The sequence below is a fragment of the Mustela lutreola genome, chromosome X (genome assembly GCF_030435805.1).
Source record: "Mustela lutreola isolate mMusLut2 chromosome X, mMusLut2.pri, whole genome shotgun sequence".
Lineage (NCBI taxonomy): Eukaryota > Metazoa > Chordata > Mammalia > Carnivora > Mustelidae > Mustela > Mustela lutreola.
In genome coordinates this window covers 79124448-79196536 of record NC_081308.1, presented here as the reverse complement: position 1 = coordinate 79196536, position 72089 = coordinate 79124448, and the positions used below count along the sequence as shown (strand labels likewise).

Below are 72089 nucleotides of genomic sequence, written 5' to 3'. Positions count from 1 at the left end.
TTAATGACGGAGTACCCAGGTGCCCCAAATTTTCTATTTATTCCTGTTTCAGTTTTGGTAATTTGTCTGTAGGAATTTGTCAACTTTTTCCAGATTTCCCAGATTGTTGACATATAATTTTTCATATTGTTCTCTTAAAATTGTATTTCTCTGTTGTTAGCTATGATCTTTCCTTTTTCATTTGTGACTTTATTCACTTGGGTTCTTTCTTTCTTTCATTCATTCATTCTTTCTTTCTTTCTTTTTCTTTTGATAAGTCTGGCTAGGGGTTTACCAATTTATTTATTTATTTTAAAATACCTTATGTATTGATTATTGATTATAGGGATATAGAGAGGCCATGCAATTTGGGGGACAGAGGGAAAGGGAGAAATAATCTGAAGCAGACTCCACACTAAACACAGAAACCAACATAGGGTTCAACCCCCCAACTTTTCATGATCATCACCTGAGCCATAAACAAGAGTTGGACAGTTAATTAACTGAGCTATCCAGGTGCCCAGTGGCTTACCTATTAAGTTATCTCTTCCAAAAGACCAGTTCTTAGTTTCATTTGTCTGTTTTACTGGGTGTTTTTGTTTGTTTCCATATCATTTTAAGTTCTGCTCTAATCTTTATTATTCCCCTCCTTCTGACAGTTTTAGGCTTTATTTGCTATTCTTTTCTTAGATAGGTTGTGTGTTTAAGACTTTTTTGCTTTTAGTGGTAGGCCTGTATTTCTATATCTTTCCCTCTTAACACTTCCATGGTTTCCTCCCAAAGATTCTGAACTGCCATGTTTCATTTAAATTTGATTTTATGTAATCAAATTTAATTTTCTTTAATTTCCCAGATATCCCTTCATTCTTTAGTAGGTTGTTCTTTAATCTCCATGTATTTGTGGTCTTTCCAATTTTTTTTCCTATGGTTGACTTCACATTTCATACAGTTGTGGCCTGAAAATGTGCATGGTATGATCCCAACGTTTTTGTACTCATTGAGAGCTGATCTGTGACCCGATATGTGATCTATTCTGGAGAATGTTCCATGTGCACTCTAGAAGAATGTATTCTGCTGCTTTAGGATAAAAGTTCTGAATATACCTGTGAAGTCCATACAGTCCAGAGTGTCATTCAAAGCCATTGTTTTCTTGTGATTTTTTGCTTAGATGTCCATTGCTGTAAGTAGGTTATTAAAGTCCCCTACTACTAATGTATTTTTATCAAAGAGTTTCTTCGTTTTTACTATAATTGAGCTATATATTTGGGTGTTGGCAATGTGGGAGCATAATCATTTACAATGATTATTTTTTTGTTGGATAAACCCTTTTATTATTATATAGTTCCTTCATCATCTCTTGTTATAGTCTTTGTTTTAAAAACTGGTTTGTCTGATATAAATCTGGCTTTCTTTTGACATCTATTAATTGAATTAACTGCTCTTCTTTCCCTCTCTTTCAACCTGGAGCTATCTTTAGGTTTAAACTGGTCTCTTGTAAGCAGCTCATACATGGCTCTTGTGTTGTTGTTGGTTTCATTTTCCCCATTCTGATACCCTATGTCTTCTGATTGGAGCATTTAGTCCATTTATATTCAGAGTGATTATTGATAGATATAAATTTAATGCTATTGTATTTCCTGTAAAGTCATTATTTTTGGAGATTTTCTCTCTTCCCTTCTAGTCTTTGTTACTTTTGATCTTTCTTTCCAACTCTAATAGTACGCTTTCATATTTCTTACAGGGTTCCTTTAGTGATCAGGAACTCCTTTAGTTTTTATTTGTCTGGAAAACTTGTTATCTCTCTTTCTATTCTGAATGACAGCTTGATGCATAAAGTATTCTTGGCCGCATATTTTTCCTCTTCGGCACATTGAATATATCATACCACTCTCTTCTGGACTGTCAGATTTCTGTGGATAGATCACTACTAATGTGGTTTGTCTTCTCTTGTAGGTTATGGATTTCTTCTCCTTTGTTTCTTTCAAGATTCTTCCCTTATCTCTGTATTTTGCTAATTTTACTATGAAATGTTTTGATATTAGTAGCTTTTTTTTTCTTTTTAGTGGGAATTTTCTGTGCCACCTGGATTTGGATGTCTGTTTCTTTCCCCAGATTAGGAAAAATTCCTGCTATAATTTCCTCAAATAAACCTTCCCTCCCTTTCCATCTCTTCTCCTGGGACTCCTATGATATGATTGTTATTATGCTTTATGGAGTCACTGAGTTCCCTATGTCTACATTCTTGATCCAACATTTTTCTTACCCTCTCATTTTCATCTTCATTATTTTCTCTAATTTTGTTGTATATCACATATTCATTCTTCTGTTCTTTCATTCTTATACTCATTATACCCAGTTGGTTTTGCATCTTGGTTATAGCATTTTTTCTATATTTTTAAATTATTTATCTCTACAGTAAGTTTCTCTCTAGTTTCTTCTACTCTTTTCTGAAGCCCAGCTACTATAGTCATGTTTATTGTTTTAAAATTATTTTCAGACATATTACTTTTACCAGTTTTGATTAGCTCCCTAGCCTTGACCTCTTCTTGTACTTCTTTCTGAATGAATTTCTCCATCTTGGCATTGTGTCTAGGTCTTTGTGTGTGTGTGTGTGTGTGTGTGTGTGTGTGTGCTAGGAAAACTTGTGCCTGGTCCTATTTCTATTATAACTGAAGTTTTTCAGCATCCTATGATTAGTATACCTGGTGAGCATTGGGATTTATGCTGGTCTTCTAAGCAAGGGGCCTGCTGGTGCTCTGGTTCTCAATCATATTTGTCCTATTAAAAAAGGTTCTTGAAGAGCACAGCAGGGTGTGGCTTGGTGGAATTAGTTCTAGGCACCACTGTGTGTGCTGTGCCTCTCACTAAAGTCTGTCTTTGCTGATGGAAGGGGTGCAAAACTTCATTGGCCTGATCTCTTCCCCAGAGATTGAAGTTCGTGCATGGTGCTGTTCAGCAAGCCCTCACAATAAAGGAAACAATCTCCCCTCTTGTGTCCCAGGCTTCTGCCAATATCCCTTTCTTCATCTTGTCTGCATAAGTGCAGTGTGTGCCCTGTGGTACAGTCCTACTGTGTTTTATCTCAGACCTCTGGCTGGGTTTCAAAACTCCGAATTTTAGGTACCCAGTGTGGTGTGGACCCTCACTGATCCTCTGGGGGATGGTCTCACTATGCTGTTGTTGATACTGGTTTGACCATGCAGAGGCTTGGATTTTATGGTAAAGCATAGCAAAAAGCTGACATCCAAGTTAGCTGCCCTCAGCAGGCATTTCTGTTGCTATGCTAATGAATGGGACAGTTCAATGGCACCCATTAGCTCTTTTGTCCCCAGGGAGTCCGCAACCTCTCCCAAATGCATTCTAATACCCAGGGGATCCTCAAAACATGCTGTTCACTCCCAGGCCTCTGACCTCCTGCTCTACAGGAGCACTGCTATACCTACCAGGCTTCAAACTGGCAAATATACAGCTTTTTAAAATTTCAGAATTCCAGCAAAGTTGCTTGTAAAAACCTGCAACAATCAGTCCTTGTTTTCCCAGTCAGTGGTTTTGGGGAAGTGTTTTTCTTGTGCAGTCCCCTATGTGCTGCTTTTATCTCTGTCTCTCTGTCTCTGTCTCTCTCTCTTCTCTCTGTGATCAGGTCTCCTTCCACTCCACAGAATCCACCATCCTTTTCTCCCCCAAATCATATTACCGCACTTTTTACCTTCAATGATATGGTCTCTTTACTCCTACTATTGTGCAGTGTTCTCCCAGTCCTCAGATCAAATTCCTGGGTGTTCAGAATAATTTGATAATTATCTAGCTGTGTTTGAGGGATGAGGCAAACATTTCCTCCTATTCTTCCTTTTTGTAAGTGCAGAAGTAGTATTCTTTGAAGTTTTCTATATCCTAAGTTAGTTGATGGGTGAATTATAAAGACAAATTTTTATAAAACCCCCAAAGTAAAAAAAACCTTGTAGTTTCCAAGTTATTAAATATTTAGTTTAATGTTTTAATCAGATTTTAAGTATCTTAAATCAGATTTTTGAATTTATATCAACATAGCTTTCAGGTGATTGATATTACTATCAATCCCATGCGGCAGTAACAATGTCAATACATATGTTAATTTTTGCCTATCTTTTTCAGATTTCTCTTTTGAATAAATAGAATATTTGGTCTTCAACTTTAAGAAGTTTCTGATTTCCCAAACCTATCTCTCTTATATATAGTTTGTTGCTAGTATCAGAACTTTTACTCTAGAAATTCATTTTTTCTGAAGTTATTGTTTTATATGTGAGACATAAGCATCCATGTGTACAACTTTATCCACTATGCAAGTCTTATAAGTGGTAGATGTTGATGGGCTTATATTATGGAAAATTACAATACCGTCCAAGGAATAAATGAAGATTGAAGTGTTATAGTGGATAATATTATTCCAGGATGTAACTATTAGATATAAATCATAAGGAGGAATAAAATCATTAAAAGTTTTGTCTATTAACACTTATCTTCTTAGAAAAAAATTTCTAATGTGTGCTTCTCTTTCCTATAATTAATTAGTTATTCAAATCGTTGTTCTGTCCCTTTGATTTCTAATCTATATCTACAGTAGAGCATTGCATAATAGATAATAGGTACTGAAAAATGTTTTCTTGTGGTTTGTCATAAATGAAAGGGGATAAATCTAAATTAACAGGGGGTCAGTATGTAACCATGAATCCTGAGCTGTCAGTGGTGGACAACCTTAGATAAATGCTTCATATTTTTTTAATATATCATAACTTTTATCGGGAGTCATAAAAATCTTACTCAGGATTGAGGCATAAAACTGTGCACAATTGTATTTTATTAGTCATATTCTGATTTTAGGACTTAGTTATGAAGTCAACAGCAATTATGCATGCTATTAAATATTTTGAGAAACTCTAACCATATAGTTTGGGTAAATAGGTTATATGCCAGCATACAAAAATTCAATAAACTATATAAAGATTGTAGAAGGTGTTTATGAGTATGGTGGTCTGATTAATCTTTTTAATTAAAAAGGCTTAATTAAAATGTATTTTGCTTTAATTTTTCACTATTTCAAACTTCTGTGATATATTTATGATTATACTAAAATGAGAATAAATGCATGTTTTCTATAATACAAAGGTTATTTCTGTTTTTAAAAAATTCACTAACCAAAGCACATTGGTGAGTGCTGTGAAGTGTGTAAACCTGGTGATTCACAGACCTGTACCCCTGGGGATAAAAATATATGTTTATAAAAAATAAAAAATTATATTTAAAAAATTCACTAAAAGCAAACACATAAAGATTAAAAGAAATCAAGCTAAATGTGTTCTAAGCCATTCACAAACATATATTAAGTAACTTCTATATACCAAACTCAATGAGCATCATGATTTTTGCCTCCTGTGAACTAATAAACTAGGGGTAGAGCCACAGTAACAATGCCTTCCCTATTATTACATAGTGTGATTATGATCTTATAGATGCAAAGTTCCACTCTCAATAAGTCATCATGAACCCTGACAGGAAATACTTACAGGAACTAAATATATCCATGACATTTACAAAGTTACTTTCAGTTTTTACTAACTTCAGCTCTTTGACTTGACATGAGATTTTCCTAATTTGCATTTCCAATAACTAATCCTGTTTCCATTTCATATTTTTTCCATCTCATTTTTAACTGCCATTTTCCTATGTGTTTAACCTTTGATATTCTACTTGTTACCTAGTCTCTTTTGAACTGAGTATTGAAAACTTTGGATTGTCTCCAAAGCAACATGTCATTACATACATGGATTTGAAAAGGAAGAAAATGATTGGAGTGGAAAAGAAGGTGTATTAATTGATTAATTATTAATTGACTAAGTGCCTCTTCAGATCACTACATTTGTATATTTAGGGTAAATTCCCAGTAGTGCGATTTCTGGGTTGTAGGGTAGCTCTATTTTCAGCTTTTTGATGAACCTCCATACTGTTTTCCAGAGTGGCTGCACCAGTTTCCATTCCCACCCACAGTATAGGAGGATTCCCCATTCTCCACAGCCTCACCAAAATCTGTCATTTCCTGAAATGTTAATTTTTGCCTTTCTGACTGGTGTGTGAGGTGGTATCTCACTGTGGTTTTGATTTGTATTTTCCTGATGCTGAGTGATGTTGAGCAATTTTTTATGTGTCTGTTGGCCACTGGGAAGTCTTTTGCCCATTTCTTGACATGTCTCTTCATGTCTTCTGTTTACTTCTTGATTGGATTATTTGTTCATTTATACATTTGGATACTAGCTTTATCTGATATGTCACTTGCAAATACCTTCTCCCATTCCGTCAGTTGCCTTTTGGTTTTGTTGACTATTTCCTTTGCTGTGCAAAAGCTTTGATCTTAGTGAAGTCCCAATAGTTTATTTTTGCCCTTGCTTCCCTTGTCTTCAGTGATGTTCCTAGGAAGAATTTGCTGTGGCTGAAGTCCAAGAGGTTGCTTCCTGTGTTCTCCTAGAGGATTTTGATGGATTCCTCCCTCACATTGAGGTCCTTCATCCATTTTTTAGTCTATTTTTGTATGCAGTGTGAGGAAATGGTCCAGTTTCATTCTTCTGCATCTGGCTTTCCAATTTTCCCAATGCCACTTGTTGAAGAGACTTTTTTTCCCCCCATTGGACATCCTTTCCTGCTTTGTTGAAGATTAGTTGACCACAGAGTTGAGAGTCAGTTTCTGTGCTCTCTATTCTGTTCCATTGATCTATGGGTCTGTTATTGAGCCAGTACCATAGTTTCTTGATGAATACAGCTTGGCAATAGAGCTTGAAGTCTATAATTGTGATGTCACCAACTTTGGTTTTCTCTTTCAACATTCCTCTGGCTATTCTGGGACTTTTCTGGTTCCATTGGTTTCAATTTCTTTGAAAAAAAATTTGATGGCATTTGATAGGGATTGCATTAAATGTGTAGAATGCTTTTAGGTAGCATAGACATTTTAACAATATTTTTTCTTCCAACCCATGAGCCTTGAATGTTTTTACTTTTTTGTGTGTGTCTTCTTCAATTTCCTTCACAAGTACTTTATAGTTTTCTGAGTACAGAGTATTTGCCTCTTTGGTTGGGTTTATTCCTAGGTATCTTATGGTTTGGGGCTCAGTTTTAAAAGGGATTGAATCCTTAATTTTTATTTCTTCTCTCTTGTTGTTGGTGTATAGAAATGCAACTGATTTCTGTGCATTGACTTTATATCCTGACACATTACCGAATTCCTGTATGACTTTAAACAGTTTTGGAGTGGATTCTTTTGGGTTTTCCACATAAAGTCTCATATCATCTGCAAAGAGTGAGAGTATTACTACTTCTTTGCTGATTCAGCTGCTTTTTATTTCTTTTTTGCTGCTTTCTGACAGCACATGGGAGAAGAATGAGACACAAACAAGTCAGCTGCAAGAGAAAGGGAGCAGGTGACAACATTAGAAAAGACTGTTGCCCTGAACAACTCCTCAGTCCCATTTTTATTAGATACAGACAGTAATAAACAAAGGAGCCAAAGAAGGCTTAACATTACTCATATGCCTTGTAGATAAACAAGAAAAAAGGCAAAATATATCTGGCCAAGCAGTATAAAAGTTTATAGTTGAGCAAGCGCATTCAAATGGCTTATCTAATTAGCCACAAGTGATCTGGGGGGAAGGGGAGATAACAGAAAAATGAAGCAGGCAGTTTTCTGCCCTGACTGGGCCAGGCATTCCCAGCTGCTCTGCTTCCATGAAGCAGGGGGCATTTTTCCCTGAGTGAGCCAGGCATCCCCAGCTACTCAGCTTCAAGGACGAATATCATCCTCTCCCCCAGAGGACTGTTGCCAGTATGTTATTCTTAAGGCTCTATCTAAACATGCTTGGTAACTAGTATAATTTCTCATGGGTTATATTTTAAGTAATACATTGTTCTGAGGGACAGTTACATTTTTTTTTTTGTCTGATTTCTGAGGCTAGGACTTCTAGTATTATGTTGAATATCAGAGGTGATATTGGACATCCCTGCCGTGTCCTGATCTTAAGGTAAAAGGAAGCAATTTTTCCTCATTCAGAATGATATTCTCTGTGGGTTTTTCATTGATGGCTTTGATGATATTGAGGTATGTACCCTCTATCCTTACACCGGGAAGAGTTTTGATCAAGAAAGGATGATGCACTTGTCAAATGCTTTTTCTACATCTATTGAGAGTATCATGTGGTTCTTGTTCTTTCTTTTATTAATATATTATATCACATTGATTGATTTGTGGATGTTGAACCAACGTTGAAGCCCACGAATAAATCCCACTTGGTTGTGGAGAATATGTCTTTTAGATTTTATTTATTTATTTGAGAGAGAGAGAGAGAATGAGAGAGAGAGAGAGAACATGAAGGGAGAGAAGTCATCGGGAGATGCAGACTCTCTGCTGAACAGGAGCCCAATGTGGGATCAATCCCAGCACTCCAGGATCATGACCTGAGCGACAGGCAGTCACTTAAATGACTGAGCCACCCAGGCACCCATGAATAATCTTTTTAATGTACTGTTGGATGCTATTGGCTAGTGTTTTGGTGAGAATTTTTGCCTCTGTGTTCATCAAGGATATTGGTCTATAATTCTCCTTTTTGATGGGGTCTTTGTCTGGTTTGGGATCAAGATAATGCTGGCATCATAAAATGAGTTTGGAAGCTTTCCTTACATTTCTATTTTTTGGAATAGTTTCAGCAGAATAGGTATTAATTCTTCTTTAAATGTTTGGTAGAATTCCCCTGGGAATTGTCTGGTTTTGAGCTCTTGTTTTTTTTTTTTTCTTTGTTTTGTTTTGTTTTTTGGGAGGGGGGATATTTTTTATTACAGTTTCAATCTCCTTACTGTGTATCAGTTGTTCAGGTTTTCCATTTCTTCCTGGTGCAGTTTTGGTAATTTATATGTCTCTAGGAATGCATCCATTTCTTCTATATGGTCAAAATTACTGGTGTATAGTTTCTCATAATATGTTGTTTGTTTTTATTTATAATTGTTTGTATTTCTTTTGTCTTGGTTGTGATCTCTCTGCCTTGATTCACGATTTTATTGAATTGGGTCCTTTCTCTTTTCTTTTTGAAAAGTCTGGCTAGGGGTTTGCCAATCTCATTTATTCTTTCAAAGAATCATTTCCTAATTTCATGATTTATTGCATTCTTATTTTGTTGCTATTTCATTTATTTCTGCTCTGACCTTTATGATTTCTCTTCTCCTGCTGGGTTGAAGCTCTCTTTGCTGTTCTTTCTCCAGCTCCTTAAGGTGTAGAGTTAGGTTGTGTATTTGAGACCTTGGTTCTTGAGAAAGCTTGTATTGCTAAATACTTTCCTCTCAGTACTGCCTTTGCTGTGACCCAAAGATTTCGAACAGTTGTGTTTTCTTTTTCATTTGTTTCCATGAATTTTTTAAAAAATTCTTATTTTATTTCCTAGTTGACCCATTCATTCTTTAGTAGGATGAATTTTAGCCTCCATGTTTTTGAGTTCTTTCCAACTTTGCTCTTGTAGATGAGGTCTACTTTCAAAGCATTGTGGGTCTGAAAATATTCAAGGAATGATCCTAATCTTTTGATACCAGTTGAAGCCTGATTTGTGACCCAAGATGTGATTCATTCTGGAAAAGTTTCATGTGCACTAGAGAAGAATGTGTATTCTGTTGCTTTGGGATGGAATTTTCTGAATCTGTCTGTTATGTCCATCTGCGTCATTTAAAGCCTTTATTTCCTTACTGATCTTTTGCTTAGATGATCTCTCCATTTCAGTAAGGGGGGTGTTAAATTCCCATACAATTATTGTATTATTATCAATGTGTTTCTTTGATTTTGTTATTGCTTTATGTAATTGGTTTCTCCCATGTTAGGGGCATAGATATTCAAATTGTTAGATCTTCTTCTTGGGCAGACACTTTAAGTATGATATAATATCCTTCCTCATATCTTGTTATAGTATTTGGCTTAAAATGTAATTTGTCTGATATAAGGATTGCCAACCCAGCTTCCTTTTGTTGTCCATTAGCATGGTAAATGGTTTTCCACAATCTCAATTTAAATTTTGAGGTTTCATTGGGTCTAAAGTGAGTTTCTTGCAGGCAGCATATCGATGGGTCTTGGGTTTATTGTTTGTTTGTTTGTTTTTAATTAAATTAATTTATTTATTTTCAGAAAAACAGTATTCATTATTTTTTCACCACACCCAGTGCTCCATGCAATCTGTGCCCTCTATAATACCCACCACCTGTTACCCCAACTTCCCACCCCCCACCACTTCAAACCCCTCAGTTGGTTTTCAGAGTCCATAGTCTCTCATGATTCACCACCCCTTCCAATTTCCCCAACTCCCTTCTCCTAACACCCCTTATCCTCCATGATATTTGTTATGCTCCACAAATAAGGGAAACCATATGATAGTTGACTCTCTCTGCTTGACTTACTACACTCAGCATAATCTCTTCTAGTCCCATCCATGTTGCTACAAAAGTTGGGTATTTGTCCTTTCTGATGGAGGCATAATACTCCATAGTGAATATGTACCACATCTTCCTTATTCATTCATCTGTTGAAGGGCATCTTGGTTCTTTCCAAAGTTTGGTGACCGTGGCCATTGCTGCTATAAACATTGGGGTACAGATGGACCTTCTTTTCACGACATCTGTATCTTTGGGGTAAATACCCCGTAGTGCAGTGGCAGGGTCATAGGGAAGTTCTATTTTTAATTTCTTGAGGAATCTCCACACTATACTCCAAAGAGGCTTCACCAACTTGCATTCCCACCAACAGTGGAAGAGGGTTCCCCTTTCTCCACATCCCCTCCAACACATGTTGTTTCCTGTTTTGTTAATTTTGGCCATTCTAACTGGTGTAAGGTGATATCTCAATGTGGTTTTAATTTGAATCTCCCTGAGGGCTAGTGATGATGAACATTTTTTCATGTGTCTGATAGCCATTTGTATGTCTTCATTGGAGAAGTGTCTGTTCATACCTTCTGCCCATTTTTTGATATGTTTGCCTGTTTTGTGTGTGTTGAGTTTGAGGAGTTCATTATAGATTTTGGATATCAACCTTTTGTCTGTACTGTCATTTGCAAATATCTTCTCTCATTCTGTGGGTTGCCTCTTTGTTTTGTTGACTGTTTCCTTTGTTGTGCAGAAGCTTTTGATTTTGATGAAGTCCCAAAAGTTTATTTTGGCTTTTGTTTCCTTTGCCTTTGGAGACAAATCTTGAAAGAAGTTGCTGTGGCTGATATCGAAGAGATTACTGCCTATGTTCTCCTCTAGGATTCTGATGGATTCCTCTCTCACGTTGAGGTCTTTTATCCATTTCGAGTTTATCTTTGTGTACTGTGTAAGAGAATGGTCGAGTTTCATTCTTCTACTTATAGCTGTCCAGTTTTCCCAGCACCATTTATTGAAGAGACTGTCTTTTTTCCACTGTGTATTTTTTCCGGTTTTGTCGAAGATTAATTGACCAAAGAGTTGAGGGTCCATATCTGGGCTCTCCATTCTGTCCCACTGGTCTATGTGTCTGTTTTTATGCCAGTACCATGCTGTCTTGGTGATCACAGCTTTGTAATAAAGCTTGAAATCAGGTCATGTGATGCCTCCAGCTTTATTTTTGTTTTTCAACATTTCCTTAGCGATGCGGGGTCTCTTCTGATTCCATACAAATTTTAGGATTATTTGCTCTAGCTCTTTGAAGAATACCTTTGGAATTTTTATTGGAATAGCATTAAAAGTAGAGATTTCTCCAGGCAGTATAGACATTTTAACAATGTTTATTCTTCCGATCCAAGAGCATGGAATGGTCTTCTATCTTTTTTTGTCTTCTTCAATTTCTTTCATGAGTGTTCTGTAGTTCCTCAAGTACAGATCCTTTACCTCTTTTGTTAGGTTTATTCCCAGGTATCTTATGGTTCTTGGTGCTATAGTAAATGGAATTGATTCTCTACTTTCCCTTTCTGTATTTTCATTGTTAGTGTATAAGAAAGCCACTGATTTCTGCACATTGACTTTGTATCCTGCCACGTTGTGGAATTGCTGTATGAGTTCTAGTAGTTTGGGGTTGAGTCTTTTGGGTTTTCCATATAAAGAATCATGACATCTGCAAAGAGAGAGAGTTTGACTTCTTCATTGCCAATTTGGATAACTTTTATTTCTCTTTGTTGTCTGATTGCTGTTGCTAGGACTTCTAATACTATGTTGAACAAGAGTGGTGAAAGTGGCCATCCTTGTCTTGTTCCTGATCTCAACAGGAAGGCTACAAGCTTTTTCCCATTGAGGATGATATTTGCTGTGGGTCTTTCATAGATTTTATGAAGTTCAGGAATGTTCCCTCCATCCCTATACTTTGAAGCGTTTTAATCAGGAACAGATGCTGGATTTTGTCAAATGCTTTTTCTGCATCAATTGAGAGGACCATGCGGTTCTTCTCTCTTCTCTTATTAACTTGTTCTATCACATTGATTGATTTGCAAATGTTGAACCATCCTTGTAGCCCAGGGATGAATCCCACCTGGTCATGGTGGATAATCATTTTAATGTGCTGTTGGATCCTGTTGGCTAGGATCTTGTTAAGAATCTTAGCATCCATATTCATCAGTGATATTGGTCTGAAATTCTCCTTTTTGGTAGGGTCTTTGCCTGGTTTGGGGATCAGGGTAATGCTGGCTTCATAGAAAGAGTCTAGAAGTTTTCCTTCTGCTTCAATTCTTTGAAACAACTTCAGGAGAATAGGTGTTATTTTTTCTTTGAAAGTTTGGTGGAATTCCCCAGGGAATCCGTCAGGTCCTGGGCTCTTGTTTTTTGGGAGATTTTGATCGCTGCTTCAATCTCGTTATTAGATACCAGTCTACTCAGGTTGTCGATTTCTTACTGGTTCAATTTTGTGAGTTTATAGTTTTCCAGGATGCATCCATTTCATCTAGGTTGCTTAGCTTATTGGCATATAACTGTTGATAGTAATTTCTGATGATTGTTTCTACTTCCTTGGTGTTCGTTGTAATCTCTCTCTTTCCATTCATAATTTTATTAATTTGGGCTTTCTCCCTTTTCTTTTTGATTAGTGTGGCCAATAGTTTATCAATCTTATTGATTCTTTCAAAAAACCAGCTTCTAATTTCATATATACATTCTACTGTATCTCTGGTTTCTACCTCATTGATCTCAGCTCTAATCTTGATGATTTCCCTTCTTGTGTGTGGAGTTGGTTTGATTTGTTGTTGATTCTCCAGTTCTTTGAGGTGTAGAGACAGCTGGTGTATTCTGGATTTTTCTAGTTTTTTTAAGGGAGGTTTGGATGGCTATGTATTTCCCCCTTAGGACCGCCTTTGCTGTATCCCATAAGTTTTGCCTTGTCTTGCTGGGTCTAAGAGTGCCCAGCTTGTGCGCGCCTCTTTCAGGGGCGGCTATGGGTCGCGCGCGCGTGTCAGGCACCAGGCTGGGCTTTTGCGCACCTCTGTCAGGGGAGAGTTTGGGGCGCCCGGCTTAGGCTTTGGAAACAATGGTGCAGATCAAAGAGCGCCGGCTGGGCCATTGTAACTCTCTCAGGGGAGCATGAGGGACGTGCACGCATATCTCAGGCTTTGCAGTAGGGCTCGCATGTTCTGCCAACCTGCGTGGCTCCAGTCCCCTCACAGGAGCCAGAACCCACACATTCTCGGGGCACTGGCGGCTTAGGGACCAAGACCTAGTTTCTCCACTGCACTCTCTCTGCCTAAGTGCCGGGGAGGTTGTCCTGGGACCGGGGACTTAAGCCCCTGTCCCTAGCCGCCCTGATTCCCACAATTCCCGCCCCCCCCCCCCCCGCAATCCTTTGCTCTTTTGGAGTGCTTTCAACCAGTCTCCAAGTTAATGCTGGTCCCTAGAGGCAGGGTACTCTCACTCGTATTGTATTACTTTCCAACTGGTCGACTCTGGTGCCTCCCTCCCCCTTTTGTTTATCTTCTGATATCAGTCTGCTGTTCCCACTCCGCTTTACCGCCCACTGGCGTCTTTTGCCCCTGTAGAGATCCAGACGTGTGTAATTTTGATCTCAGGCTGATTTCATGGGTGAATGGAGTTCTTTGGTAGGTAATCAGCTCACTTTGGGGTACCAGCTGAAAAGGCGCCTCCTCCTACTCCCCCGCCATCTTGTCCCCTCCCTGGGTCTTGTTTTTTTTTTGTTTATTTGTTTTTTGTTTTTTGTTTGTTTGTCCATTCTGATACCCTGTGTCTTTTGATTGGGCATTTACCCCATTTACATTCAAGGTAACTATTGAAATATATTAATTTAAGGCCTTTGTATTGCCTATATGGTGACTGTTACTGTATATTGTCTCTGTTCTTTTCTGGTCTGTTACTTTTAGGCTCTCTCTTTGCTTAGAATACCCTTTCAAAATTTTCTGTAAGGTTAGTTTGGTGTTTGCCAACTCTTTTAGTTTTTGTTTGTTCTGGAAGCTTTTCATCTCTTCTTCTCTTTTCAATGACAGCCCCACTGTATATACTATTCTTGGCTGAATATTTTTCTCATTTAGTGCTCTGAATATATCATGCCAGTCCTTTCTGGCCTGCCAGGTCTCTGTAGATAGGTCTGCTGCCAATACAACATTTCTAACATTGTAGGTTACAGAGCTCTTGTCCCGAGCTGCTTTCAGGATTTTCTCTTTGTCACTGAGACTTGTAAGTTTTCCTATTAGATGACAGGGTGAGGACCTATTTTTATTTATTTTGAGGGGGGTTGTCTTTGTCTCCTGGATTTTGATGCCTGTTCCCTTCTCCAAATTAGGGAAATTCTATGCCATAATTTGCTCCAATATAACTTCTGTCTCTCTCTCTCTATTTCTTCTTATTCTGGGATCCCAATTTTGCTAAAATTGTTTCATCTTATGGCATTACTTTTCTCTTGAATTCTCCCCTTGTGGTCTAATAGTTGTTTGTCTCTCTTTTTCTCAGCTTCTTTATTCTCCATTATTTGGTCTTCCATATCACTATTTCTCTCTTCTGCCTCATTTATCCTAGCAGTAAGAGCCTCCATTTTTTATTGCACCTCATTAATAGCTTTTTAAATTTCTACTTGGTTCGATTTTAGTTATTTTATTTCTCCAGAAAGGGATTTTATTTCTCCAGAAAGACATTCTCTAGTATCTTTCATGCTTTTTGTGAACCCGACTAGCACTTTGATAGTCGTCATTCTGAACTCTGGTTTTGACATACTACTAATGCCCACATTGATTAGGTCCCTAGCCATCAGAACCATCTCTTGTTCCTTTTGTGGTGAGTTTTGTTTTTTTTTTTTTTTTTGGCCTTGTCATTTTATCCAGATAAGAATAGATGAATGGGAGAACAAAATACTAAAAGGATAGCAACAATCCCAGAAAAATATACACTAACCAAGTCAGAAGAGACCCAAAACTGTATGAACAAGAAAGGAGGAAAAAAACAAAGAGAAATTATATGTGTGTGTGTGTGTCTGTGTTTATATATATATATATATATATATATATATATATATATAAATTATATGTATATACATATAATTTACATATCATTTTATATAATATATTTATATCATATATAAACAAAGAAAAGAAAGGAAGAAAACAAAGAGAAATAATGTATATATTATATATATTTGTATATATAAATATAATTACAAATATACATATGTATATATATCCTCCTTTCTTGTTTACCCATGTGTGTGTGCGTGTGTGTGTGTGTATATATATATATATATATATATTAGGCTGGTGAATAGAACAGAGCCACACACTTGATTTTGGATGTATTTTGATCTGTTAGAAGAAACTACCTCCCAAAATTTTAAGGGAATAAAAATTTATATATATAGAAAAATAAGGGTAAACACGTTGTAAGGATGGAATGTGTCTTTAAAGATGAATATTTAAAATATTCTAAAAAAATTGATTAGATAAGAAGTTGTTTGAAAAAAGAATAAAAAAGAGGAACAATATGATCATGCAGGAAGCTAGAACAAAGACCTGTGCTAAATTTAGGGTATATTTTTATCTATTAGAAGAAACTGTACCACAAAATTTAACAGAAGAAAAGAAACCCATATGTACACAAAAAATAAGGTTAAATACAATGAAGAGGTAGAGTATGACTATAACAATAGAAAGTTAAAAATATTTTTTAAAAGGTATTGATAAGATAAATTAGTTCAAAAACGTTAAAACAAGAGAGAAGAATTTTTTTTAAAAGAATAAGAAAAAATAAAATTTAAAAAGTTATCTTTGAAAGACAGGAATCATGGGGAAAAAATCCGTGAATTCTATGTGTTGCTTTCCCCTAGCTCTGGAGTTTTGCAGTTCTCATTAATTGGTGAACATGGTCTTGGCTTGTTGTTCTTGTTAATCTTCTGGGGAAGGGGCCTATTGCCATGATCTCAAATATCTTTGCCTGAGGCAGAATTGCAGCACCCTTGCCAGTGGCCAGGCTAAATAATCTGCTCAGTTTTGCTCTCAATAGCTTTTGTTCCCTTAAATCTTTTCATACAGTTTTGAAGGACAGGAATAAAGATGGCAGCCTCCCAATCTCTGGCCCCAGAGGAGCCAAGAGCTGCCCCCACTCTTCAGTGCACCCTCAGAGAAAAGCAGTCAATCACTCTCATCTCCATGGTCTCCAGCCACACTCCAAGATCACCAAGCTTGTGACTGAGCATTTCTATCTCTGGTGCACAGCCCCACCTGGAGTCTCCAAACCCGAGTAACTCTTGCAGTGTGCTGCACAGCCCCTGACAGAGGAGGAAGGAGGGAATCTCCCTGGATCTGCCACTTGTGGGGGCCCTGCTCAAAGAGTAGTGGCCTGAATGTGTCTTTGATCATGATTTAAGGTAACCCTGAGCTGAGAGCCCATGCCTCTGCTCCATCTCTGTAGCCAGCTTTCCTGCTCCAATATCTCAGAGCTCTGCCACACTCAGATATCCCTGGTCTTTTTGTGACCCCCAAGGGTCCTGAGACTACACTGTCTCCATAAGGACTCCACCCCCTGCTTAGTCTCTAGAGTGACATCTCTCAGCGGAGCTGACTTCCAAAAGTTCTGATTTTGTGCTTTGCTGCTCTACTGCTTGCCAGGGGCCAGCCTCTTCCTCCACAATCTATCCTCCCAAATGTTGTCCTGGATTCACTTCACCCCACATCCTACCATCAGGAAAGCAGTCAATTTTCTTTTCCTAGAATTGCTACTCTTCTCTTCAATCTCCTGTTGAGTTTGTAGGTATTCAGAATCATTTGATAAATATCCAGCTGAACTCCTGGGACCTGATGATATTTAGGTCTCCTACTCCACTGCTATCTTGCTCCTCCCCTGAAATCTCAACTAAAGATATGGTTACAGCAATGCAGAGATCACACAGTACATACTGCAGTAAAATCCAATGTTGACAGCTGAACTAGATCAGGGTGCATGAAGCTTTTTTCCACATAGAAAAGGTAAGCTGTTTTCTCAGTCCCCAGAGAATCAAATACCCTTCAAATGTTTATCAGTTTGCTACATGAATACACCAGGACATAGGAATGACTAAGCAACATCCCCCTCTAACAGCAGGAATGGAATCAGGACTCACAGTCTCCAGTCCATGCTCCCATTCACTGAGGGGGTCCAGCGTTCTGTTTGGAGCAATTTTTAATAGTCAAGAACTTTCATGTAATTTATCATATAATTTGTTTCCTCAGTATAACCAGATATATTGATTTTTATTAACTGAAAATTTTTAAATTGTAAATGGGCATTTTTTCTCCAGTTAAAATGTGCCTTTCAACATTAGACTCCACAGAGTAATAAGAAAATTTTAAAAGATGAATTAATTGTGATATGTCCAACAGATATGTCAACATTCTATTCTATAGTTCATGGCTCTATTACAAGTTCTTACACACAGTATGCAATTCCCCAGAGAAAATTGTGTATAATTTTCACAATTGTGCTGTGATGCTAGATGTTTTTTGCTATGATCTCAGCATAGTAAATGTAGGAAAATCTTTTAAAATTCCTAGCTCTAGAGTTATATACAATAAGAAGGGCTGACACTTTTTTCTTTTTTTGTAATAGAGCAATGGTTTGTGTATTTATCCATATATTTATAGTTGAGACTTTACATTTGATTGGCATTTTAAGCAAGTTCACATAGTTGTTTTGTTTGCTTGTGAGTTAATTTTTTCTACAAAAATCGTGATTAATTGATGGTTTAGCATTAATCATGGAAATAGTAGGACAAATTCAGAAAAGAAAAAAATGATTAAAGTGTATTTGGATTGACACATGTAAAAGATTAAAAGGACAAAGAAATTTTATTTGGTCAAATAGTATTTTAGAAAGGTGTGATGTTTAATTTTATGTGTCAATATGGCTAAGCTATTTTCCTATAATATTTGTTTAAACACAGGTCTTGATATTACTTACTCTTAAGGTATTTGTAGACAAGATAAATATTTAAATCTGTAGCTTTTGAATAGACATTAACTTTTATTATGTGGGTGGATCTCATCCAATAAGCTGAAGGCCTTAAGAGAAAATACACTGAGGTCCTTTGAGGAAAATGGAAGTTTGCTTCCCCACAGTCCTGAACTTCAGCTGCAATACCAACTCTTCTCTGGATCTCCAGCCTGCTTGCCTACCTTGCATAATTTGGAATTCTGTGGTATAAAAACAAGTGAGTCAATTCTTGTATATATACATGCATTCACACACCAACACACATACACACAGTGTTGGTTCAATTCCACTAGAGAACACTATAGGTTATAGGATTATAACCTCATGTACTGGAGGTGCAGAAACAGTGTAATTGTAAAAATGGGAATATGTACCTAGTAGTAATACGATAAAATTCAGTAAACTCAAATGTTGATTGAAAATTTCATTGTTTTTACTTAAATTCCAATTAGTTAACACACAGTATAATATTAGTTTGAGGTGACCAATATAATGATTCAACACTTCCATACATCAATTGTTATTCATCAGAACAACTGCACTCCTTAAGCCCCATCATCACTTATTTAAAGGTTTATTTTTTATTTTTAGAGAAATAGAGAGCATGAAAGGGGGAGGGGTAAAAAGAAAGGCAGAGGGGGAGAGAAGGGGGTGAGTGAGAGAAGAAGACCCCCCACTGGGTGCAGAGCCCAATATGGAGACAAAATCAAGAGTCAGACCTTCAACCGATTGACCCAGCCAGGCACCTGCCCCCATCACCTATTTAATCCATCCCCTCCCCTTACCAGACTCCATTCTGGTAACCATCAAGTTGTTCTCCATGTTTTTTTTTTCTTTTGTTCCAAATCTTTATTTAAATTCTTGTTAGTTACCATACAGTGTAATTTGGTTTCAGGAGTATAGTTAGTGATGCATCACTTATTTAAAACACACAATGGTCATCATAACAAGTGCTCTCCTTAATATGCATCACCCTTTAAGCACATTCTCCACTCACCTCCCTCCGTCAACCCTTAATTTGTTCTCTGTAGTTAAGAGTCTTTTATGGTTTGCTTCCCCTCTATTTTCTTTCCCCTGCTTCCTACATGTCCATCTGTTTTGTTTCTTAAAATCCATATGTGATTAAAATCATATGGTATTTATCTTATACTGAATGACTTATTTCACTTAGCATAATACACTCTAGCTCCATCCACATTATAGCAAATATAAAGATTTCATACATTTTTGTGGCTAAATAATACTACTTTATATATATAACCCAGTTGTTATATATATTATGAATTATTAAGAATTATATTTATTAATATATAACAAAATTATTATACTTATTTCATACTTAATTATTAATATTATTATTAATAATTATGATTTATTAATTCATCAGTTGATGGACATTTGGGTTTTTTCCATAGCTTTGGTATTGTTGATGAAGCTGATATAAATGTTGAGGTGTATGTACCTCTTTGAATCAGCTTTTCTGTATCCTTTGGTAGTGCCTGTATACCTAGTAGTGCAATTGCTAGGTAGTATGGTAGTTCTATTTTTAACTTTTTAAGGAAACTTTATACTGTTGATCAAAGTGACTGGACCAGTTTGCATCCCACCAATGATACAGGAGGATTCCCCTTTCTCCACATGTTTGCCAACATCTACTCTGTCTTATGTTGTTGATTTTAAGCCATTCTGACAGGTGTGAGGTGGTATTTTATCATCATTTTGATATGTATTTCCCTGATGATGAGTGATGTTGAGCATCTTTTCATGTGTATGTTACCAATCTGGATGTCTTCTCTGGGAAATATCTATTCATATCATCTGTCCATTTCTTCACCACATTATTTGTTTTTTGAGGTATTGGGTTTGATAAGTTCTTTATAGATATTGGACACTATCTATCAGATATGTCATTTGAAAATATCTTCCCTCATTCTATATACTGCCTTTTAGGGTTTTTTGTTTGTTTTGTTTTGTTTTTTGTTTGTTGGTTGGTTGGTTGGTTTGCTTCACTATGCAGAAGTTTTTATCTTGATAAAGCCCCAATAGTTCATTTTTGCTTTTGTTTCCCTTGCTTCAGAGGATATATGTAGTAAGAAGTTGCTACAGCTGAGGTCAAAGAATTTTCTGCCTCTGTTCTCTTCTAAGATTTTGATGTTTTCCTGTCACACACTTAGGTCTTCTATCCATTTTTAATTTATTTTTGTGTAGGGTGTAAGAAAGTGGTCCAGGTTCATTCTTTCAGATTTTGCAGTCCAATTTTTCCAACATTTGTTGAAGACACTTTTTATTCCATTAGATATTCTTTTCTGCTTTTTCAAAAGTTAGTTGGCCTTGGGGAGCCTGGGTGATTCAGTCATTAGGCATCTGTCTTGGGCTCAGGTCATGATCCCAGGGTCCTGGGATCAAGCCCTGCATCAGGCTCCTTACTCAGCAAGAAGCCTGCTTCTCCCTCGCCCTCTCCCATGGCTTGTGTTCCCTCTCTTGCATTCTCTCTCTCTCTCTCTCTCTCTCTCTCTCTCTCTGTGTCAAATAAATAAATAAATAAAATATTTTCTAAAAAATTAGTTGACCACATAGTTGTGTGTCATTTCTGGGTATTCCATTCTGTTCCATTGATCTATGTGTTTGTGCCAGTATCATCCTGTCTTGATCACTACAGCTTTGTAACATAGCTTGAAGTACAGAATCATGATGCCTTCAGTTTTGCCTTTCTTTTTAAAAATTTCCTTGTCCATTCAGGGTCTTCTTTGGTTACATACAAATTTTAGGATTGTTTGTTTTAGCTCTGTGAAAAATACTGGTGGTGTTTTGATAGAGATTGTATTATATGTGTAGATTGCCCAAAGCAATCTACACATATAATATTAATAATAATTCTTCTTCCAATCCATGAACATGGAATATTTTTTCCATTTCTTTGTGTCATCTTTAATATCTTTTATAAATATTCTACAAATTGCAGAATACAGATCTTCTATCTCATTGATTAAATTTAATCCTATCTGATGGATTTTGTTGTAATTGTAAATGTAATTTATTCCTTGATTTTTTTCTGATTCTTTATTATTGATATACAGAAATGCAACAGATTTCAGTATATTGATTTTCCATCCAGCAACTTTGCTGAAATTGTGCATAAGTTCTAGCAATTTTTTGGTGGAGTCTTTCGAGTTTTCTACATAGAGTATCATGTTGTCTGCTAATAGTGGAAGTTTGCCTTCTGCCTTGACAATTTGGATGATTTTTATTTCTTTTTGTTGTCTAATTGCTGAGGCTAGCACTTCCAGTACTATGTTAAATGACAATGGTGACAGCGGATATCCTTGTCTTGTTTCTGACCATAGAGGAAAAGCTTTCAGTTTTTCCCCACTGAGGATGCTGTGGGTCTTTCATATGTGGATTTTATGATGTTTAGTTATGTTCCATCTATGCCTATTTTGTTGATTTTTTTTCTTTTTTATAAAGAATGGATTCTTTATTTTGTCAAAGTCTTTTTCTGCATCTATTGAGAAAATTATATGGTTCTTACACTTTCTATTATTAATGTGGTGTATGACGTTGATTGATTTGCAAGTATTGAACAACCCCTGCATCCCAGGAACAAATCCCTCTTGATTGTGGTAGGTAATTCTTTTTTATTTTTATTTATTTTTTAATAGTTTCAGGTGAACACTCTTTTTTTTTTCTTGGAAGATTTTATTTATTTATTTGACAGAGATCACAAGTAGGCAGAGAGGCAGGCAGAGAGAAAGAGGAGGAAGCAGGCTTCCTACTGAGCAGAGAGCCCGATGTGGGGCTTGATCCCAGGACCTGGGATTGTGACCTGAGCCAAAGGAAGAGGCTTTAACCCACTGAGCCACCCAGGCGCCCTGGTAATACTTAAAAAAAAAAAAAATTTTTTTTAATTTATTTGACAGAGAGAGAGACATCACAAGTAGGCAGAGAGGCAGGCAGAGGGGAGGGGAAGCAGGCTTCCCGCAGAGTGGAGAGCCTGATGCGGGGCTCAATTCCAGGATACTGAGATCACAACCTGAGCTGAAGGCAGAGGCTTAACCCACTGAGCCACCCAGGTGCCCCGGTAAGTCTTTTAATGTACTCTTGGATTTGATTGTCCAGTACTTTCCTGAGAATTTTTGTATTCATCTTTATCAGGGATATGGGATTGTTATTCTTCTTTGTCATGGGTTCTTTGTCTGGTTTTGAAATCAAGGTAATGTGGATTCATAGGAGCTTAGAAGTTTTATTTTCATTTCTGTTTTTTAGAACAGTTCCAGAAGAATAGTTATTTACTTTTTTTTAAATGTTTGGTAGAATTCCCCTGGGACACCATCTGCCCTTTTATTTGGCAGGAGATTTTTTAAACTGATTCAATTTCATTACTGGTTTTAGTCTGTTCAAATAACCTATTTTTCCTGTTCCAGTTTTTGCACTTCGTATGTTTTCAGGAACTCACCCATTTATTTCAGATTGCCCCATTTGTTTGCATATAATTTTTCATAATATTCTCTTATAATTCTTTTATTTCTCTCTCATTCATGATTTTATTTATTTAAGAATTGTCTTTGTTCTCTTGGAAAGTCTGGCTATGGGTTTATTAGTTTTATTATTTATTTCAATGAACCATCTTTTACTTTTTTGATCCATTCTTCTGTTCTTTTTGTTTCCATATTGTTTACTTCTGCTCTAATCTTTATTATTTCAGTTCTAGTGGTGTTAGGCTCTAAGTGCTGTTCTTATTCTTGTTCCTTTAGGTGTAAGGTTAGGTTGTGCAAATGACATTTTTCTCGCTTCTTGAGATAAACTTGTATTGCAGTATATTTCCCTCTAAGGACTGTCTTTGCTGCATCCCAAAGATTCTGAAGTGTCTTTGTTTTGTTTTATTCTCATTTTCATATATTTGCATGTAATTTTTCGTTCTTTAATTTCCTAGAAAACCCATTCACTTTTTTTAAGATTGTATTTTATTTTAAATAAACATATAATGTACTTTTATCCCCAGGGGTACAGGTCTGTGAATCGCCAGGCTAACACACTTCACAGCACTCACCATAGCACATACCTTCCCCAATTTCCATAAACCCACCCCCCTCTCCCAACCATCCTCCCCCCAGCAACCCTCAGTATGTTTTCTGAGATTAAGAGTCGTTTATTGTTTCTCTCCCTCCCAATCCTATCCTGTTTCATTTATTCTTCTCCTACCCCATTAAGCCACTTAACCCCTTTACCCCTCTAACCCCCCCATGTTGCATCTCTACTTCCTCATATAAGGGAGAACATATGAGAGTTGTCTTTCTCCGATTGACATATTTCACTAAGCATGATAACCTCTAGTTCCATCCACGTTGTCGCAAATGGCAAGATTTCATTTCTTTTGATGGCTGCATAGTATTCCACTGTGTGTGTGTGTGTGTGTGTGTGTATATCACTTATTTATCCATTCATCTGTTGATGGACACCTAGGCTCTTTCCATAGTTTGGCTATTGTAGACATTGTTACTATAAACATTCAGGTGTACATACCCCTTTGGATCACTATGTTTGTATCTTTAGGGTAAATACCCAGTAGTGAAATTTCTGGGTCATAGGGTAGTTCTATTTTCAACATTTTGAGACAGCTCCATGCTGTTTTCCAGAGTGGTTGCACCAGATTGCATTCCCACCAACAGTGTAGGAGTGTTCCCCTTTCTCCACATCCTCGCTTTGTCATTTCCTGACTTATTAATTTTAGCCATTCTGACTGGTGTGAGGCGATATATCATTGTGGTTTTGATTTGTATTTCCCTCATGCCAAGTGATGTGGAGCATTTTCTCATGTGTCTGTTGGCCATCTGGATGACTTTTTTGCAGAAATATTTGTTCATGTCTTCTGCCTATTTCTTGATTAGATTCTTTGTTCTTTGGGTGTTGAGTTTGCTAAGTTCTTTATAGATTTTGGACACTAGACCTTTATCTTATATGTCATTTGCAAATATCTTCTCCCATTCTGTCAGTTGTCTTTTAGTTTTGTTGACTGTTTCCTTTGCTGTGCAAAAGCTTTTGATCTTGATGAAATCCCAATAGTTCATTTTTGCCCTTGCTTCCCTTGCCTTTGGTGATGTTCCTAGGAAGATGTTGCTACGGCTAAGGTCGAAGAGGTTGCTGCCTGTGTTCTCCTCAAGGATTTTGATGGAATCCTTTCTCACATTTAGGTCCTTTATCCATTTTGATTTTATTTTCATTTGTGGTGTAAGGAAATGCTCCAATTTCATTTTTCTGCATGTTGCTGTCCAATTTTCCAAACACCATTTACTGAAGAGGCTGTCTTTTTTCCATCAGACATTCTTTCCTGCTTTGTCAAATACTAGTTGAACATAGAGTTGAGGGTCTATTTCTGGGCTTTCTATTCTGTTCCATTGATCTATGTGTCTGTTTTTGTGCCAGTACCATGCTGTCTTGATGATGACAGCTTTGTAATAGAGCTTGAAGTCCGGAATTGTGATGCCACCAACTCTGGCTTTCTTTTTCAATATTCGTTTGGCTATCCGAGGTCTTTTCTGGTTCCACATAAATTTTAGGGTTATTTGTTCCATTTCATTGGGAAAAAATGGATGGTATTTTGATAGGAATTGCATTAAATGTGTAGACTACTTTAGGTAGTATAGACATTTTCACAATATGTGCTCTTTCAATCCAGGAGCATGGAACGTTTTTCCATTTCATTGTGTCTTCCTCAATGTCTTTCATGAGTACTTTATAGTTTTCTGAGTATAGATTCTTAGCTTCTTTGGTTAAGTTTATTCCTAGGTATCTTATAGTTTTGGGTGCAACGGTAAATGGGATTGACTCCTTAATTTCTTTTTCTTCGGTCTTGTTGTTGATGCAGAGAAATGCAACTGATTTCTGTGCATTGATTTTATATCCTGACACTTTACTGAATTCACGTATAAGTTCTAGCAGTTTTGGAGTGGAGACTTTTGGGTTTTCCACATATAGTATCATATCATCTGTGAAGAGTGATAGTTTGACTACTTCTTTGCCAATTCGGATGCCTTTAATTTCCTTTTGTTGTCTGAACTGCTGAGCTAGGAATTCTAGTACTATGTTGAATAGCAGTGGTGATAATGGACATCCCTGCCATGTTCCTGAACTTAGCAGAAAAGCTTTCAGTTTTTCTCCATTGAGAATGATATTTGTGGTGGGTTTTTCATAGATGGCTATGATGATATTGAGGTATGTGCCCTCTATCCCTACACTTTGAAGAGTTTTGATCAGGAAGGGATGCTCTACTTTGTCAAATGCTTTTTCAGCATCTATTGAGAGTATCATATGGTTCTTGTTTTTTCTTTTATTAATGTATTGTATCACATTGATTCATTTGCGGATGTTGAACCAACCTTGCAGCCCTGGAATAAATCCCACTTGGTCGTGGTGAATAATCCTTTTAATGTACTATTGAATCCTTTTGGCTAGAATTTTGGTGAGGATTTTTGCATCTGTGTTCATCAAGGATATGGGTCTGTAGTTTTCTTTTTAGATGGGATCCTTGTCTCGTTTTGGGATCAAGGTGCTGCTGGCCTTAAAATGAGTTTGGAAGTTTTCCCTCCATTTCTATTTTTTGGGAAAGTTTCAGGAGAATAGGAATTCGTTCTTCTTTAAATGTTTGGTAGAGGGGTGCCTGGGTGGCTCAGTGGGTAAAGCCTCTGCCTTTGGATCCTGCCATAATCCCAGGGTCCTGGGATAGAGCCCCACATTGGGCTCTCTGCTCAGCAGGGAGCCTGCTTCCTCCTTTCTCTCTGCCTACCTCTCTGCCTACTTGCTGTGATCTCTGTCTGTCAAATAAATAAATAAAATCTTTAAGAAATAAATAAATAAACAAATAAATAAATGCTTGGTAGAATTCCCCCAGGAAGCCATCTGGCCCTGGGCTTTTGTTTGTTTGGAGATTTTTCATGACTGTTTCAATCTCCTTACTGGTTATGGGTCTGTTTAAGTTCTCTATTTCTTCCTAGTTCAGTTGAGGTAATTTATATATCTCTAGGAATGCATCCATTTCTTCCAGATTTTCAAATTTGTTGGCGTAGAGTTGCTCATGGTATGATTTTATTTCTTTGTGTCCTTTCTCTTTTCTTTTTGATAAGTCTGGCCAGGGGTTTATCAATCTTATTAATTCTTTCAAAGAACCAGGTCCTAGTTTAGTTGATTTGTTCTATTGGTTTTTTTTTGTTTGTTTGTTTCTATTTCATTGATTCCTGCTCTGATCTTTATGATTTCTCTTCCCCTGCTGGGTTTAGGCTTTCTTTCTTGTTCTTTCTCCAGCTCCTTTAGGTGTGGGATTACATTGTGTACTTGAGACCTTTCTTGTTTCTTGAGAAAGGCTTGTACCACTATATATTTTCCTCTCAGGACTGCCTTTGCTGTGTCCCACAGATTTTGAACCGTTGTGTTTTCATTATCATTTGTTTCCATGAGTTTTTTCAATTTTTCTTTAATTTCCCGGTTGACCCATTCATTCTTTAGAAGGATGCTGTTTAGTCTCCATGTATTTGGGTTCTTTTCAAATTTCCTCTTGTTATTGATTTCTAGCTTCAGAGCATTGTGGTCTGAAAAGATGCAGGGAATGATCCCAATCTTTTGATACCAGTTGAGACCTGATTTAGGACCGAGGATGTGATCTATTCTGGAGAATGTTCCATGTGCACCAGAGAAGAATGTGTATTCTGTTGCTTTGGGATGAAATGTTCTGAATATATCTGTGATGTCCATCTGGTCCAGTGTGTCATTTAAGGCCTTTATTTCCTTGTGGATCTTCTGCTTGGATGATCTGTCCATTTCAGTGAGAGGAGTGTTAAAGTTCCCTACTATTATTGTATTATTGTTGATGTGTTTCTTTGATTTTGCTATTAATTGGTTTATATAGTCGGCTGCTCCCACGTTGGGGGCATAGATATTTAAATTTGTTAGATCTTCTTCTTGGACAGACCCTTTGAGTATGATATAGTGTCCTTCCTCATCTCTTATTATAGTCTTTGGCTTAAAATCTAATTGACCTAATATAAGGATGGCCACCCCTGCTTTCTTCTGATGTCCATTAGCATGGTAAATTGTTTTCCACCCCCTCACTTTAAATCGAAGGCGTCGTCGGATCTGAAATGAGTTTGTAGGCACCATATAGATGGGTTTTGTTTCTTTATCCATTCTTATACCCTGTGTCTTTTGATTGGGGCATTTAGTCCGTTAACATTCAGGGTAACTATTGAGAGATATGAATTTAGTGCCATTGTATTGCCTGTAAGGTGACTGTTACTGTATATTGTCTCTGTTCCTTTCTGATCTACTACTTTTAGGCTCTCTCTTTGCTTAGAGGACCCCTTTCAATATTTCCTGTAGAGCTGGTTTGGTGTTTGCAAATTCTTTCAGTTTTTGTTTGTCCTGGAAGCTTTTTAACTCTCCTCCTATTTTCAGTGATAGCCTAGCTGTATAGAGTATTTTTGGCTGCATGTTTTTCTCGTTTAGTGCACTGAATATATCATGCCAGCTCTTTCTGGCCTGCCAGGTCTCTGTGGATAAGTTTGCTGCCAATCTAATATTTTTACCATTGTATGTTACAGACTTCTTTTCCTGTGCTGCTTTCAGTATTTACTCTTTGTCACTAAGACTTGTAAATTTTACTATTAGGTGACGGAGTGTGGGCTATTCTTATTGATTTTGAAGGGTATCCTCTGCACCTCCTGAATTTTGATGCTTGTTCCCTTTGTTATATAGGGGAAATTCTTCCCAATAATTCTCTCCAGTATACCTTCTGCTCCCCTCTCTCGTTCTTCTTCTTCTGGAATCCCAATTATTCTAATGTTGTTTCGTCTTATGGTGTCACTTATCTCTCGAATTCTCCCCTTGTGGTCCAGTAGCTGTTTGTCCCTCTTTTGCTCAGCTTCTTTCTTCTCTTTCATTTGGTCTTCTATATCACTAACTCTTTCTTTTGCCTCATTTATCCTAGCAGTGAGTGCCTCCATTTTTTATTGCACCTCAATAGCTTTTTTTATTTCAACTTGGTTAGATTTTAGTTCTTTTATTTCTCCAGAAAGGGCTTTTATATCTCCCAAGAGGGTTTCTCTAATATCTTCCATGCCTTTTTTGAGCCCATATAGAACCTTGAGAATTGTCATTCTGAACTCTAGATCTGACATATTACTAATGTCTGTATTGACTAGGTCCCTAGCCTTCGGTACTGCCTCTTGTTCTTTTTTTTGTGGTGAATTGTTCCGCCTTGTCATTTTGTCCAGATAAGAGTATATGAAGGAGCAAGTAAAATACTAAAAGGGTGGTAACGACCCCAGGAAAATATGCTTTGACCAAATCAGTAGAGATCCCAAATCATGAGGGGGGAGAAAGGGGATAAAAAGAGGTTCAGAAAGAAAGAAAGAAAAAAAAAGAAAAGAATTTTAAAAAGAAAACAAATAAAGAAAAGTATAAAAAAGAAATATATATATATATATATATATATATATATATATTAGATAAACTAGTTAAAAAACGTTAAAAAAGAAAAGGGTAAAAAAAAATTAGCAGAAGGAGAGAAAAAAATGAAAAAGAAAAATAATTAAATTAACTGCAAGACTAAAGAATCATAGGGAGAAAGCCATGAGTTCCGTGATTTGCTTTCTCCTCCTCTGGAATTCTGCTGCTCTCCTTGGTATTGAAATTGCACTCCTTGGTAGGTGAACTTGGTCTTGGCTGGATTTCTTGTTGATCTTCTGGGGGAGGGGCCTGTTGTAGTGATTCTCAAATGTCTTTGCCCCAGGTGGAATTGTACCACCCTTACCAGGGGCCAGGCTGAGTAATCCACTCGGGTTTGCTTTCAGGAGCTTTTGTTCCCTGAGCGTTTTCCGTAGAGTTCTGGAGGACAGGAATACAAATGGCGGCCTCCTGGTCTCTGGCCTGGAGGAGCCGAGAGCCCGGGGCCCCACTCCTCAGTGCACTGTCAGAGAACAGCGCCCAGTAACTCCCATCTGCCTGACCTCCGGCAGCGCTCTGAGCTCACGGGGCCTGCGACTGGTTCAAGGTAACCCCCAGCTGTGATCTCACTGTCGGCTCTGTCTCTGTAGCCGGCTTCCCCGTTCTAATACCTGTAAGCTCTGCGACCCTCAGACACCCCTGATCCTTCTGTGACCCTGCAGGACTTTAGGCCACGCTGATCCCATGTGGCCTTCACCCCGGTTTAGCCTCTGGATCGATGTCCCTCAGTGGAACAGACTTTTAAAAGTCCTGATTTTGTGCTCCATTGCTCCACCGCTTGCCGGGAGCTGGCCCCTCCCCCCAGGGTCTCTCTTCCCGTCTCCTTGGATTCACTTCTCCGCCAGTCCTACCTTTCAGAAAGTGGTTGTTTTACTGTTTCTAGAATTGCTGTTCTTCTTCTCTTCAATCTGCCGATGGATTTGTAGGTGTTTGCAATCTTTAGATAAGCTATCTAGCTGATCTCCTGCTAGCTGAAGTAGTCTCAGCCTGCTACTTCTCTGCCATCTTGACTCCCCTCAAATTTATTCTTAATGAAAACTATAAAACACCACTATTTTCCCTATCCCTATATGTAGATGAGAAAATTCAATTATTTTAACAGAGAAACACTGTTTTCAATTCTCTGTCCCAGGATCCTAAACATACTACCTAAGTGATGAGAGCCAGACAAATTTAACAAAGCAAATTCAGAGCCAAAACTTTTGTGGGAGACAGCAAGCTATAGTAGCATGAAAAGATTTTGTAATTATAAAACTGGAATTCGAATTTTAATTCTATACAACATATTAGTTGACCTTTAGGAACTCATTTGCATTGTACTATGTCTTAGTTTCCTTGTTTTCAAAACAGGTAGAAAACTGATGCCTACTACAACAATGTATAATACCATTACAATGGTGGTTATAAACACACTTCCTAAAATTGTGACTGAGCACTTCCAAGTTATGCTGCCAGAATTTGAGTGTTTAAAGCTCAAAGAACTAAAACAATTACCTCCAATCTTTTCACCACCAAGACCTATTAATTTGTTGAAAAATTATTTTGCTTGAAAAAAAAAAATCTACCAAAACATTTTGGTCAGGAACTGAAACCCTTAGAATATAAGAAAGCTAAGCAGAGTTTACTAATGAAATTATTAGTCAAGAATAACTTTTCCAAAAAGCATTTAAATGATCTTTTGTAGAAATACTTCTTTATGAAGCATTATTATATTTAAAAACATGCTTCAAAGATCAGAAGAAAGATGAAATAATAGTAAAAAAAAAAAAAAAGCTGCATTTCCCACCTTCCTCTTGAGTAGAACAAGATCATTATTTTCTACTATATAGCTTATGAACCAGCCATATTAGTCCAAATTATAAGAATGAAGTGCTGGCAATATAGCAGAGGTCCTTACATCCCCAGCAAGTATGTTTTCCACAAGTAAATTAGGAGCAAGGGAGTAATTATGGGGGAAAAATTATACTAAAAGGACAGCATTTGGAATAAATGGACAAATATAAAAGGATATATTAGTTAAAAGTAATTTGATAGAATAGATTATATCCACAATAACCAATTAAGTAACAAAAAATCAACACAAGAATAAAACACAAAAATCAAAACAAGAATAAAAGCCTTCAAACATCACATTTACCAATACATCCTAAATGAATGCAAAAGGAACAAATCTAATTACCACATATTGTTATCCCAAAGCTTACTCTATATTTTGTTCTCTCTCCTATTTTGAAAATTATGTGAAGAAAGTGCCTTAAAAATGAAATGATTCATTTATTTTTTTTTCATTTAAAATATTTTATTTTAAGATGCCTGGGTATCTCAGTTGGTTAAACATCTGCCTTTGGCTCAGGTCATGATTCCAGTGTCCTCAGACCAAGTCCCATATTGGGCTCCTTGTTCAGCAAGGAGGCTGCTTCTCCATCTGACTGCCATTCTCCCTGCTTGTGCCTCCCCTCTCTGAAAAAAAAAAAAAGTAAATCTAATCTTTAAATAAAATAAAATAAGATATTTTTTAAGAGAAAGCCACTTGGGTTGAGCTGCAGTGTGCCCAAGAGGTTCTCTGAGACTTTTCCCAAGCACATCTTCAATTGAAGTGTCACAACTCTCCCCCAGACTAAGCCTTCCAACCACAGTAATTGCTGAGTCTTCTTTGACATGGACATCAGTAGGGAGTGAGTCGGTTTAATTGCCTTAGAATTATTTTCAGATATTGTACCCAAAACTGAAGGAAATTTTCATATCTAGGTTACAAGAGAAAATTCCACTGGACCCACCACTGGGAAAACTCTCCATTTCAAAGGATGCCCTTTCCAATGAATTATTAAGAAATTTATGGTTCACAGCAAAGGAAACAGTTAACAAAATCAAAAGACAACTGACAGAATGGGAGAAGATATTTGCAAACGACATATCAGATAAAGGACTAGTGTCCAGAATCTATAAAGAACTTAGCAAACTCAACACCCAAAGAACAAATAATCCAATCAAGAAATGGGCAGAAGACATGAACAGACATTTCTGCAAAGAAGACATCCAGATGGCGAACAGACACATGAAAAAGTGCTCCATATCACTCGGCATCAGGGAAATACAAATCAAAACCACAATGAGATATCACCTCACACCAGTCAGAATGGCTAAAATCAACAAATCAGGAAATGACAGATGCTGGCGAGGATGCAGAGAAAGGGGAACCCTCCTACACTGTTGGTGGGAATGCAAGCTGGTGCAGCCACTCTGGAAAACAGCATGGAGGTTCCTCAAAATGTTGAAAATAGAACTGCCCTATGACCCAGCAATTGCACTATTGGGTATTTACCCTAAAGATACAAATGTAGTGATCCAAAGGGACACATGCACCCGAATGTTTATAGGAGCAATGTCCACAATAGCCAAACTATGGAAAGAACCTAGATGTCCATCAACAGATGAATGGATCAAGAAGATGTGGTATATATACACAATGGAATACTATGCAGCCATCAAAAGAAATGAAATCTTGCCATTTGCAACAACATGGATGGAACTAGAGCGTATCATGCTTAGCGAAATAAGTCAAGCAGAGAAAGACAACTATCATATGATCTCCCTGATATGAGGAAGTGGTGATGCAACATGGAGGCTTAAGTGGGTAGAAGAAGAATAAATGAAACAAGATGGGATTGGGAGGGAGACAAACCATAAGTGACTCTTAATCTCACGAAACAAACTGAGGGTTGCCGGGGGGAGGGGGTTTGGGAGAAGGGGGTGGGATTATGGACATTGGGGAGGGTATGTGATTTGGTAAGTGCTGTGAAGTGTGTAAACCTGGTGATTCACAGACCTGTACCCCTGGGGATAAAAATATATGTTTATAAAAAATAAAAAATTTTAAAAAATATATATATATATATAAATCAGAAAAAAAAAAAAAAAGAAATTTATGGTTCAGGTGGAGATTTCTCAAATCAAAATGGCAAAGGTGGAGAAAGTATTTATAGTGAAAATTTTGAAGATGAAAATTCCTATTATAAGCATGACCAAGGTTTATAGAGCATGGCAAATGCAAGCTGCAACACAAGTGATTCTTAGTACTTTATCAACAGTTCCAAATCCTCATTTGGAGGGGAGAAATACGGTATTTGGTCAAGTAATTTAAAAAATGGGTGTGGCAAGGATACTGGAAAATGCAGAAGTGAAAGGTGAAAAACCTGCCAAAATATGTGTTATTACAGAATGCAGAAAACTAAAGGAGGGAGATCATTGGGGTATATTCCCAAATGATGGTTCTGGTGACAGTCACCCAGATTTATTTGAAGAAGCAGATATATACTTAAAATATGTAGATAAAATTTTGCTAATAAGAGAAGACTTTAAAAAATTGGAAATATATTTTTTTCAAATCCCAGAACTGGGAGATAGCTAATAAAAAAATATACAAAACCTTTAAGATATGTAGAAGATTCAAAGGCTGTTATTAGGAAAGCAGATGGATTGAAGCTACAACCTATAGCTCTAAGCTGTGTGCCAAATATTGGAGCTAATTAACAGAAGATGTCATATTGGCAGGCAGCAATTGACAGTTGTTTGGAGGCACTTGAAATAGACCCATCAAATACCAAAACATTGTACCATAAACTCAAGGATGGCAAGTATTAAAAGAATAGGATCATGATCCCCCCCCCGGGGGGGGATCTGTGTATTTACTTATTTATTTATTTTCAGCATAAGAGTATTCATTGTTTTTGCACCACACCCAGTGCTCCATGCAATCCGTGCCCTCTCTAATACCCACCACCTGATTCCTCCAATCTCCCACCCCCTGCCTCTTCCAAAGCCTCAGATTGTTTTTCAGAGTCCATAGTCTCTCATGGTTCACCTCCTCTTCCAATTCCCCCCAACTCCCTTCTCCTCTCTAACTTCCCTTGTCCTCCATGATATTTGTTATGCTCCACAAATAAGTGAAACCATATGATAATTGACTCTCTCTGCTTGACTTATTTCACTCAGCATAATCTCTTCCAGTCCTGTCCCTATTGCTACAAAAGTTGGGCATTCAGACTTTATGATGGAGGCATAATACTCCATAGAGTATATGGACCACATCTTCCTTATCCATTCATCCATTGAAGGACATCTTGGTTCTTTCCACAGTTTGGCAACCATGGCCATTGCTGCTATAAACATTGGGGTACAGATGGCTCTTCTTTTCACTACATCTGTATCTTTGGGGTAAATACCCAGTAGTGCAATGGCAGGGTGATAGGGAAGCTCTATTTTTCATTTATTGAGGAATCTCCACACTGTTTTCCAAAGTGGCTGCACCAACTGGCATTCCCACCTACAGTGTAAGAGGGTTCCCCTTTCTCCACATCCCCTCCAACACATGTTGTTTCCTGTCTTACTAATTTTGGCCATTCTAACTGGTGTAAGGTGATATCTCAATGTGGTTTTAATTTGAATCTCCCTGATGGCTAGTAACGATGAACACTTTTTCATGTGTCTGATAGCCATTTGTATGTCTTCATTGGAGAAGTGTCTGTTCATATCTTCTGCCCATTTTTTGTTATAATTATCTGTTTTGTGTGTGTTGAGTTTCAGGAGTTCTTTATACATCCTGGATATCAACCTTTTGTCTGTATTGTCATGATTATTTTTCATTATTTTTTTTAAATTTCCTGGTTGACCCATTCATTCTTTAGTAGGATGCTTCTTTTGTTTTATTTTTATTTTTTTAAATTTCTTTTCAATGTTCCAGAATTCATTGTTTATGCACCACACCCAGTCTATTCTCTGAGACTGTTCCCAAGCACATCTTCAATCGAAGTGTCACAACTGTCCCCTGTAATTTTCCGCTTTCCTAATGTCCTCCATGCTATTACCTATGTTCCACAAATAAGCAAAAACATATGACAAATGACTTTCCCTGCTTGATTTACTTCATTTAGCATAATCTCCTCCAGTCCCAAATATGACAATGCAAAAGTTGGGTAGTCATCTTTTTGATAGATGAGTAATATTCCATTGTGTATAAGGACCACATCTTTGTTATCCATTTGTCTGTTGAAGGACATCCTGGCTCTTTCCACATTTTGGCTACTGTGAACAATGCTACTATGAACTTTGGGGTTCATAGGTCTCTTCTTTTCACCACATCTGTATCTTTGGGGATAAATTCCCAGTAGCACAATTGCTGGGTCATAGGGTAGCATTAGTTTTCATTTTTTGAGAATCCACCACACCGTTTCCAAAGTGGCTACACCAATTATCATTCCCACCAACAGTGTAAGAGGGTTCAACTTCCCCCACAAATTCTCCAACGTTTTTTGTTTCCTGCCTTGTCGATTTTTACCATTCGAACTGGTTTAAATTTGTATCTCAATGTGGTTTTGATTTGAATTTCCATGGTGGCTAGTGTTGATGAACAGTTTTTCTTGCGTTTGTTATCCTTTTGTATGTCTCCTTTGAAGAAGTGTCTGCTCATGTCTGCTGCTCATTTTTTTGACTTGATTATGTTTTTTGGGTGTTGAGTTTGAAGAGATCCTTATACATCAGCCTTTTCTCTGTAGTGTCATTTGCAAATATCTACTCCCATCCATCCCATGGGTTGCCTCTGTTTTGTTGACTGTTTCCTTTGCTGTGCAGAAGCTCTGGATCTTGATGAAGTCCCAAAATTTCATATTTGGTTTTGTTTCCCTTGCCTTTGGAGACGTGTCTTGAAAGAAGTGGTTGTGGCTGATGTGGAAGAGGTTACTTCCTATGTTCTCTTCTAAGATTTTTATGGATTCCTGTTTCATATTGAGGTCTTTCATGCACTTAGAATTTGTCTTTGTGTATGGTGTAAGAGAATGGTCCAGTTTCATTCTATATATAGCTGTCCAATTTTCCCAGCACCAATTATTGAAGAGACTTTCATTCTTCCATTGGATATTTTTTTCTGCTTTCTCAAAGATTAGTTGACCATACAGTTGAGAGTCCATACTCTGGCTCTCCATTCTGTTCCACTGGTCTGTGTGTGTTTTTGTGCCAGGACCTGTGTCTTGCTAAATGTAGCTTTGTCATATAGCTTGTAATCAGGCAACGTGATGCATCCAGCTTTGTTACTCTTTTTCAACATTTCCTTGGTGATTCAGGTTCTTTTCTGCTTCCATACAAATTTTAGGAATGTTTGTTCCAGCATTTAAAACAATTTTTAAAAAATGTCACTTTGGGGGCACCTGATTGGCTCACTGGGTTAAGCCCTTGCCTTTGGCTTAAGTCATCATCTCAGTCTCCTGAGATTGAGCCCGATATCAGACTCTCTGCTTGGCGGGGTGCCTGCTTCCTCCACACCTCTCTCTTCCTGCCTCTCTGCCTACTTGTGATATCTCTGTGTCAAAGAAATAAATAAAATATTTTTTAAATGCAATTTTTAAAATTGGGATGGTGCTGAAAGTATAGATTGCTCTGGGCAGCATGGACATTTTAACAATGTTTATTCTTCTGATCCATGAGCATGGAATGTTCTTCCATTTTTTGTCTTCAGTTTTTTCATGAGTGTTTTGTAGTTCATGCTGTATAGATCCTTTACCTTGTTGGTTAGGTTTATTCCAAGGTATCTTATCAGTTTTGATTTTATTATAAATGGAATCAATTCTCTAATTTCTCTTTCTACAGTTTCATTGTTAGTGTATAAGAAAGCAACTGATTTCTGTGCACTGATTTTGTATTCTGCCACATTACCGAATTGTTGTATGAATTCTAGTAATACAAAGGTGGAAACTTTTGGGTTTTCCACATGAAGTATTATGTCATCTGTGGAGAGAGTCTTCCACATAAAGTCTGTGGAGAGAGTCTGACTTATTCTTTGCCAGTGTGAATGCTTTTTATTCCTTTTTGTTGTTTGATTTCTGTTGCTAGGACTTCTAGTCCTATGTTGAAAAATAGTGGTGAGATTGGGCATCTTTGTCATGTTCCTGATCTCAATGGGAAGTCTCTCAGTTTTTGCCCATTGAGAATGATATTTGCTGTGGGTTTCTTATAGATGGATCTTATGAAGTTGAGGAGTGTTCCCTCTATTCTTATACTCTGAAAAGTTCTAATCACAAAAGGATGCTGCATTTTGTTAAATGCATTTTCAGCATTGATTGAGAGGACATGGTGGTTCTTGTTTCTTCTCTAATTTATATGTTTTGTCACATTTATTGATTCATGAATGTTAAACCACCATTGCATCCCAGGGATAACCCTCACCCGATCAAAAGGGAGAATGCTTTTAAAGTCCTGTTGGATCCTATTAGCTAGGATCTTTTCAAGAATGTTGACATCCATATTCATCAGGGATATTGTGCTGAAATTCTCCTTTTTGATGATGTCTTTGCCTGGTTTGGGGAGCCCTTAAAATGGTTTCTGTGTTTCTAAGATTTATGAGTTTTACTATTACATGCTTGGGGGTTTATCTTCCCTCATTGATCTTGGAGGGTATCCTCTGTGCCTCTAGGATAGGATTACTTGTTTCAGTCCTCAGATTAGGGAAGTTCTTGGCTACAATTTGGTCAAATATATATTCTAGTCCTTTCTCTCTTTCTCCCTCTACCCCCTCAGGTATCCCAATAATTCTGACATTGGAATGTTTCATGGCATCATTTATTTCTCTAATTCTATTTTCATGGATTTTAAACTGTTTGATACAGGCCCCCTCCTGCTTCTTTTCTATCAGTTTTTCTTCAAGATCACTAATTCATTCTTCTGCCTCATTTACCCTAACTGTTAGAATATCTAGATTAGTTTGTATCTCATTGATAGAATTTTTAAGTTCTGCCAGATCTGCTTTCACTTCTGCCCTTAATGAATCTAAGTTTCCATTAATAGTTTTCTCCAGCCTGATTGTTTTCTTCATAAGTGCTACCCTGAAGTCTATTTTTGACATCTTGCTTACATCCACATCCATTAGATCTGCTAGAGAGGTCATTGTCTCTGGGTATTTTCTTTTTTGGGAGTTCCTGCTCCTTTTAATTCTGTTGAGTTGTGGTTGTATAGCTGAAAATATTAATCACTAACCAGGCAAGTTTTACCCTCTCGGCTGATGATCCTCTGTCCCTGTAGAAATCCAGACAAGTATAATCTTACATCTCAGGCTGATTTCATAGGTGTTCATAGTGTTCTGGTAGATATGCAGCTCAATTCAGGGGACCAGTTGAAATAGGGTCCCCTATTCCTCTGCCATCTCGACCCCTCATATGTATTTGAGTTCTTTCCCACTTTCTTCCTGTGATTGAGTTACAATTTCAAAACACTGTGGTCCAAAAATATGCAGGGGATGACCCCATTTTTTTGGTACCATTTGAGACCTGATTTGTGACCCAGGATGTGATCTATTCTGGAGAATGTCCCATGTGCACTTAAGAAGAATGAGTATTCTATTGCTTTGGGATGGAATGTTCTAAATATATCTGTGAGGTCCATCTGGGTCAGAGTGTCATTCAAAGTCCATATTTCCTTCTTGATCTTCTGTTTAGATGATCTGTCCATTGCAGTGATGGGGAATATTAAAGTCCCTTACTATTATCGTACCATTATCAATGTGTTTCTTTGATTTTGTTATTAATTGGCTCATATAATTGGCTACTCCCATGTTAGTGGCATAAATATTTATAATTCTTATATATTCTTATTAGATAGACCCTTTAATTAATTATGATATATTGTCCTTTTTCATCTCTTATTACAGTCTTTGGTTTAAATTCTAATTTGTCTGATACAAGGATTGACACCCCAGCTTTCTTCTGATGTCCATCAGCGTGATAAATGGTTTTCCCCCCTCACTTTAAACCTGAAGGTGTCTTTGGGTGTAACATGAGCCTCTTGCAAGCAGCGTATTAATTGGTCTTGTTTTTTTTTTTATCTAGTCTGATACCTATGTCTTTTGATTGGAGCACTTAGCCCATTTACATTCACGGTACTATTTAGACTTATGACTGTAGTGCCATTGTATTACCTGTAAGGTGACAGTTACTGTATATTGTCACTTTTCCTTTCTGATCTATGTTACTTTTGGGCTCTCTCTTTGCTTAGATGACCCCTTTTAATATTTCTTGTAGGGCTGGTTTGGTAATCACAATTTCTTTTAGTTTCTGTTTGTCCTGAAAACTTTTTATCTCTCCTATTTTTTTTAATTTAATTTTATATTTTCAGTGTTCCAAGATTGTTTATGCACCACACCTAGTGCTCCATGCAATACGTGCCCTCTTTAATGCCCAGTGATAACCTAGCTGGATAAAGTATTCTTTTAAAAAATTATTTAGTTATTTGATGAAAGAGAGAGACAGAGCATAAACAGGCAGAGTATCAGGCAGAGTGAGAGGGAGAAGTAAACTCTCTGTTAAGTAAGGAGCCTGACATGGGGCTCAATTCCAGGATGCTGGGATCATGACCTGAGCCAAAGGCAGTTGCTTAACCAAATGACCCACCGAGGTGCCCCTAAATATTCTTGGCTGCATATTTTTCTCATTTAGTAAACTGAATATATCATAGAGTCCTTTCTGGCCTGACAGGTCTCTATGGATGCTTCTGCTGCCAATCTAATGTTTCTACCATTGTAGGTTACAGACCTCTTGTCTTGAGCTGCTTTTAGTATTTACTCTTTGTCTCTGAGACTTGTAAGTTTCACTATTAGATGTCGGATTGTTGACGTATTTTTATTGATTTTGAGGGGGGTTCTCTCTGTCTCCTGGATTTTGATACCTGTTTCCTTCCCAATATTAAGATAGTTCTCTGCTATAACTTGCTCCAATATACCTTCTGCCTCTCTCTTTCTTCTTATGGGATCCCAATTATTTTAATATTGTTTTACTGTATGATATCATATCATGCAAATTCTTCCTTCATGAGCTAGTAGTTGCTTAACTCTCTTTTTCTCAGCTTCTTTATTCTCTATCATTTGGTCAACTGTATCACTAATTCTCTCTTCTGCCTCACTTATCTGAGCAGTTAGAGCCTCCATTTTTTACTGCACCTCATTCATAGCCTTTTTTATTTCAACTTGGATAGATCTTAGTTCTTTTATTTCTCCAAAGGAGATTCTCTAGTGTTTTCTGTGCTTTTTTCAAGCCCAGCTAGTATCTTTATAATCATTATTCTGAACTCCAGTTCTGACATCTTCTTAATGTTTGTATTAATTAAGTCCCTGGAAGTCAGTACTGCCTCTTGTTCTCTTTTTTGAGGTAAGTTTTTCCATCTTGTCATTTTGTCCAGGGGAAGAAGAGATGTATGTGAGAACAGAACACTAAAAGGGCAACAATGACACAAGAGAAATACACATTAAACAAATCAGAAGAGATTCAAAACAGGGGGCAGGGGGAGAATAAAATCAGATAGGTGAGCCCAATAGAAAGAAACACTGGATTCTGTGTGTACTTTGGTCTGTTTTTTCAGAAAACTAGATCCCAAAACTGTAAAGAAAGAAAAACTTGTATATGTACAAAAATAAAATTAAATACAATGAAAGGATAGAATGTAACTGTAAAAATGGAAATTAATAAGAACAAGAAAAAAATCAAAAGAGAAAGAAATAGCAACAACTACAAAGAAGGAAAGGAAATAACCAGTGAACAGAACAGAGCAATACCCTATCTCCTGAGTGTACTTTGGTTGGTTTGTTAGAGGAAGACACATCTCAAAATTGTAAAGAAAGAAAAATGTGTATATACCAAAATAAAATTAAATACATTGAGAGGATACAATGTAACTATAAAGGTGAAAATTTAAAAAGACTTTAAAAAAACAACAAAAAAAATCAAAAACAAAAAAAGAAAAAGAGAAAACATAATATGATAGGGGGAAGAATAGAACAGAGCCATACACTAGATTTTGGGTGTATTCTGGTATGTTTTTGTGTGTGTTCCAAAATTCATTGTTTATGCACCACACCTAGTGCTCCATGCAATACATATCCTCCTTAATACCCACCACCAGGCTCACCAATCTCCCCATCCCCATCACATCCAAAACCTTCAGTTTGTTTCTCAGAGTCCACAGTTTCTCATGGGAAGTCAGAGACGGTGAAGAACTTTTTTTTTTTTTTAAATTAAGAGAAAAAACAAAAACAATTAAAGTAGAAAGACTTAAGACTCTTGGGAAGAAAGCCATGATTCTATGTGGTGTATTCCCCTACTGCTGTAGTTTTGTAGTTCTCATTGATTGGTAAACTTGTTCTTGTTTGGATGTTCTTGCTTATCTTCTGGGGAGGGGCCTGTTGCATTGATTCTTAAATGTCTTTGCTACTCACACCAGTCAGAATGGTTAAAGTTAAAAAGTCAGGAAATGACAGATGTTGGGGAGTATGCAGAGAAAGGGGTATGCTCCCACAGTGTTTTTGGGAATAAAAAGTTTTGCAGCCACTCTGGAAAGCAGTATAGAAGTTCCTCAAAAAGTTGAAAATAGACCTACCCTATGATCTAGCCATTTCACTACTAGGTATTTACCCCATAGATACAATGTAATGATCCAAAGGGGCACCTGAATCCCAATGTTTATAGCAGCAGTGTCCACAATAGCTAAACTATGGAAATATGGAAAAAGCCCAGATGTCCATTGACAGATGAATGGAAAGGGATGTGGTATATATACATAGGTACCAGAGGGTATTATGCTAAGCAAAATAAATTAGTCAGAGAAGACAATTATCATATGATCTCACTGATACTCGGATTTCAAGAAACAAGGCAGAGGATCATAGATGAAGAAAGAAAAAAGAAAAAGAAGAAGAAGAACCAGGACGAATTCAGAGAGGGAGACAAACCATAAGAGACTCTTAATCTTAGGAAATAAACTGAGGGTTGCTGGAGGGGAGAGGGTTTGAGGAGATGGGGTCACTGGTTGATGGACACTGGTGAGGCTATGTGTTGTGATGAACACTGGGTGTTGTTTAAGACTGATGAATCACAGACCTGTAGCCCTGAAATAAAAATTACATGTTAACTTAAAAATAATAATAATAAAATTTTTTAAAAAGAGAATAGGATCAAGAATTGACTGATCTTTAAAAAAGCCAGGAGATAGCACCAGAAGATAAAGCTCTCCAGGTAGAAATGATGAAAGGCACACAAAGATAAAGGGAAGGCAGCATATGCAAAAATATTTGCCTAATAAGGAATTTAGTTTTACTTAAATGCTATGCTTTGATTGTATATTGACAAGAAGAAAACCTAGAAACTTTTCACTGTGATATGTGATCAATAAAGTATTTCATTTTATATTTCAGTCACACATTGTTTACAGTTTAGGAATAGTGAAAAATCTTCACTCTTAAAGAAACAGTGTTACAAAAAATAAAATGTTTAATTTAATTATTTTAAGAAATTTACATTTGATTATCTTTTCCAGTTTTGAGATAAAATTAACATAAAATTGTGTTTCTTTTACATTTTTATTTAAATTCCAATTAACATACAATGTAATATTAGTTTCAGTTGTAGAATTTAGTGATTCATCACTTACATACAACACCTGGTGCTCATGACTGAAAGTGCCATCCACAACAAGTCACCCATTTAACCTGTCTCCCCACCCAACTCCCCTTTAACAACCCTCAGTTTGTTCTGTATAGTTAAATTTCTGTTTCTTGGCTTGCTTTTTTTTTCTTATATGTTCATCTGCTTTGTTTCTTACATTGCACATATGAGTGAAATTATATGATATTTATTAATCTCTGACTGATTTATTTTGCTCAGTATAATAATATCTATGTACATACATGTAGTTGCAAATGACACTATTTCATTCATTTTTATGGCTGAGAAATACTCTATTCTATCTATCTATCTAACTACCTATGAAGAAGATACATACCATATCTTCTTTATCAATTCATCAGTGGATGGACATTTGTGCTCTTTCCATAATCAGGCTGTTGTTGATTATGTTGTTATAAACATCAGAGTACCTGTATCCCTTTGAATGAGCATTTTTTTATCCTTTGGGTCAATATCTAGTAGTGCAATTGTTGGGTCATTGGGTAGCTTTATTTTTAACTTTTTGATGAACCTCCATACTGGTTTCCACAGTAGTTGCATCAGTTTGCATTCCCACCAACAGTTTAAGAGGGTTCCCCTTTCTCTGCATCCTGACCAGCACCTGTCATTTCCCATGTTGTTAATTTTAGCCATTCTGACTGATGTGAGGTGATAGCTCTTTGTAGTTTTGATTTGAATTTCCCTGATAAAAGCATGTTGAGTATGTTTTCTTATGTCTGTTGGCCATTTGGATGTAATTTTTTTTTTTTGAAAAATGCCATTTATGTCTTCTGTCCATTTTTAAACTGGATTATTTGTTTTTTGGGTGATGAGTTTGATAAGTTCTTTATATATTTTGGATACTAATACTTTAACAGATATGTCATTTCCAAATATCTTCTCCCATTCAATGGATTGTCTTTTACTTTTGTCAATTGTTTTCTTTACTGTGCAGAAGCTTTTTATTTTGAAGTCCCAATAGTTTATTTTTGCTTTTGTTTCTCTTGCCTCAGAAGACATATCTAGTAAGAACTTGCAAGGGCCAATGTCAAAGAGGTTACTGTTTGTGTCCTCCTCTAGGATTTTGTTGATTTTCTGTCTCACATTTAGGTCTTTCATTCATTTTGAATTTGTTTCTGCATATGGTGTAAATGCGATGATCAAGTTTTATTCTTTTTCATGTTGCTATCCAGTTTTTACAACACCATTGGTTGAAGAGACTGTCTCTTTTCCACTGGATATTCTTTCCTACTTTGTCAAATGTTAGTTGACCTATAGCTTTGGGTTCATTTCTGGGTGTTCTATTTTGTTCCATTTGTTCCATTGATCTATGTGTCTACTTTTGTGCCAGCAAAAGACTGTCTTGATCACTATAGCTTCATGATATTGTTCGGAGTCTGGAATTGTGATGTCTCCAGCTTTGCTTTTCTTTAGGTCCCTATAGTTTGGAGTTTTAAAAGTCATCAGGATTTGCTGGGATAGAACCCAAGGTGTTCTGTGCTGCTTTAGGCAGGTGTGCAATCTGGAGGCAGCTAGGTTGAAAACAGTGATCTGAAAAATGCTTGGGCTGCACGATGGGAATTTAACCCTCTTCTGGAAGTGCTTCCCTGAGGCTAGCAAGCACTGACTTCCTTCTCCAGGGGCAAAAGAGCTGGCTGGCGCCACTTCTCTCCTCTTTCCCCCCAGCATAAACAAACTTCAGTAAGCAGCACAGCACTAACATTGGCTGAGTAAACTGCTTACAGCAAGTCCCACCCTCCCTGTATTCTGCTGATACTGCTTTTCTCTTGCATTGTGTCTAAGGACCAGCAAAAGAGGCCCCTTTGCCAGAAGACCAGTAGAAACATCCACATGCACCACATCTACCAACTATAGTGTTCTGCAATGTTGTAACTTTAACAGAAGTAATATCAGGTCTCATTTATCAAGCAGAGCAGAGCATACCTAGTTAAAACTTGCCCCACTCTGGCCAGGGTCCAAACATTGGATTAGTTAGTGGTGTACAACATAATGATTTGGTAGATAGATAGGTAGATAGATAGTAAAATGATTGCAAAAATAATTTTAGTTAACATCCATCACCACACACAGTTAAAACATTGTGGGTTTTTTTCGTTTGTTTGTTTGTTTGAGATTTACTCTTTTAAGCATTTTTGAATATTCAATATAGTAGAGTTAATTATAGTCAGCATGCTGTACATTACTTTCCAAAAATTTATTTACCTTTTAACTGAAAGTTTGTACCTTTTGACCATTTTCATCCATTTCACCCACCTCACATCCTCTTTTCTCAATTTTGCTTAAACAAACTTCAACAATTTAAATGTAATACTTGGTAAAGGTACAACTTACTAGTTTGGAAGTATAGTCTCTTCAAGAAATGGTGTTGAACATAAGGAATAACATGGAGTACATTGGGAGATGAAGAGGAGAAGTGAGTTGGGGGAAATTGGAGGGGGAGACAAGCCATGAGAGGCTGTGGACTCTGAGAAACAAACGGAGGGTTTTGGAGGGGAGGGGCTTGGGGGGTTGGGACATAAACATATGTCCCAACATAAACATATCTAGATCTAGATCTAGATATATAGATAGGTGTAGATATAGAAATGGATACAGTTATAGATATAGATATGCCTTGATGGCACAGTAGGATTCCATCATATATATATATATATATATATATATATATATATATATATGATTCCATTATATATAATGGAATCTTACACAGCTTTGAAAGAAGGATGATATAGTTTGTGACAACATAGATGGACATAAAGGGTATTATGCTAAGTAAAATAAGTCAGACTGAGAGAGAAAAATACAGTATAGTTTTTCTCAAATGTGGAAGTTGAAAAAACCCAAATGAATGAACAAACACAGAGCAAAATCAGAACTATAAGTAGAGTCTAGACTGATGATGACCAGAGGAAAGAGCGCTGGGGGAATGGGCAAAATGTGTAAGGGACAGTGGAAGATACCTACTTCCATTGTGGAATTAATATGTCAAAGAATTAAAAGGCACAGAATAAAGAATATAGTCAATGATACAGTAATAGTGTTGTATGGTGGCAGAAGGTAACTACACTTGGGGTGAGCATAGCATAACATATGGAGAAGTTGGATCAGTATGTTTTATACTTTAAACTAATGTAACATTATATGTCAGCTATACCCAAATTAAAAAAAAAATAAAAAGGAAATATGACATGTATCATGCATCATATATATATCACATCTACTACATATACTTTATTATATGATACGTATATCATACATAATATACAGTAGAATACTGTTCAGCCATAAAAAAAGAAAGAAATCTTGCCATTTGCCACAACATAGATGGAATTTGAGGGCACTATCCTAAGTGAAATAAGTCAGACAGAAATACAAATATCTTATAATCTCACTTACATATGGAAACTAAACTAAAACCAAAAATCCAAACTCATAGACACAGAGAACAAATTGGTGTTTGTCAGGGGGAAGGCAGAGGGATATGGGCGAAGATGGTCAAAAAATACAAACTTCCATTTATAAAGCAAATAAGATCTGGGGATTTAATGCGACTATAATTAACAATACTATATTGTATATCTGAAAGTTTCTAAGAGAATAAATCTTGAAAGTTTGCATCACAAAAAAGTAACTATATATGGTGTTGGATAGTAACTAAAATTATTGTACTCTTTATTTTATAATACATACATATATTAAATCATTATATTGAACACTTACAGCTAATGTAATGTTGTATGTTGATTATAATCTCAATTTTTTTAAAGTGGATAAGGAAGGAAAACATCTCTTTAGCACCTCTTTTATATATTCAATAATTTTCATAGTGTTAAGAGCATATAATAATAATTTAAGATATGGAGAAACCCAGAATCTGAAGGGTTTTAAGTTTATACAGTTTGGATTGGGTACTTTTTAAGGACAATAATCCAAAATTATAAGCCTAATTTTGCTAGGCTCTCTTTGCAGTTTATAAAAGATTCATGCAAACAAAACACCTTGAAATTTATCTTTCATTAGCTATACAAAAAGCCATTTCTCCAAACGTATTAGGGATATCATAAAAACAAGGTAGTACTTGGTAAAGTGTGATTTATTAGTTAGGAAGGACAGAATAAGAGGAAGTTGCATTGTGTCTGTTAGAAGAAATATGACTGTTTTATACAGTGTAAATACAAAACTGACAGCTAGTGCTGAGAAAATCCCATAGAGGGTTTGAATGGAATGCAAATTCAGACTCCCTTTCCGTGAAGCATACTTATTAATGACACATATTCCTCAGATATTTGATATTTTATGATTTATAAATGTCCTATAGGTACAATTTTACTTATAAATAAAAATAAAAGTGTTCCTATTAATTTTAATAGTAATCATCAACAGTTACACATTGCTGACTGTCTTATAACTTGGAATTAGAATGTTAGAATTAAGGCATTTTGACTATTTTAATAAAGAAGTAAAAAGCTTTTAAAAAATCGAATTTTCATTTTCTCTTTTTTCTTTTATTTTGGAATGTATGTATTTTATGTGTTTCATTGTTATTTTACTTGGCAGAATCATTTTTGCTTTAATAAAAAGAGTAATAATGGGAATATTGATTATATATGATAATGTAAATATTACAATACAGAAATAATTTATATATATATGGATTTTATATGTGTCAGACATTCTTCTCAGCATTTTGCATGGATTAGTTTATATAATTTGCACCCTAACCCTATTGGATTAAGTACTATCTCCATTTTTTCCTTTTTTTGGATGACAACTATGGCATAAAGAGTTTCAAAAACTTTCCTAAGGTCACATAAACAACCTGCAAGTTAACATAGCCATAGTTGGAACTCATATATTCTAAGGGTGGGATCTATGCACCTTGACACTGTAATATTATCTTGTAGAAAAAACATTTTAATACTTTCAGCATATCGATATTTTTATGACAACAGTATCCTTATTACAAATTTTCACCTTGCAAAGTTGGTAATTCCATCTATACCCATTTCTTTTTTCAGGGATCTTCTTTTCTTCAATATCAGAAAAGAATAAAGCAAACATGTCATTCCAGATTTTCCAGATTTAAATTATATAATAATTTGGTTTAAGCATCTGAACCCTAACCAGCTTATACCTTACTATACTATAGGGCAAGTATTGTTGTATAAAACCAGAAAGACAGAGAGTATATGATGGAGTAAAAGACATAGACTAGATTATGTAGACATAGACTAGATTATCTAGATTAAGTAAATTATTCTTTATGGCAAATACAAAAGGATTTAATCTATTGCTATTGGTATGCACAAGACCTTTTTAATCTTGGGTTAGAAAATGATTTCCAGCTAGTAATAAGCTATTTCTGCCTGTTTACATTCCATTGTGGAATATTTACCATTACTTTTTTAGACATAACACATTTCCCCCAAGTGATCAACAGAACACACAGACAGCCTTGAATATCTCCGCATGTGGAAAAGCACTAAAAATCATTTTGCTAAGCCAAGTTATTTCAATAATTTGTCAGAAGATGAGTATGTAGACAAGAAGCTTAGAAGCCAAAGTGTATTATTATCAAGTATACATATCATCATTAAAAAATGGAAAACAGGATAGTATGTTCTCCAATGTCTATCATTTTAAAGCAGCTTGTGGAAATACATATAAAACTACTTACATCAGTAAATATAACATTAGGTGTCTTGTGTCCACATCAAAAATTGTACTAATTGGTAATTCAGATTAACCAAAGACAGAATGATTCATGGAAATGAAGCTCTTCTTTCATTTTTTAGAATTGGTTTCTTCAAATGAGGGTTGAGAATTTTTTTTTCTTGTCAAAATTTTTTTTTATTTTTTATAAACATATATTTTTATCCCCAGGGGTACAGGTCTGTGAATCACCAGGTTTACACACTTCACAGCACTCACCAAAGCACATACCCTCCCCAATGTCCATAATCCCACCCCCTTCTCCCAAACTCCCTCCCCCAAGCAACCCTCAGTTTGTTTTGTGAGATTAAGAGTCACTTATGGTTTGTCTACCTCCCAATCCCATCTTGCTTCATTGATTCTTCTCCTACCCACTTAAGCCCCCATGTTGCATCACCACTTCCTCATATCAGGGAGATGATATGATAGTTGTCTTTCTCTGCTTGACTTATTTCGCTAAGCATGATACGCTCTAGTTCCATCCATGTTGTCACAAATGGCAAGATTTCATTTCTTTTGATGGCTGCATAGTATTCCATTGTGTATATATACCACATCTTCTTGATCCATTCATCTGTTGATGGACATCTAGGTTCTTTCCACAGTTTGGCTATTGTGGACATTGCTGCTATAAACATTCGGGTGCACGTGCCCCTTTGGATTACTACGTTTGTATCTTTAGGGTAAATACCCAATAGTGCAATTGCTGGGTGTTGGGCCCCAAGAGGCTGAGATGGCGCTGGGTGGCCTTTTCTTCCTGATCGGGAACCCACATGGCCGACCACAAAGGCGCCAAAGTGGCGGTTTCGGTTTCCCATCAGTTCTGTTTCCCACGAGCCTCCACCCCCTGCAGGGCGTGTCTCTCCCAACTCCCGCCAACCCGGCACATCCCCATTGGCCCCCACTTTGCTGACCTCACTTCCCTTCCCTCACCCCATATAAGTCGCTGCCCTGCTCAATAAAGCGAGATCCTGCTTCGACAGATCCCCCGAGTCTGGTGTGGTTCGTTAATGCACCTGGACTCGCGACACTCGCCATCCCGCTCAGCCCCTAGTGGGGGTCTCCGGCTGGCCCGGCAACGCGCCCCACAACTGGTGCCCCATGTGAGGAGTCTCTTCCGCTAACGGGCCAATCGGTCTTCGGGTGAGTGTACCCCCATAAGTTATGGGGCAGTCCTCTTCTAAAAACGACCCCCCTGTTGAACCACAGAGGTTCTACCCCTCGCTAGACCCCTTTGACGCGGCTCCTTGGACCCCGGACCTCCAACCCGGATCTCTGGCTGAGGGCCCCCCTGCGCGCCCCCCTTCTACTAACCCCTTTATCCAACCGTCAGCGCCTACCCCTCCGCCTCCATACTGCCCTCCTCCTTCGGAACACCACACCCCCGAACCCCTGGGTTATGCCTCCCTGCCTGGAAGTGCGCGCGCCGGAGACATGGCAGCTGTGGCGGTCCCGTTGCGGGCGCTGCGCCGCCTGTGCCCGGTGCTGCTGTTCCTCTCCCAGTTCTACATCTTGTCCGGCGGGGGATCCTTAAATTTAGAGCAGTCGCAGCCGCTGGCTCAGTCAATAAAGGATCCGGGCCCAGCACGTACTTTCACAGTAGTTCCCAGGGCAGCAGAAAGTACTGATATCCCACCTTACCCATGGGAACCTGGGGACCTCAAGGAACTTAAGAAGGCAGTTCTGGAGGATGGGCCTAATGCCCCCTGGACCGAAACCATCCTCCGCGGACTTGCATATTCTCCCTGTATGGTGGCAGACTGGCGCTCGCTGGCCAGGGCCGTACTTCCGGGCGCCCTGTATATAAAGTGGACTGCCCTATACAAGGAGGAATGTCAACAAATTGCAGAAAGGAATGCCCGTGCCAATCCTGCCATCCCGATCACCATGGGAATGCTTACTGGAACGGATGGCCAATATGCCTCCGGTATTCAGCAGGCTGCCATTCCTCCCCCATACCAAGATCAGGTGCGAGCCACGGGGCTCGCCGCCTGGAATAAACTCGAAGAAGGGCCTTCTGAGTCGCCCATCACGGGGCTACATCAAAAGGCTAATGAGGACCTTCCCTCATTTATTGACCGGGTGGAAAAATCCATCAAAAAGAAACTCCCCCCGGGGGACCTGAGGGACCATTTTCTAAAAATGGCAGTGTGGGAAGGTATGACCCGTGACCATAGAATGGCCTGTGCAGGCTTAAAAGAAAGGTCCATGGACCGCTGGGTTATTGCAACCAAAGACATTGGCTCTACATCGCATCAAGCGAGAGCTATGGCTGCTGCCCTCAAGGAGCACCAGCAGGAGAGCCTTGAGACCCTCGTTTGCGCCATTCAGCAAACATCCCTGCAGTCCCGCCCCACGGACTCACCTCGTTTATGCTTTGGTTGTGGACAAGAGGGGCATTTCAAGAGAAACTGCCCACAGGGCCGTAAGCCCATCCAGCCTCAATCTTCTGTCCTGCCACGGACCCCATGCCCTAAATGTAAAAAGGGGTTCCACTGGGCAAAGGACTGCAAGTCCAGATTCGATATCCAGGGCAAGCCTTTAAACTCCAGTCGGGGCAATCCCCAGCCCCGTTAAATAAGGGGAAGGCACCTGTTCGAGCGCATTGGACCGTCCCGCTGGTCCCGGGCCTCAGCCCCAAGATGTGCCTCACAATCGGAGACAAATCTTTTAAGTGCCTCATTGACACCGGAGCTGAACATACCGTCCTCCGACAGGAGGAGGTCCCCCCTTCATGGAAACTTGTTCCTGGCCCCCCCTTAGTGGGGGTTGGAGGCCAAGCTGGCTCCCATGAGACTGCCAACTTAATGTGCTGGGTCAATCCAGACGTCAACAGAGGACAAATTCGTCCCTTGGTAGCCTCTGGGCTCACCGCCAACCTCCTTGGTCAAGACATTCTAGGAGCCACAGAGGCCTTCATTACTACTGATCATAAGGCCTTTTTTGATGATATACTGGATGAGGAGGAATACCAGCAACAATTCCGGGAGGGAAGGAGTGCCCACTCCAACTACCGAGATGACCCCTACCTGGAGAGTATAAGGCAAAGACACCAGTCCCCCCAATCCTAAAGGCCACTGCCCTGCCTCAGGTCCCCAAAATTAATTGGAAAGAGGGTCCTCCCATTTGGGTAGAGCAGTGGCCTCTCCCTTCTCACAAATTGCAGCAACTCCACCTTCTGGTACAACAACAGCTTGACCTTGGGCATATCCGCCCATCTCTTAGCCCCTGGAATTCCCCCATTTTTGTCATCAAAAAGTCTAACAACTCATGGAGGTTGTTACAGGACTTACGACTAGTGAACAACAGGATGATCCCCTTCGGGACCCCTCAAAGGGGGCTCCCATGGATCCCTGCTATTCCATCTAACCATTTAATTACCACCATTGATATTAAGGATTGTTTCTTCTCCATTCCCCTTCATCCCGACGACACAGAAAAATTCGCCTTTTCCCTGCCCGCTCCTAACTTCTCCGGGCCCGACCAGAGATTTGAATGGACCGTTCTCCCCCAAGGAATGGCTAATAGCCCCTCAATCTGCCAAAATATATTGGCTCGAGTCTTTGCATCATTTCTTAGGGACCCAGACATCCTTTTCTATATCTACATGGATGATATTATCCTGGGGGCCCCTGACCCATCTCAACTTGATCTCCTCACTTCTAAATGTCTCTCCATCTTGGCCCGCCATGGTTTTAAGGTTGCCCCTGAAAAGATTCAAAGAGTCCCCCCTTTTAAAATCCTTGGGTCCCTGCTCTCCCTGGACACAGTATCCCCCATTAGACCTCAATTACAGATCCAGTCCTCATATACCCTGCCTCAATTACAAAAACTCCTGGGCGAAATAAACTGGATGAGGCCATGGATCTCAATCTCTACCGAGAGACTCACCCCCCTATTTGACCTGCTCAAAGGCTCCTCCCTCTCGTCCGCCATCATTCTGAACGCTGATCACATCCAAGCGCTTACTGAGGTTCAACAGGCCATTGACAAGTCCACCTTAAAGCGGTTCACCCCCTCTGTGCCTCTGGTTTTGTACATCTTCCCGGGGGAATCCCTGATGACTGCGTTGCTTGCCTAACAGGGGGAACCCATCCAATGGATCCACCTCTCGGTGGGGGGCACCCCACGGGTATATGCAACAACAGACCAACTCGCTGACTGCATCACAAAGGGGAGGACCAACTCACTTCGTCTTTTTGGACAGGACCCAAGTGCTATTATTACTCCCTATAGAATTCAGGACTTTGCCTGGCTCCAGCGCAATAATGCAAGGGTAGCCATAGCTTTAGAAGGGTTCACTGGCGACATAGACTGTCATTATGGGCCCTATAAATGGATGAACTCCTTGGTAAATTACGAACTGCCCTCTTTGGCCTCCCAGAGACTATGTGTACATATCCCTCCTCTCTTCTAATGTCACCTGTCTTTGGGCGCCCCCGTTGGCGGACAATGGCTCTAATATTGACCTCAGGGCTATTGACCCCAGCTACTGTGACCAAAACACCACAGTAAACAATACTCAACTCGGCCCCCCCAATGCCACTGTATTCGTCTGTGGGGACCAGGCATTCAGCTTCCTCCCCACTAATTGGACTGGCCTTTGTGCCTTAGCTTGGCTTCTGCCAGATCTCAACATTATTCTCAACAATCAGAGCCTTCCGATTCCTGCCTTCGATCGTCTCGGAGGGCGATCCAAAAGAGCCATCCAGGCCATCCCCATCATGCTGGGATTAGGGATCACTGCGGGAGTTGCAACCGGCTCTGCCGGGATAGGTACCTCTCTCCACTACTATAACACATTATCCCGATTAATGACTTGGGTGCAGTCTCGGAGACCATCCTTGACCTCCAAACATAGATGGACTCGCTGGCTGCGGTAGTCCTCCAAAACTGGCGAGGCTCAGATCTATTAACAGCCGAAAAGGGAGGCATATGTTTGTTTTTACAGGAGGAATGTTGTTTCTTTGCCAACCGGTCGGGTATTGTACGAGACAAAATCAAGAAGCTACAGGAGGACCTAGAGAAGCGCCGCCACACCCTGATGACCTCCCCCTTCTGGACAAGCTTTAATGGCTTACTTCCCTTTCTCCTCCCCCTCCTGGGGCCCATCCTAACCCTACTTCTCATGCTGACCTTTGGCCCCTGTATTATCAATAAGATTGCCCAATTCGTCCAAAAAAGAGTGGAGGCCATTCAACTCATGAACGTCCATGTTCAATACCAGAGACTGGCCACCCGTGACGACGAGTCCTATGAGGGGCCCCATCAATAGTCTCACGACCTATGGCGGATGGGATTCCTTGCAGGAACAACCCACGCCAGGTCAGGGACCAAACCCCCATACAGGCATGATATTCAATGACGGGTAAGACCGGCGGGGGACGCAGAGCAACCTAAGACAGGGGGTACACCAAAGCAGTGTGATTCCCCAATGACGGGTAAGCCTGAAGGCCCGCCGCCGGCGACCTAAGACAGAAGTCATGCATACAAAAACAAAAGGGGAAGATGTTGGGCCCCAAGAGGCTGAGATGGCTCCGAGTGGCCTTCTCTTCCTGATCGGGAACCCACATGGCCGACCACAAAGGCGCCAGAGTGGCGGTTTCGGTTTCCCATCAGTTCTGTTTCCCACGAGCCTCCACCCCCTGCAGGGCGTGTCTCTCCCAACTCCCGCCGACAGGGCACATCCCCATTGGCCCCCACTTTGCTGACCTCACTTCCCTTCCCTCACCCCATATAAGTCGCTGCCCTGCTCAATAAAGCGAGATCCTGCTTCGACAGATCCCCCGAGTCTGGTGTGGTTCGTTAATGCACCTGGACTCGCGACACTCGCCATCCCGCTCAGCCCCTAGTGGGGGTCTCCGGCCGGCCCGGCGACGCGCCCCACAGCTGGGTCATAGGGCAGTTCTATTTTCAACATTTTGAGAAACCTCCATGCTGTTTTCCAGAGTGGCTGCACCAGCTTGCATTCCCACCAACAGTGTAGGAGGGTTCCCCTTTCTCTGCATCCTTGCCAGCATCTGTCATTTCCTTACTTGTTGATTTTAGCCATTCTGACTGGTGTGAGGTGATATCTCATTGTGGTTTTGATTTGTATTTCCCTGATGCCGAGTGATATGGAGCACTTTTTCATGTGTCTGTTGGCCATCTGGATGTCTTCTTTGCAGAAATGTCTGTTCATGTCCTCTGCCCATTTCTTGATTGGATTATTTGTTCTTTGGGTGTTGAGTTTGCTAAGTTCTTTATAGATTCTGGACACTAGTCCTTTATCTGATATGTCGTTTGCAAATATCTTCTCCCATTTTTGTCAGTTGTCTTTTGATTTTGTTGACTGTTTCCTTTGCTGTGCAAAAGATTTTGATCTTGATGAAATCCCAATAGTTCATTTTTGCCCTTGCTTCCCTTGCCTTTGGTGTTGTTCCTAGGAAGATGTTGCTACGGCTAAGGTCGAAGAGGTTGCTGCCTGTGTTCTCCTCAAGGATTTGGATGGATTCCTTTCACACATTGAAATCCTTCATCCATTTTGAGTCTATTTTTGTGTGTGGTGTAAGGAAATGGTCCAATTTCATTTTTCTGCATGTGGCTGTCCAATTTTCCCAGCACCATTTATTGAAGAGGCTGTCTTTTTTCCATTGGACATTCTTTCCTACTTTGTCGAAGATTAGTTGACCATAGAGTTGAGGGTCTATTTCTGGGCTCTCTATTCTGTTCCATTGATCTATGTGTCTGTTTTTGTGCCAGTACCATGCTGTCTTGATGATGACAGCTTTGTAATAGAGCTTGAAGTCCGGAATTGTGATGCCACCAACGTTGGCTTTCTTTTTCAATATCCCTTTGGCTATTCGAGGTCTTTTCTGGTTCCCTATAAATTTTAGAATTATTTGTTCCATTTCTTTGAAAAAGATGGATGGTACTTTGATAGGAATTGCATTAAATGTGTAGATTGCTTTAGGTAGCATAGACATTTTCACAATATTTATTCTTCCAATCCAGGAGCATGGAACATTTTTCCATTTCTTTGTGTCTTCCTCAATTTCTTTCATGAGTACTTTATAGTTTTCTGAGTATAGATTCTGTGCCTCTTTGGTTAGGTTTATTCCTAGGTATCTTATGGTTTTGGGTGCAATTGTAAATGGGATTGACTCCTTAATTTCTCTTTCTTCTGACTTGCTGTTGGTGTAGAGAAATGCAACTGATTTCTGTGCATTGATTTTATATCCTGACACTTTACTGAATTCCTGTACAAGTTCTAGCAGTTTTGGAGTGGAGTCTTTTGGGTTTTCCACATATTGTATCATCTCCCCCAGAAGATCAACAAGAAATCCAGCCGAGACCAAGTTCACCTACCAAGGAGTGCGGTTTCAATACCAAGGAGAGTAGCAGAATTCCAGAGGAGGAGAAAGCAAAGCACAGAACTCATGGCTTTTTCCCTGTGATTTTTTTTTTAGTCTTGCAGTTAATTTAATTTTTTTCTTTTTCATTTTTTGTGTTTTTTCTCGCCTTCTGGTAAAATTTTTTTTTAACTTTTACCTTTTTCTTTTTTAACGTTTTTTAACTAGTTTATCTAATATATATATATTTTTTCTTTTTTATATTTTTCTTATTTGTTTTCTTTTTTTTAATTCTTTTCTTTTCTTTTTTTTTCTCTTTTTTCTTTTTTTTTCTTCCTTTTTAACCTCGTTTTATCCCCTTTCTCTCCCCTCACGATTTGGGATCTCTTCTAATTTGGTTAAAGCATATTTTCCTGGGGTTGTTGCCACCCTTTTAGTATTTCACTTGCTCCTTTACATACTCTTATCTGGACAAAATGACAAGATGGAAAAATTCAACACAAAAAAAAAGAACAAGAGGCAGTACCGAAGGCTAGGGACCTAATCAATACAGACATTGGTAATATGTCAGATCTAGAGTTCAGAATGACAATTCTTAAGGTTCTAGCTGGGCTCGAAAAAGGCATGGAAGATATTACAGAAACCCTCTCAAGAGATAAAAAAGTCCTTTCTGGAGAAATAAAAGAACTAAAAGCTAACCAATTTGAAATCAAAAAAGCTATTAATGAGGTGCAATCAAAAAAGGAGGCTCTCACTGCTAGGATAAATGAGGCAGAAGAAAGAATTAGTGATATAGAAGACCAAATGACAGAGAATAAAGAAGCTGAGCAAAAGAGGGACAAACAGCTACTGGACCAGGAGGGGAGAATTCGAGAGATAAGTGACACCATAAGACGAAACAACATTAGAATAATTGGGATTCCAGAAGAAAAAGAAAGAGAGAGGGGAGCAGAAGGTATACTGGAGAGAATTATTGGGGAGAATTTCCCCAATATGGCAAAGGGAACGAGCATCAAAATTCAGGAAGTTCAGAGAACGCCCCTCAAAATTAATAAGAATAGGCCCACACCCCATCACCTAATAGTAAAATTTACAAGTCTCAGTGACAAAGAGAAAATCCTGAAAGCAGCCCGGGAAAAGAAGTCTGTAACATACAATGGTAAAAATATTAGATTGGCAGCTGACTTATCCACAGAGACCTGGCAGGCCAGAAAGAGCTGGCATGATATTTTCAGAGCACTAAACGAGAAAAACATGCAGCCAAGAATACTATATCCAGCTAGGCTATCACTGAAAATAGGAGGAGAGTTAAAAGCTTCCAGGACAAACAAAAACTGAAAGAACTTGCAAACACCAAACCAGCTCTACAGGAAATATTGAAAGGGGTCCTCTAAGCAAAGAGAGAGCCTACAAGTGGTAGATCAGAAAGGAACAGAGACCATATACAGTAACAGTCACCTTACAGGCAATACAATGGCACTAAATTCATATCTCTCAATAGTTACCCTGAATGTTAATGGGCTAAATGCCCCCGTCAAAAGACACAGGGTATAAGAATGGATAAAAAAACAAAACCCATCTATATGTTGCCTCCAAGAAACTCATTTTAAGCCCGAGGGTTGAGAATTTTTTAAGGAAGCTGTTTTCTATACTACAGAAAAATAGAGAATTGATCCCTCAGGAATAATGGTGTTAATCTGAATAACAATCTCAATCACCTGTGTTTACTTTCTCTGCTATTAATATTTTCTATGTCCCACTCTTTCTTCCATCATCCAAAAAATAGTTAGTTTCTAAAACATGTCAAATGATAAAAAAAAATTGCTGAACAAACTATATAAGGATTTAATACATTAATGCTGAACTAGTATTTATCATGTTATAAATACTTTTTCCTTTTTCCTATATATTAAAGAAAGGATAATTTTTTTAAACTATAAATTCAAGATATTTGTCTTTGACATCCATATTACATTGTTATGTATGACATAGAAAGGTAGAATGTGTGTCAAAATAAACAAAAATGGTATCAAGGAAGCTCAGGGTGGGGGGATTAACAAAGTGGTGGATATGAAGTCAATAAAACCACATCATGACAGCTTTTTTTTTTTTCCTAATCACCATTTAACTTCTTTACAATCAAGTTGTGCTGTATCAGACAACACAATATCATTTGTCCTGTAGAGGTAAATGTAAATGAAGTATACTGCTTTTAGTAGAAACTAGAAACCAGTGACCTTCATATTTCTTCCCCAGTATATTTTAGAAAACATTGCAAATAGTACATTAGCCAGTTGATTCATGGAAGATTGATGAATTATAAATTTGTTAAGTGGATTAAAGCCCTGACATTGTATTTTTGAGAGGGTGAATGAAATTGAGTCTCTTTCTCTGAAATGATTTTTTATTTTTTATTTTTTATTTTTTTTTTTAAAGATTTTATTTATTTTATTTGACAGAGAGAGAGATCACAAGTAGGCAGAGAGGCAGGCAGAGACAGAGGGGGAAGCAGGCTCCCTGCTGAGCAGAGAGCCCGATGCGGGGCTCGATCCCAGGACTCTGAGATCATGACCTGAGCCGAAGGCAGCGGCTTAATCCACTGAGCCACCCAGGCGCCCTGAAATGATTTTTTAAACTCTGTGTGCTACTTTTCATAACCTTAAGCAAAAATAATGTAAATTAATAAAATATTTTCAACATCTATATGTTTTAATACGTTCACACACAAAAAAGTACAAAATCACAGTTATTGTAATGTGTGGTTACATATAGGTATGGGCACAGTAACTAAAGCTTTTTCTTTTTTGTTAATATGTTTATAAATATTTAAATGGAAAAATCTAAATTTTTAATTTAGATATCATCATCACTTTTCTTTTTTTTTCTTTTTTTATTTGAATTCAATTAACTTGACATACATTGTATTGTTATTTTCAGGTGTAGAATTTAGTGATTCATCAGTTGCATACAACACCCAGTGCTCATTATATCAAGTGCCCTCCTTAATACCCATCACCCAATTACCTCACTGCAAATAACTTTTGAGATAAAGGGCTAATATTCAAAATCTGTAAAGAACTTATCAAACTCACTCTTTCAATTAAAATGTTCAAAACATAATTTTTAGTTATCTTTGTTACACTACTTATTATACTATTTGGATTTTGTCATAGTAATATGATAGTAACAAGATATTCTGGTCAAGTGTTGAAGAGAGTCTTCATTGTTCGAATTGCATTAGTTTATTTTAGGTATCTAAACTAATTCTTACAGATATTCAGAATCAGAAATGCAGGGGTGTTTTAATAACTTCTTGTGTTTTAGGGAATGATTACTTAAAATTGTAAGATTAGTGGGAGACACAGGCTTCCAGTTAAGAAATAAATAAGTCATGGGGATAAAAGGTACATTATAGGGAATATAGCTTGTGGTAAGCACAGCATAACATATATAGTTGTTAAATCACAATGCTGTACAACCAAAACTAATGTAAAATTGTGTGTAAGCTATACTTTAATTGTTAAAAAGTAAGATAAGTCTTCAAAATGAATGCAAGAAGAGTTCATGAAAGAAAGAGATAGAGATTAGAAAATAGATTAACACCAACAATGAGTCTGAGAACAGATAGGATAATACTAGCAATTGAATGGAATGAAGGTGGAAAGCAACAGAAGAAGTATCACCTATTGCATAATTGGGAATGATTCTTATATGAAACATTGAGAATTTCTAATACTTAGGCTTCTGAGAGGCTTGTCCAGGGAAGTGCAGAAGAGAACTTGTACAGCATGCTTATCAAACCTGAATTTGGCAGACAGGCATGACTGTCTAAGATAATCTTATGTGGTGATAGGGGTGTATTATCAAGATTATGAGAAGCAGAAGTTATTTGAATGTATAATCAGTATATTTATAGCATAATCTCATCAACTGACAGGGGAAACAGTGATCTCCATATTCCTTCCCCTGTATATTTTAGAAAACATTGCAAATGGTACATTAGACTAGGGATTAGTTCCTGTGAAGTATTAGAGCACAAGTCAGATTGAAATGAGATAGAATCTTAGTATAAGGTTTAAAAAATAGAGGAATGTCTTAGTCCATTCAGACTGCTACAACAAAACAACAACAACAACAACAAACAGAACAAAACAAAACAAAAAAGAAGAAACATGACTGGGTAACTTAAAAACAACAGAAATTTATTTCTCACAGTTCTAGTGGCTGAGAAATCCAAGAAAAATATGTGGGGAAATCCTTTGTCTAGTGAGGTCCCCCTTCCTTGTTCATAAGTGGCACTTTCTTGCTGTATATTTATATGGTGGAAGGGAGGAGGGAGTTCTCTTGGGTTTATTTCATAAAGGCACTAATCTCATTCAGGAGGGCTCTATCCTCATGACCTAAGTATTTGCCAAAGGCTGTGTCTCCTAATACCACTACATATAAGGTTTAGGATTTAACATACAAATTTTGGGATGATACAAATATTCAGATTAGGGATACCTTGGTGGCTAAGTCTGTTAAGCATCTGCCTTCTACCCAGGTGATGATCCCAGGGTCCTGAGATCAAGTCCTGCATCTGGCTCCTTGCTCAGTGAGCAGACTGCTTCTCTCTCTGCCTCCTGCTCCCCCTGCTTGTGCTCTTTCTCTCCTTTTCTCTGACAAATAATTAAATAAAATATTTTTAAAAATGAAATATTCAGATTGTAGCAAGGAAAACATGGAGTGATTATGTCAGAGACACAAGAGCTTAGTCTCTGGTAGCAAAGCAAGTTCCACTATAAATTACAAGTTTCCTCCATTAAGTTTATTTTATGCCACTTTACTTTTACAAAAGACCTACATTAGTTCCTCTTTTGATAACTGAAATAAACCCAGGGAGGATTTTTGCTTTTACAAAACAGTAATTGCTTCTTCACTTTATGCCATATTGGCTTGCAAAGATTTCATAAGAATGTACTACATTTGAGTACTAGGGGAAATTTGAACTTTGGTTTTTCGGACAAGTGGGAAAAATTTATGGACTAGGTGGTAACCAAGGAACCAACAGCACAGTAGATAATCTCTTAACAGCCAATGCACGGTTGTGATACTATATTGTGAAATAAAGTTCATTAAAGCCAGAGAATATCATCTTTAAAAAAAAAAAAAAAAAGCAAGTTCAATCAATCAGTGAGTCAAATAGTAAAACGATCCATCTAGAAAGCAAGTACTGCAGTCTCAAATCAAAGGAAAATCCAAATAAATACTATCCCAAAAGTCAATAGAGTTAAAATTGGGGGCGCCTGGGTGGCTCAGTGGGTTAAGCCTCTACCTTTGGTTCAGGTCATGATCCCAGGGTCCTGGGATTGAGCTCCACATCGGGCTCTCTGAAGAGAAGGGAGCCTGCTTCCCCTTCTCTTTCTCTGCCTGCCTCTCTGCCTACTTGTTATCTCTCCTTGTCAAATAAATAAGTAAAAAATCTTTTTAAAAAATAGAGTTAAAAGTGGTAGACCTGGATAGTGGGCATACATGTTCTCTCCGCTTTTGAGTATTGGATTTATACACAGTCATTCTGATGTTCAGAGGTCATGGTTATAGGACAACTAGATTCATCAGGTTTTGGTTATTTGGGATTTTGACTTGCATGTCATATATATCAGTGACTCAAACTTGAAAGGGCTGAACCATGTTCTTTGGAAATTGAGAAGAAACTAATAAGGTTTGTTTTCATTCCACTTAGCAAAGACTTCTCAACCCTTTGGATAAACACTCAGAAAAAATAAAGTAAAAGAAAACAGTTCAGTTTGCATCTTGTTTTATTTAAATTATTTTAGTATCTTATGTCTTATATATTTTAGAATACTTAATCCCTTAAACAAGGGAAGGATGATGTACAGCACTAATTTCTTGTGAGTGTCCAAAATTTTAAATAAGTATTACATAGAAGAGTATCAGTTTCAGATATACATCAATGTTGGAATTCCTCCACAGTTCAGTTAAGTAACAACCAGATTTTATTTCTCTAGGTTATAACTAAGTGTGTTGTATTAATCAAGGAGAAGATAAAATAAAACTAGAGTTGGGTTTAGTGAATTGTTTCACTTAACCAAGGACAATATACAAATATGTCAGTTGGAGAGTAGGTACGTTTTAAAAGTCAAAAGCAGAGGACACTTGGTCACAGAGTTTTATTAAAGGCACTATGAAAAAGGAGATATATTGTCCCATATCCCATATGCATTTATGAATAAGATACTCCTGAGGGTACTTAGCATAATTTTATTTGGAATTAAACTAAATTTTTAAAAAAGCTTAAATAAAACATCTCATTTAGTACTATAATATGGTTCACAGTAAAATATTCTATCCAAGTTAGAGCTTGGTTAGAGCCATAATTTTTAGTTTTACAACTGGTAAAACCGATTGGAAATACTTATTTTAAAATATCGGGAATTCAAACTTTTGTCATCCTCATGCAGACTGAAGTGTTTGAGGGAGCCTGAACTCAGAATCTTCTTAGGAATATAAGATGAAGATAATCATTTTGTTAAGCTGAAGCTTTACCTTCCAAGGTAACAACTAGTACTATGCATTTAATAGTACTTTCTCCTAATTCAAATACTCAGAGAGGAAATTTCTCACTGCATATAGTTATGTATGGTAAATATGCTTTGGGAACTAATTCTGTGAATTACAGCATAATTGTTTATCTTCTTTGGTTGTGTTTGATTCCAGCAAATCATTGGACATTTTCAGCTTGTTTGCAAAAGACTTATCTTTCAATAGATATGCTCTTCAAAAAGTTAATCAAATTATGTATTTTGAATTGTGGGATTATACAAGTGTTTTTATTTATTTATTGCAACATTGTGAAAATCTCCCTTTTCAGAATAGTTTGGCTAAAGGGATCAAACAATTATAAATTACTTTCCTTTAAACTTAAATGTCTGATTTCCATATTTGGCCTTGGAAACACCAGTTCTTAGTTTAGGACCATGGACCTAAGGGAATACAGGAAGCATCTATATATGCACTTAAAATTTCATGAATATATAAAAATATTTATTCTCTTTTGAGAAAAATGTATAATTTTCATCAGATTTTCAAAGATATCTATAAACCAAAAATTGATAAGAACACTTTATTGACAGTGTGAAAATGACCAATTTTCATCTCAAGGGCTGCTTCAAACAAATTTAAGTAACATTATTCAAAGTATGAGTGAGTAAATAAAAAAAAAAATCCCCCCCTATTCTGAAGTGACATTTGGCATTCTTTGGAGTCTGATCATGACTCAACCTATGAATCTTATCTTGCTTTTTGACTGAAAAATCCTATTGACTTTTCATAACAAATGTCTAAATAAATATACATGTTGAAAATAGTTCTTAGAGAGGGTTTCATTCATTTAAAAGTTTGCATAACCCTCATTAAGGATAATTCCAAAACAGATGTGATTCTGATAGATAAAAAGGAACATCAGATGTCCATTAATGCCTTGATTCATGTTCTTTCAATTGAAGTCCCTATATCCCTTGCCATGGAAATTTACCACCTCAGAATATTCCTAAGTTTACAGCTATTATTTGAATTCCATGTGGCAGATATAGAAAGCTGTCATCCAATGTAGTTGAGATGAAAGTTACAGCTACCTCTCTTGTGTCTTTCATAGCAATGTACATCATTCTGTCAAATAGACAGGATAACATCAGAAGAATGACCCTTATACTTGAAGGCCACTTGCTAGATCAACCTGAAACAGCCTAGGTAGGTAAAATTATGTTATTTCTTTCAAGCATACACTTGCTTATTTATTCTTTGAAATCACAGTATGTGGACTTGAAGATATTTCCAGGGATCCCTTCATAGCAGCATAGTAATTAGGATCAGCTTAGATGACCCTGCTTCTGCTTCTGCTTCTCTGATTTTAATTGGAGGCAAACACAGGTATATGTATTCCTGTAAGACTTTTGCATTCAGAAGAGTCCTTGCTGTTTCAACTGACAGGAAAGTAAGGCTGCATCTTTCAGATTTTTTTATTCCCATGACTAGAATCTTTCTTGAAAGTTCACTGTTATAATGTTCTTGCTTTGTGTTTATTAAATATATATATTTATATAAATATAAATATATATTCATATATATGAATATATATATTTATTTATTTATATATTTTTTGTCAGAGAGAGAGAGAAAGTACAAGCAGGCAGAGAGAGAAGCAGACTCCCTGTTGAGCAAGGAGCCTGATGGGGGACTCAATCCCAGGACCCTGAGATCATGACCTGAATGGAAAGTAGATGCTTGACTGAGACACCCAGACATACCTTGATTTGTATATTTTGAACTACATCTTATACATGGCCCTTTCATTTCTGCACTAGAAGGACAGAGAAATTTCCATGTAATTTAATTAATTTTAGTTTTGGGAAGGCATTTTGGTTCAACATTGAAAATCGGGGGGATGCTTATTTCTCATTTCTTAAAACAAGATTTTTACCACTAGGACTGGCAGCAAGTGAATTCAGAATAAGATCTCATTTTGCCTCATGAAGAAGAAACTTAGAAAAAGGGGGTTATATAATGGTGGCACTATGTAAAAGAGGTTGGGTCCTTGGAGACATGAGCTTTATCTGATATTTTCTTTTAGTTTTTAGATTTTATTTATTTATTTGACAGACAGACTACAAGTGGGCAGAGAGGCAAGCAGAGAGGGAGAGGAGGAAGAAGGCTCCTGCTGAGCAGAGAGCTGGATGCGGGGTTTGATCCCAGGACCCTGGGATCACGACCTGAGCTGAAGGCAGAGGCTTTAACCCACTGAGCCACCCAGGTGTCCCTTATCTGATATTTTCTATTTATAGCTCTATCTATATAAGATCAGGACAACACAATGACATAAATTTTTGATCAATATTGTGATTAATTTGCATACATCATATCAAAATGTAAAGTTAACTTATCCCCTATACTTCCAGTCCAATGGTCTTTTCTTTTCACGTGTTGCTTTATCAGTAATAATTATTAGTGTTAATCTGTATGGCATTGAATCTGTACTTATAAATCAGAGACATCTCAGTAATTTTCTTTGGGTTATATTTACACATAGAAAAAGGTGTGTGCATGTATTAGGGAGGCAGTTGAAGTTTGTCAAACCAGATCTGAACCTGGTACTTTGGAATTAACACAGTTTTTCTTAGCAGTCAAGGGATTCTTCCTGCTATTTTGGCTGTATGGCAACCTATATATTTACATAATCTGAGATTTTTGATCACCAGTTTTTTAGGAGGTGGTGAAATGTGGAGGAGAGTTATTTGTATTATACTTTGAGTCTTTCATATTCTTAACAAGAAATATGAGTTTTCCTGAAAGTAGAACAAGTGCTCAAAAATATTTTCCATGCATGAAAATGAAAAAATAAATGACTAAAGAAGATGAGTTCATGTGGAGTATTAAACCTATAAGTATTAGTCCTTCTGTTTCTAGGACTTTTCTGGTGAGTCAGCAATAGCTACACTCTTCTACATTTGTTAAAATTCCAATAAACAGTAAAGAATGAATTTGAAATAAAGCAATGACAAGAAAAAAAAAAACAAAACAAAAAGATAAAAAAAATTAACAAAAACCTTGAGTCCAACTAGTAATAAGAAACAAAGTAACTTATAAAGGGAGTACACAGAAAGGGAAGACACCATCAGGTACCCATTGAAAAGCTCCTCACATTGTACCTATCTGCTGTCTTTGAAAAAGTCGGTTCATTATCTTCAAATATATACCCATCTTTTTTTCTTTCCTTGAGCATCAAATGTGCAATGAAACAAATAATCTCTAACAATTGCACAGATAATATACTGAAGTAATTAATCCCATTGAAGCTATTTTTGACAAGGTTAGGTTGAAGACAATTTTATGTTGATGGCTGAAATCCAGAAGGAATAAATAAGTAATGATCAAAGATACTTATTTCCAATCATGACTCAGTATTTGAGCCTGAGAAACAATTCAATGTTCATATGAACAATAGTGTAGAGGAGGTAAGTAGTTGAAGCACATGAAAAGGATATGAAGAATAACAGAAGGCAAAGATTAGTTTTCATATTAATTAAATGAAAGTTGTAAAATTTAATTTTTGTGTGATTTGCAATTGCTGCCTTGGAAAGTCATGTTTTGGGTCAACATTGGTAGACAAATGTAGTTACCCTTTATATTGACATAATTTAACAGATTTTTAGTGCATGGTGTGATTAAGTGTGCTACATATAAAAATCCTTTCTATGTATTCCCTTAATAATAATAAAGTAAATCATGTATGAGTCTCTCTATTTAATAGCTAAGTATTTTCTTTCCTGTAATGTTGCATAATACATTTACAAAACATTGTAGAATTTAATATCTTTAATCAAACTCACTATAAAATACATTATATATGTTTTATATCTTTAAATGTATTTATAAAATATAAAAATGGAACACAGGCTGCTATAATTCTGTGTGTGTGTAGTTGTAAGTGTATGCTTCTTTTGAAGAACTATTCTTCCGGGATGATGCAATCCCTGAGGTTTCAAGGGGAACCCAGGGACTGGGGGATACACATTGATGTACAACATCCTGTAAGTTATATTGTGTGTTGCAAAAAGCCATAAATCTTCAATCATCTTGTCAGTTACTATACCTAACTGCAAATGTGGGTTTCTATAGTTCTGTTATATGTTCTCTTATTAATGATTTTAGTATCTGCTGAGTGGAGAGCTGTAGATGTAGTGGCTGACTAGATAGTACAATTGACATAAAGCTGCAAAGCCAGGGGTTAAAGTACATTACAGTGAAAGTATAAAAAACTGCCAGCCAACAATTTTGTCAGTGTACATTTCTAAGTAACAATTAATCTAAGATCCGTTTTCATTTATCTTGTTTATGTTTAGTAAATGTAATTTAATAATTAAAAATTCATCTAAACACAGAATATTACTTCTATTAGTAAGACAGTTTTGGAAGAAAGCTTGTAATTTCTTCATGAGCAATCATGTTCAAAATCTGTACATGATTCCTAAACACATAAATGTTTTCCTTGATTTAGCCTTTGAGCTATGATAGAAATCTCTATTTGAAACATTTCAAACACTTTATTTATTTATTTGACAGAAGGAGAGAGAGAGAGCACAAGTAGGGGGAGTGGCAGACAGAGGGAGAGGGAGAAGTGGGCTTGCCACCAAGCAGGGAGCCAAATGTGCTGTTTGATCCCAGGACTCTGGGATCATGCATGACCTGAGCCAAAGGCAGGCACTTAACTAACTGAGCCACCCAGGTGCCCCTTTCAAGCCCCTTTAAAGCCCTTGTATTAGTATAACAGAATATAATTTAAAAATCAGCCAGGTTCCTGGCCATAAGTGGTTAGTAGTTTTCAAAGATTTATCTAGTTATATTTGCATCTAATGATATATTAAAAAATGAAAACAAAGCAAAATGAAACATGTCTGATTAACCTTGCAATTCTCTAGAAAACTAGGTTATGTTATATAAGACTTACACTTAACTGAAGCTTAACTTTAGCATATTTCCCACTTTTAAATCTATTCCCAACTTTCTGTGTTTCTGACAATCAAATATCACTAACTTGAAAATTATAACATGCATTACAGAAATCAAACTGAAGCAACGCAAATAATTTTTTCTGGTTTTCTTTCTGTTCTCTGTGTAAGATCAATCATTCCCCTGAAGAGAATAAATTTAAATCAGCATTGATAGATTTGAAACTTTCTTGGTATTGCCACACCTTTTATATTATGCTTTACATTGGAGATTATTTTCTTTTGCTTTCTCAAATTTAGTATTTTAGAGGTACCCCTCCAAATATCTTGTTAAACTCTTTATCTTAAGCATGATAGAATGATGATTATGATAAAATTTAATGTTAACTTCTTGCTAGCCTTTTTTGTTGCATTATAACAGAAAAGCTTTTTATGTTGTTATTAAATGACTTCTCTATTTATGACTAAAGCTTGCCATCTAGTGGGAATACTGAAACAAGTAGAAAATTTTGCTAATTTTTTCTGAAACCAAGTTTTAAAGGCAATATCTAATTTCATTGGTTTTACTGGATTTATCAGTCTATTTTAATAGTATTTTCATTGATAAATCAGCTGTCTAACTTAGTCAAAGTGGGTCTGTTGATATGTCTCCATAAAAACAACCTGGATAAATTTATTATTTTTTTAAATTTATTTATTTGACACAGAGAGAGAGAGATCACAAGTAGGCAGAGAGGCAGGCAGAGAGAGGAAGGGAAGCAGGCTCCCTGCTGAGCAGAGAGCCCAATACAGGACTCGATCTCAGAACCTTGGGATCATGACCCAAGCCAAAGGCAGAGGCTTTAACCCACTGAGCCACTCAGGTGCCCCAAATTTCTTAATTTTTAAATACATTTGAAAACACTGAGTCTGACTTGAAAATAGCATATTTCAAATATGAAAATGATTTTATCTTGTCTATATTAGGAATTTAACACATTTTCAAGTTAATCTCTCACAGGAAATTCTTTATCACTTCCTTCTTCACCAGATAGCTTTAATGAGAGTACACGTAAGACATCATTTTCATCTATACACATTTACACAGTAAAAATCAACTGATGAGGAAAATAAACTAGAATTATAATTCTTCATGATGTAGCCTAAATATCAAACCATTTCTTTTTACACAGTTGTGTTTTTTAAAAAAAATTATGTTTTACAAACAAATCTATCCTGTCATATCAAAAGATGACTTTCCTTCAGGTCATTTGATTAAATGTAATGTGTTTGTTAAGAAAGGCAAAGTTCCAAAGGCAAGTGAAACAAAAGTGAAAAAATGAACTTTTGGGACTTCCTTAAGATAGAAAAGCTTTTGCAGAACTTCTCAAACTCATCACTCCAAAAAAAAAAAAAAAAAAAACCACAACAACAAAAAAATGACTCAGGCAAAAAATGGGCAGACAACATTAACAGACACTCCTTCAAAGATGTAGGAATAGCTAACAAACACATGAAAAAATGCTCAATATCACTATCCATTAAGGAAATACAAATCAAAACCACAATGAGATACTACCTTACACTAGTTATAATGGCAAAAATGAACAAAACAGGAAACAACAAATTTTGGTGAGGATGTAGAGAAAGAGGAACCCTCTTACACTGTTAATAGGAATGCAAGCTGGTACAGCCACTCTGAAAAATAGTATGGGAGTTCCTCAAGATGTTAAAAATAGAGCTACTCTATGACTCAGCAATAGTACTACTAGGTATTTACCCCAAAGATACAGATGTAGTGAAAAGAAAGAATATATGCACCTCAGTTTTCATAGCAGCAATGTCACACAATGCTATTGTGGACACATAATAGCCAAACTATGGAAGGAGTCTGAGATGCCCTTCAATAGATGAATGGATAAAGAAGATTTGGTGCATATATACAACAGAATATTATTTAGCCATCAGAAAGCTGACATAGATGGAACTGTAGGGAATTATGCTAAGTGAAGTAAGTCAAGCAGAGGAAGACAATTATCATATGGTTTCACCTATATGTAGAACATTAGCAAAAGCATGGAAGACCATAGGGGAAGGGAGGGAAATCTGAACAGGGGAAATCAGAGGAGGAGATTGTAAGAGTTGGTTAGCATAAGAATGGCCATCCTGAAGGCCCAGAAGCCATTTTACTGAGCATCCCTAACCAGCCCACACAGCATCTCTGACTTGAGATAGAGAAAATAGCTAAAAACCTGAAAAAAACAACTTAATCATGTATCACCAGGGTGGTTAGGCAATGACTCCGCAGGGACCAGATGTTAAAAGAAAAACAAAGAGTTAACTTGCAGAGATCACAATCCTGCAAGACAGGAGTTTCCCTTGGTTTGCAAATGTCCTGGTGATTTACAACAAAAAGGCTATCTTTTCAATGCCTCAAATTCCAGAGACAAATGGCTCAGTTCCTCAAGGCCTAAGGTTCCCCTCCCCACCATAAAACTGAGGGAGGATGAGGCAGAAGGAAATGTAAATAAAGTTAAATTTTTTCTATACCTAAATCACACTTAACCACCAGCATGGCACCAGGGTGATGCCGGGGTGGCAGAAGTTTAAACAAAGTTAAACTGTCAAAGTGGGGTGCAAGATATGTATGTAGCTATGAAAAAGTGCCTTAAAAATGCTATATAAGGGGCGCCTGGGTGGCTCAGTGGGTTAAGCCACTGCCTTCGGCTCCGGTCATGATCTCAGGGTCCTGGGATCGAGTCCCGCTTCGGGCTTTCTGCTCAGTGGGGAGCCTGCTTCCCTCTCTCTGCCTGCCTCTCCATCTACTTGTGATTTCTCTCTGTCAAATAAATACATAAAATCTTTAAAAAAAAATGCTATGTAAACCCTTGGCTTTGAGTGCTCAGGGTCCTTGTTGAAACCCGCTACACCAGGCAGACACTTGGAAATAAACCTCACTGTGTGACTTGCATTATCTAGAGAGTTCTCTGTCTGATTGAGGGGTGGTTGACTCCGTACTCTAACAGAGATGAACCATGAAAGCCTCTGGACCCCAGGAAACAAATTGAAGTTTTCGAAGGCGAGGGGGTTTGTGGGAGGGGTAAACAGGGTGATGGGTATTGAGGAGGGCACATGTTGTGATGAGCACTGGGTGTTATACATATCCAATGAATCATTGAACACTACATCAAAAACTAATAAGGTACTATACAGTGGCTAGCTAAACATAATTTAAAATATTTTAAAAAATTTAAAAAAATTATAAGTTGTCTTATTTCCTGGGCTTTAACTCCAGTTCTGCCATAGTACTTTTAATTCTCATCCTTGGAGGCTATTTAAGAGATGCCAATAGTGATGGTAAATCTTACTGTATTTTCTGGTGTCTATGGCCTGATTGAGGAAGTAAAATAGGTAGATGACTGGAAGTAGTAAAGTGTCTATAATAGTAATCTGAGCACAGAGCCATTAAGATAAATTAATAGGCAATTGTTTGGAAGTCTCAAGAAAAGATGACAAAGGGCAAGAAGGTAGAGTGGAAAACTATTCATTCACTGGCAAAAGCAAAAGCAAAATAACATTTTTATTCATTTACACATTAAAAGGTGGAGGTGGGTTGAATAAGACATTTAGTCTTTTTCCACAGTGCAAATATTAGTGATGCCATTTGGGAAAGAAATATCAGAGTACTTTTATAAAAATTAAGACTAATTTTTTTTTTAGAGCAACTTGAGGTTCACAGAAAAATTGAGGAGAAAGTGTAGAGATTGTCCATATACCCTCTGCCTCCACATATGTCTAGCCTCTTCCCTTACCAACATCTTCCACCAGAGTGGGCTGGAGCTGTGTATTTCCCTTCTCCCACACAGGACAGAATTAGATGGAGCTGTGTTTCACTTTCCCCATTCAGTTAGTCTCTGATAGTCCTCCAGCAGGTTAAGCTCTTGTTAGTCCTTTCCCCCTGAGAGCAGGCTTTGCTAATAAGAATAAAATTATCTGGTGTTATTTTAAAATGGTTCCCCCTGGAGGCAAAAGGGGGATTTTTCTCCAATATTTACTGTGAGAACCTGTTTAAACTCTTGGAAGTTGTTGGGTCGGCGGACTCCGGGAGTGCGGGAGGAACAATGGAAATGACCGCTGCTGGGTCTCGCCATCTTCCAGTCTCCCCCCCCACCCACCCCTTTCCTTCACCCTTGACTCTCCCTCCAAAAGGATGTATGCCCAGGCCACGTCTCCATAGGTAACCTGATACCTATGCAGGAAACAGATAAAAGACTCCCGCCAATGCCCTCCTAGTGCGACTTCTCCCACTCTGCTTTCCAGAGTCCTGGAATCTCGCCCGAGGGTGCCCACATCCTCCTGGTGCAACTTTCCTGGCTCCCCTTCTCCTGAGCCCTGAAACTTCACCTGCGAGTGCCTTTAATAAATCTTGCCTTGCACCTACCTCGCCTGGTGTTGTGTTTATCTCACCTATAAAACCTTACAGAAGTAAATCACAATATTGTGGGTGACGACTTATGACTAAGACTCTGGAATTTTTAGCTCTCTGAATTATGAACACTTAGTCTTCAAGTGTTTGTCCCACCCCAACATGGATTCCTACGGTGGTGTTAGCTCTTGAGTCTGCTCTGGCAAGCTGTGACATCCTGTATACATTTGCAAGTTTCTCCAGCCTTAGAAGATATGGTTGGCCCTCTGTCCTTTTCTGTTAAAGAGATGCAAGAAAATTGTTGAATTTCAGTCTGTTTAGGTTTTTACTTGTTGTTAGGATGAAGTGGCAACTTCTAAACTGTTTACATTTGGGACTAGAAACCAGGTCATTGTGATCTTAACAACCATTGTCTGTCTCTTCCATGAAAAGAGAATAGCATCTCATTTTGTTTTTCCAAATTCCATATATTTGGTTCTAAACAAGCATGTTTTGTGAAAATACATATATATGTATGCTTATACATTTTCTATTGCCTTTGAATGATAATGTCTGATTCTGATCACTTTCCCACGTTTTATGGAAATGCTGACTTTGAGTTTCCTTTAGTGTTTCCAAAGAAATACCACTATCCAAGGAGGGTGGGCCACAGAAGCAAGATAAATTAAAAAAATAAATTAAAGAACCACTTAGCTCTTTTGATGCTAGTTAAATAGAATAATATGTTCAT

At 37.6% G+C, this 72089-nt stretch overlaps 1 pseudogene; it reads left to right on the top strand.

The window, feature by feature from the left end:
- Window positions 1-30778: 30778 nt before the first annotated feature.
- LOC131821002 (peptidyl-prolyl cis-trans isomerase D-like) lies at window positions 30779-42021 on the top strand (annotated as a pseudogene).
- The last annotated feature ends 30068 nt before the right edge of the window (window positions 42022-72089 follow it).